The sequence below is a fragment of the Macaca fascicularis genome, chromosome 19 (assembly GCF_037993035.2).
Source record: "Macaca fascicularis isolate 582-1 chromosome 19, T2T-MFA8v1.1".
NCBI classification, from domain to species: Eukaryota; Metazoa; Chordata; class Mammalia; order Primates; family Cercopithecidae; genus Macaca; species Macaca fascicularis.
In genome coordinates, this window is record NC_088393.1 from 12213660 (window position 1) to 12285748 (window position 72089).

A 72089-nucleotide genomic window follows, 5' to 3' on the forward strand; every position below is an offset into this window, starting at 1 on the left:
TGGAGACTTATGATTTAATGGCATAAAGTTTCAATATTGCAAGATGAAAAGGGTTCTGGAGATGGATGGTGGTGATGGCTGCACACCAATATGACTGTACTGAAAGCCAGTAATTCTACACTTAAAAATTAAGATGGGCCGGGTGCAGGGCTCATGCTTGTAATCCCAGCACTTTGGGAGGCTGAGGCGGGTGGATCACCTGAGGTCAGGAGTTGGAGACCAGTCTGGCCAAATTGGCAAAACCCTGTCTCTACTAAAAATACAAAAATGAGCTGGGCATGGTGGTGCATGCCTGTAATCCCAGCTACTCAGGAGGCTGAGGCAGGAGAATCACTTGAACCCGGGATGCTGAGGTTGCAGTGAGCTGAGATTGTGCCACTGCACTCCAGCCTGGGAGACAGAGTGAGACTCTGTCTCAGTAACAACAAAATTGTTTAGATGATAAATTGTATTTCATCTGTATTTTAGTACCATTAAAATGTGTGGGCTTGGTCAGAGTGGTGCGGAAAAACTGTAGAGAAAGGATGCAAACCTTCTGAGAGGTTGGAAGGTTCTGCAGAGCTCTGGGGGAGAATAGCTGAAGGCAGCTGTTCTATAACCCTGAGGCAGAGGGCATGAAGTAAGTACAAGGGAGTGTGGGGGAATTTATCTTTTTTTTTTTTTTTTTTTTGAGACGGAGTCTTGCTCTGTCACCCAGGCTGGAGTGCAGTGGCCGGATCTCATCTCACTGCAAGCTCCTCCTCTTGGGTCCACGCCATTCTCCTGCCTCAGCCTCCCGAGTAGCTGGGACTACAGGCACCCGCCACTTCACCCGGCTAGTTTTTTGTATTTTTTAGTAGAGACGGGGTTTCACCATGTTAGCCAGGATGGTCTCGATCTCCTGACCTCATGATCCGCCCGTCTGGGCCTCCCAAAGTGCTGGGATTACAGGCTTGAGCCACCGGCGCCCAGCCCAGGGAATTTATCTTAAACAGGCTTGTTTACTTATGTTGACCAGGAACTGACCTTTGATCTTCCCTGTGCCTGATGTTCCCTGATAGGGGAACAATAAGTGTTAATTACCTACAGGTTGTGTTGGCTGCAGGTTTTCGGCATTGTGCCTGGACTGAATAAAAGCAAGCAGCTCCAGCTTCTTGGGGCTGCTTTCTGGCCACTAGAGCCAGGCAGTCACCTAGTTGCTGTTACTGTGCATACCTGTGTCTGGGTACTCATTTCATCCGTTGGCCAGGGTTTTCAGGACAGACCCGGCAGGTGGTGCCCCGTGTGAGGAATGCTGCAACAGATCGCCAGGGATCCCTCAAAAATGAAAGTGAAGTGAATGTGCAGTAAGTAATGGGTGCCTGCTGGGGGTTTCCAAGTTCAAGGGGATTTTCAAGCTAGGGTTCCATAATGGGACAACAGTTATCAGCTCAACAGCAACAGTATATAAAGTATTGAAACAGCTGCTCTCTGGCTACTAGAGCTAGGTAGTCACCTAGCTGTTCTTACACTGCATTCCTGTGTCTGAGTACTCATTTCATCTGTTGGCCAGGGTCTGTGGGACAGACCCGGCATTAAAAGAGTGGGGAGCACAATAGTGCAAAGACCCCACCGGACCACCAACATACCAAGCAGTCCTTGGTTCAATCCCTCCTTAACACTGTTTTTCCATTTTTCTTGTCCATGGAGGACTTGTTTCCACACGCTTGCTTTGACTCTGATGTCACCTTTAGATTTGATCCTCAGGTGTAGCTCACTTACTGCCTCACCTTTTCTCTACTGATCTTGTTGTTGATGGCTGCTGTGAGACCTTGGTTGTTGCCTTTTAAGTTTAAAAGGATTCAAATGAGACATGCAGCAAAGGAGATGCAGTATATGGCAATTTATTGCAAATAAAAAAGAGTATTTTGAAAGTTAAATGCAGAACAGACAGTATGCCCTGAGAGAGCGAGAGAGAGGATTCGGGGCAGGCTGCTCATAAGGATGAGACAGCAAACTGGCACTAGGGAGACCTTTTTTTTTTTTTTTTTAAGTTTAATAATTAGACTTTGGCTCTTTTGAGTGTTTTCAAGTCTGCTGTGGAGGAAGGGGGTAGGGGGAAGGTGGATATGCCCTGAGAGGCAACAGACTCCAGAACATTCCAGATACAGCCCTTCAGAGGCTGGCTAGTATTAAGGAAAGTGGTTAGGTTTGTGAGGTGTAACAGTGAATGATTGTGGCTTTTCCACAGTGTGTGCACTCAGGCCAGCTTGACTTGGAGGAATGCCATTCAACACTCTTAAAATGGCGCCATCCAGCCCTGGAGGTAACTGTGAAACAGGGTTTGTGCCTCCTCCATCATCCTCAGGGCACTGTGTGTTTCAGGATACTCTGTGGCACTGCTTTATTTCTTTTCTTTCCTTTTTTTTTTTTGTTTGGACGGAGTCTTGCCTGTTGCCCAGGCTGGAGTGCAGTGGCACGATCTCGGCTCACTGCAAGCTCCGCCTCCCGGGTTCACGCCATTCTCCTGCCTCAGCCTCCTGAGTAGCTGGGACTACAGGCACCTGCCACCACGCCCGGCTAATTTTCTTTTTGCATTTTTAGTAGAGACGAGGTTTCACCATGTTAGCCAGGATGGTCTCGATCTCCTGACCTCGTGATCTGCCCGCCTTGGCCTCCCAAAGTGCTGGGATTACAGGTGTGAGCCACTGTGCCCGGCCTCTTTTTTTTTTTGAGATGGAATCTCGCTGTCGCCCAGGTTGGAATGCAGTGGTGAGATCTTGACTCACTGCAAGCTCTGCCTCCTGGGTTCAAGTGATTCTTTTCCCTCAGCCTCCCAAGTAGCTGGGACTACAGGTGCATGCCACCATGCCCGGCTATTTTTTTTTATTAGTGGAGACGGGGTTTCACCATGTTGGCTAGGCTGGTCTTGAACTCCTGACCTTGTGATCCACTCGCCTCGGCCTCCCAAAGTGCTGGGATTACAGGTGTGAGCCACCATGCCTGGCCGGGAGACTCCTTTTATGGGCATCTTACATGATTATTCATAAGGGGCTGGGAAGAGGTGTTACTAGTAAGCACATTCTGGGTGGTCTTTTGGGTGTGTATGCACAGTAGCTGCACATTCTTGTTCATACCTCTCATCTCATTAGCATCTTAAATCGCCACCCAGGGGTGTGGTTTTTACTATTATAATGAGCAAAGGGTCAATCTGAAGACAGGTAAAATCAAAATATGCATGTTCCCTACAGGGGAAATTCCCTACTGGAGAGAGCTTTGCTTGAATGAGCTTGACTACAGTGCGAATGCTGAGGCTTATTGTGTTGACTGTACGATTACCAAGTCTCCAGGACATGGTTACTTCTTTGGCTACCTATCCTGTCTCATGGTCCTCCCTCACTTCACACCCATGATGTATGCTAACACCCTTTGGTTATCTGTTTAGAAGGGATAACTTTTCTTTGTTTTTATTTTTTTTGAGATGGAGTCTCACTCTGTTGCCAGGCTGGAGTGCAGCGGCACGATCTCAGCTCACTGCAACCTCTGCCTTCTGTGTTCAAGTAATTCTCCTGCCTCAGCCTCCCGAGTAGCTGGGACTACAGGCACGTGCCACCATGCCCAGCTAATTTTTGTATTTTTAGTAGAGACCGGGTTTCACCATGTTGGCCAGGATGGTGTCGATCTCCTGACCTCACGATCCGCTTGTCTCAGCCTCCCAAAGTGCTGGGATTACAGGCGTGAGCCACCGCGCCCGGCCTAGAAGTTATAATTTTAACTTTCCCTGCAGAACACTCATAAACATAAGTTAAGGATTGCAACGTTTTGTTCACAAACAAATCTTCCAGACTGTGAGGGTTAAGCAAGAGAAATGGAAAATAATAATAATGCGATACAGATTTTCCTAACTATAAAAAATTGAGGAAACATACTACAAAATGTGGAATGATTGCCCTATAATTCTACCTGGGCTGGAGGTTCAAGAAATGGACAGAAGGAGTCACTACATCCTCAGGAAAGAATTTCCTGATTTCAATAGTAGAGCAATGTCAAAGGAGAAATATGTGCTGTAACATGGGAACTTCAAAGTAGGATGAATGAAGGAAATCTTACCCCCCTAATAATATGGAATTTATGCAGAATCAATTTTTACTTCAGAAGGTCAGTAAATTCTGCTTTCATCCAATGTCTTTACATGTAGAATTATTTTTCATTATCATTGTTCTTACCTTTTGTAGTGATTACTCTGTTGTTTATCAAGTAAATGATAACTCATGACCATCAGCATCACTTTTCTTGTGATATGTCTAATTTTCAGTGATGTACAAAAATATCAACTACAGCTTTCATATTTTTGCATTCTTGGGGTATTTTATTACATGTGTAACAACAACTCTTGGGATTCCACACATAACAATACATTCTTAGGATTATTACTTTGCCATTGGTAGTCACTGGGTTTGTCCACTTCCTGTATGGTGTTATTTGCAAAAGAAACACACACATACTACATTTTTATATGTTGTAGGTCCAACAACCTATCAACCGATTATTTCACAGGTAAAGAAATATACATTTAGTCTGTCTTTTATACTTACAATATTCTTTAATAGTCATCTTTGTTTTCCCCTTTTTGCCATCATTTGATGTCAGACTGAAGAACTTTCTTTGGTCTTTCTCGTAGGACTTGTGTGCTGGAAATAAGTTCTCTTAGTATGTATGCTTAAACCTGGGAAAGTCTTTGTTTTGACTTGTGATTTGAATGTGAGCTTTGGTGGATATAGAAATGTTCTATTATATATGTTTCAGAGTAGAGGAATAGCACCTAACTAAAGCAAATATGTCTGTTTCACCCAAACACTTATCATTACACTAGTCTATATAAGTTAATGTCAAAAAACAATGAGCAATAGGAATAGGATGGAAGAAGGAAATACTGTGATTGAAGATGAAACCGTTGTTTGGGAAAGTAAAGACAAAACAACTGGAAAACTTTTTAAACTGGGGAGGGAGGCAGTTTGCTGTTTATGGACCAAACATATGATTGAATTAAAATCACATTTTTTGAAAATGTATATTAATTTCTGAGAATAGGACTAACACCATATGCCGTATCTGTGGAAAGGTATGAGTATTTCCTGATGAAATGACTGGCATGTCACCTCTATAGGTTTATATACGACTTTGGATTGAAGGCTCCTCATCCCACCCCTCACTGTAGAGAAATGGTTTAAATGTAAGTAATTCAGGAATCTGATCCAAATTAACTCTTGTATCATGTTGCAGAAAAATTCACAACATTGAAGAAATGTTATAAAATTTATACTTTTTTTTTTTTTTTTTTTTCTGATAGAGGGTTACACTCTGTCGCCCATGCTGGAGTGCAGTGGTGTGATCTCAGCTCATTGCAGCCTAGACTTAGACTCCAGAAAGCCTCTTGCCTCAGTCTCCCAAGTAGCAAGGACTACTACACACATGGGCCAACACACATGACTCATTTTTTAATTTTAATTTTTTTTTTTTGTAGAGACAGGGTCTCACTATGTTGTCCAGTCCAGACTGCCACAAACTCGTGAGTTCAAGCAATCCTCCAACCTCAGCCTCCCAAAGTGCTGGGATTATAGGCCATTGCTCCTGGCTTATTTTTAAATTTAATTTAATTTAATTTAATTTTTGAGATAGAGCCTTGCTCTGTCGCCCAGGCTGGAGTGCAGTGGTGCCATCTCAGCTCACTGCAAGCTCTGCCTCCTGGGTTCACGCCATTCTCCTGCCTCAGCCTCCCAGTAGCTGGGACTACAGGTGCCTGCCACCATGCCCAGCTAATTTTTGTAGTTAAGTAGAGACAAGGTTTCACCATGTTGACCAGGCTGGTCTTGAACTCGTGACCTCAGGTGATCTGCCTGCCTCAGCCTCCCAAAGTGTTGGGATTACAGGCGTGAGCCACCGCGCCAAGGCTAGTTTTAATTTTTTTAGTCATGGTTTAGCTAGATGACTCAGGCTGTTCTAAAACTCCTGGACCCAAAAGATCCTTCCCGCCTCAGCCTCCCTCTCGGGTAGCTGGGACCACAGGTACTTGCCAACTCGCCCAGCCTTTTATTATCAGTGCCTAATGCTTAAGGAGGATGTGGGCTACTTTTTACTTTCAGATAAAAAACATTGAGGTGAGATAATTGTTAATTTTTTTTACACAAAGTTTCATAACTTGAATAGTTTCTCGCTTAAAGTGTTTAATTAAAATTTTTTTTCATTTTGTAGTCTCTTGGATCTTGGAGTTGATTGAAGTGTATTTTTAATAGCCAAGTAGATTCACTTTTATATGGTTTAAAAATTGTTGGGTATATAAGGGGCATTTGAAACATCAGATTTTTGTATTTGCTGTGATTTTCCTACTGGCCGGTGTGCCAGGTACCGGATATCCTCCCGAACTGCAGGCAGGCCCGTCTCTTTCCTGTGAGAGTCACAACCGCCTCTTGGCGGAAGCGGAAACCCTTTCCTCCATCACGTTTCGCCCCTTGCAGGCCGGAAGCAGGCCTGCTCGCCTGGGAGCATGTTTGGTCGAATCTGGGTTGGGCGGCTTGGTCGCAGTGTGCCTGTGCTAGACTCGCGGCGCATTCATCGCGGCGCCCACAGCCACTCCAGTTCTCTGGTTGTTCTCGCGCGCCAGGAGCCGTGGGCCAGGCCATCAGGCCATACAAGTGCTGCTAAAGCGGCCTCGCCTTAGGCTGCATCATCTCGGGGATGTTTCACTTGTGTCTTCTCCCAGTTTCAGCCCCAGCCCCTCGAACCCACCGGGTCTCCACATCGCACTCTGATCAGTATCCCACAGGTGAGGAATATGAAATACTCTCTAAAGTGGAGGCTGGTAAGTCGTTCTTTTCAAACTTTAACAAGAAACTACAGATCTTTTTAAAAGATTCTGATTCAGCAGGTCATTGGGGAAGGCCTGATGCTCTGCATTTCTGACTCGGTCCTCAGTGTAGTCCATGCTGCTGGTCCACGGACCGCAGTTAGAGTGCTGAGATAACAATAGACCTGGTTAGGCAGGCAGGCGGGGAACTGATCCCATGGAGCCTGGTGGGCCATATTGAGGACTTTTACTGGATTTCGAGCAGAGAAGCCATGTGTGGGTTGTGTTTTAAGAAGCTACAGAACAAGTTCTGCCGAGGTGGAAGCAAAGACAGGTTACCCGCTCTTCCTCTTTTGCCTCCCTGTCTGTTGCCTTGTCGCGGGTGAGCTATGACTATCTGGGCCGGTGGTGCGCCGGGGGTAAAAGAATTTACCAAGACAGTTGTAGGTAAAGGAAGGCAGGTTTATTAGATATAAGTGTGAAAATTCGTTGCGAGGAGGCAACAGGCAGGCCAGCAGAAGAGAAGTTGAATGCAGGAAAACAGGCTTGCTGAGGATTTTATAGACTGGAACTTGGGCTGATCGATAACGCCAAGGCAGCAGGGAGCTAATTTGCATTTTTTCTGGCGGCTGTGGTGTTTGATAAATTGAGGCTTTTGATAAGCAGGAAGTTTGTGAGTTACGTATATGAGCAGGAAGGCCCTATGTCCTGGGCCATAAAGAAAGCAGGCCTATAGCTTATCTTCCTCTTTTTGTTTATATGTCCTGGACCATGAAGGAAGGCAGATTTGTAGCTTATTTACTCTATCTCTTTGCTTTCTGCTGCTGTCGCCAGCCTGATTTTTTTTCTCCCTTAATTAGGACTCGGTGCCTGATTGCTTTTCTCTGCCTTCCTTACTTGCAACTCCCAAGGTCATGTGTCCGTGAGAGCGGCGGAGGTTGTCGCCTCCTAACTCAGCCCCAAAATACACAAAAAAAGGGACTGGATGGGGCTAAGGCTTCAGAAAAGCGTGGGCCTTGAGTAAGATGTTGCAGCTGGTCCAGCACCCTCGTGCCCCGTTGCCCAGGCCTTGGCAGTCCAGAATTGAGTAACACATACCTAGATAACCCTCCACTGGTAAACCTGGAGGAAGATCCATCCTGTAGGAGATGAGAGCCTGGGAAAAGGACATCACTATGGAGGGACCTGAAGTTGTAGTGGAGGTCAGTGGATGGGGTATTGGAAGTGGCTTGGGGAGACCGGGAGATGAGTTTAAAGACCTCAGGTGCCGGTGGGTAAAGTTCTGACAAAGGAACCAGTAAGAAATAGGAGTCAGGTGATGAAACTGATCAGGACTGGGGAGAAAAAACAAGGACCCAACCTAGCGATCTAGATTAAACAATTATTCTGGGCAGGCAGGGGCAAGAAAGAGATAATGATCTGGGAAAAGAAATCGCCGGTGTAGGAGGGATACCAGCTGAGAAGAGTTGGTCCAAGGCTCTTAGTCTACACTTCACATCCTGGGGGGTGCACCTGGTGGGCAACTAGGAGAGAAGGAGGACCTGATGTCCAGTAAGGGAATCAGAATGTGAATGCAGTATTGCTGTGGGGAAGGAACCCAGGCCAGCTGGAGCCACCTAAGTGAAAACAAGGGTCAGTGCCTAGGGATGGAAGGATCTGAATGGAAACTCACTTAAGGCCAGGTGGGGTGACCTGAGTAGCAAACAAGTAAAAGCTGGGGAGGAGGACCTGATTTGGATGAGGCCGCTCACTGTGATGTCTATGAAGCTATCATTCCAGCTGCTGCCCACCTGGGAGCAGTTGGTCAGTACAGTCAGCTGCGTGTCCCATCTTGTGTATGAGGGCAGTAGTGAGGGCTGCCCTTCATGCCTGCCTTGATCACCGGCGGGAGACAGAGGACGTGGAAGTATGGGCTCTTTGGGGGGATGGTGCCTATGAGGAAGGTCTGATCCCAAATCTAGAGAATGCGAGTGTGGGCTGTATCATGGATTGTCAGGCCAGGGGTCTGGAGGGTATCATGTCCTAAATGCAGATGTTTTCTGGGCTGGTAGCAGGGAGCTGAGACCCAGCCTGGTGAGGCTCCAGATGAATCAATAACACTGGCTCAGGAGAGCTGGTGTGGGATCTGTTAGACCGAGGGGTCTGACTTCCTTACCTCCCACTCTACCTCTGTAGAAGTGTCTGTCTCTAGCATCATGTCAAAGCAACTGATGGCTTCCCTACCCCAGGCATCGCTGAGCTAAATTGGATGGCAGGAAGGTGATCACCACCCAAGTACTCTTTTTTTTTTTTTTTTTTTTTTAGACGGAGTCTTGCTCAGTTGCCCAGGCTGGAGTGCAGTGGCTCCATCTTGGCTCACTGCAAGCTCTGCCTCCCGGGTTCACGCCATTTCTCCTGCCTCAGCCTCCCAAGTAGCTGGGATCACAGGCACCCGCCACCACACCTGGCTAATTTTTTTGTATTTTTAGTAGAGACGGGGTTTCACCGTGTTAGCCAGGATGGTCTTGATCTCCTGACCTCGTGATCCACCTGCCTCGGCCTCTCAGAGTGCTGGGATTACAGGCGTGAGCCACCTCACCTGGCCCACCCAAGTACTATCTTATCCCTTGTCTCCTTTTCATCCCAGTCTGTGCCCACTGATCCCTTGGTTACTGGTCCCATTATCCACTCCAGCTCTTGGTACCTCTCCTGGGTACAGCTGAACCACCTGGGAGGAGCAGGCTAAGGAATTCTGGTGCCCCTCCTGCAGCAAGGCTATCAGTGGCCACAAGAGGATCGGGGGGTGGGCTGGAGTAAGTCCTACCCAGAGCAGGAGGGAGCCCCATGCAGTTCTCCCTCAGCTGTTAACTTCCCGGAGACCCACCTCACAGTCGAGAGCACCAACGGGCACTCCTCCCTCCACTCCCCTTACTGGGTCACCAGTTTCTTTCCACCCCAGGCATTGTTCACTATCCCCAATTATTTCAATTCCCACGACTCACAGGAAGAAATAGGCATATTGTACTGAGATTTTTCTAAATGACATAAAAATATGTATTCATGAAACAGTCTTTTCAAGATAAGGATCCCATCCCTACTGCTTCCTCTCTCTCAGCCACCCCTGATGGAATCTTGCAGTTTGTACTGTTCTGTCAGGCTCCTTTCACTCAGCATAATTGAGCTTCATCCGATAGTTTTTTGTGTTTTGTTTTGTTTTGTTTTGTTTTTGAGACAGAGTCTTGCTCTGTTGCCCAAGCTGGAGTGCAGTGGCGCGATCTCAGCTCACTGCAAGCTCCACCTCCCGGGTTCACACCATTCTCCTGCCTCAGCCTCCCGAGTAGCTGGGACTATAGGCGCCCGCCACCATGCCCAGCTCATTTTTTTTTTTTTTTTAAATTTTTAGTAAAGATGGGGTCTCACCATGTTAGCCAGGATGGTCTCTATCTCCTGACCTTGTGATCTACCCGCCTTGGCCTTCCAGAGTGCTGAGATTACAGGTGTGAGTCACCGCACCCGGCCATCCAATAATTCTTTATTGTACATGAATAATATTCCATTTTCCAGAGTAAGCAAAATTTATTTCTCCAGCTATTGATGGATATTTGGGTTAATTTCAGTTTTTGGCTATTAAGAATTAAACATGAATATTCACATACCAGTGTTTGTAAGAACGTATCATATTTCTTTGTTTGAGACAGAGTCTCGCTCTGTCACCAGGCTGGAGTGCAGTAGTGTGATCTTGGCTCACTGCAACCTCTGCCTCTCGGGTTCACGCCATTCTCCTGCCTCAGCCTCCCGAGTAGCTGGGACTAGAGGTGCACGCCACCACGCTCAGCTAATTTTTGTATTTTTAGTAGAGACGGAGTTTCACCATGTTGGCCAGGCTAGTCTTGATCTCTTGACCTCGTGATCCGCCCACCTCGGCCTCCTCAAGTGCTGGGATTACAGTTATGAGCCACCGTGCCAAGCTGATATTTCTTTAGAAGATTTGATTTTATTCTGCCTAGGAGTAAAATGGCAGGGTGTTGTGCCAGGTGTATGTTTAACTTCTTAGGAAACTTCCAAACTGTTTTCCAAGTGGCTGTTCCATTTTGTATTCCCACCAACATGATATGAGTTCCAGTTGCTTTGCATTGTCACCAACATTTGATACAGCCAATCTTACTAACTTTAGACTCCCAAATATGTGTAGTGATATTAGAATTGTGGCTTAAATTTATATTTACTTAATGAATAATGATGTTGAATGATACTTCATGTTCTTATTTGTCACTGAAAAATATCCTATGGTCAAGTATTAATGACATTGATTGTTTTCAGATTAGTTTTTGAGAGTTCTTTATATATTCTGGATATAATTCCTGCATCAGATTATGGTTTGTAAGTACTTTCTCCCATCTGTGGCTATTCTTTAAAAATCCTTAGCAGTCTGTAGGCTGGGCGCGGTGGCTTACGCCTGTAATCCCAGCACTTTGGGAGGCCGAGGTGGGTGGATCACCTGAGGTCAGGAGTTCGAGACCAGCCTGACCAACATGGATAAACCCCATCTCTACTAAAAATACAGAATTAGCCGGGCATGGTGGCACATGCCTATAATCCCAGCTACTCAGGAGCCTGAGGTAGGAGAATCGCTTGAAGCTGGAAGGTGGAGGTTGCAGTGAGCTGAGATCGCGCCATTGCACTCCAGCCTGGGCAACAGGAGCAAAACTCCATTAAAAAAAAAAAAAAATCCTTAGCAGTCTCATGCCTATAATCCCAGTGTAGCAGGATGAGCCACAGACAAAACTCCTCAGACACTGAGTTAAAGTAGGACGGGGTTTATTCGGCTGGGGGCATCGGCAAGACTCCTGTCTCAAGAGCCGAGCTCTCTGGGTGATCAATTCCTGTTCCTTTTAAGGGCTCACAACTCAAAGAGGGTATGTGTGAGAGGGTTGTGATTGATTGAGCAAGCAGGGGGTACGTGACTGGGGGCTGCATGCACCGGTAATTAGATGGGAACAAAACAGGATAGGGATTTTCACAGTGCTTTTCTATACAATGTGTGTAATCTATAGATAACATAACCGATATGTCAGGGGTTGATGTTGACCAGGCCCAGGGTGTGGTGCCGGGCTGTCTGCTTGTGGATTTTATTCCTGCCTTTTAATTTTTACTTTTTCTTTCTTTGGAGGCAGAAATTGGGCATAAGACAATATGAAGGGTGGTCTCCTCCCTTACCAGTACTTTGTGAGGCCAAGGCAGGCAGATCACTTGAGGTCAGGAGTTTGAGACCAGCCTGGCCAACGTTGTGAAACCCCATCTCTACTAAAAATACAAAAATTAACCAGGCGTGATGGTGTGCTCATAGTCCCAGCTACTTGGGATGCTGTGGCAGGAGAATCACTTGAACCTGGGAGGTGGAGGTTGCAGTGAGCCGAGATCGTGCCACTGTACTCCAGCCTGGGTGACAGAGAGAGACTGTCTCCAAAAAAAAAAAAAAAATTCCTTAGCAGTATCCTTCACAAAGCAGATTTTTATTTTAATGAAGTTTAATTTCTCAATTTTTAATGGATTCTGCATCTTTGTCATATATATGCAATTGTAATGTAACCCAAGGTCAAATGTCACCCACATTTTCTTTACATTTTACAGTTTAGATTATACATTCAGTTTTGTGATCCATTTTGAGTTAATGTTTGTATATAGTGCAGGATATAGATCTATAGTCTTTATTTTTTTGCATATGCATATTCTATTTTTTAGCATTATTGAAAAGAGAATTTTTGACTGAATTGTTCACTTTGATGAAAAAACTACTGGACCACATATGTGTAGAAATGTAACTGGAACATTTATTCTGTTCCATGGATATATTTGTCTGCTTGCCAAAGACATTGTCTTAATTAGGATTGCTAAATTTTCTTTGTTTTTTTTTTCAGAAGTGTTTGGCTATTTGTTTGGTTATTTCAGGTATTTTTTTTTTTTTTGAGATGGAGTTTCACTCTTGTTGTCCAGGCTGGAGTGCAGTGGCGCGATCTTGGCTCACCACAACCTCCGCCTCCCGGGTTCAAGCGATTCTCCTGCCTCAGCATCCCAAGTAGCTGGGATTACAGGCATGCGCCACCACACCTGGCTAATTTTTTGTTTTTAGTAGAGATGGGGTTTCTTCATGTTGGTCAGACTGGTCTCGAACTCCCGACCTCAGGTGATCCTCCCGCCTCGGCCTCCCAAAGTGTTGGGATTACAGTCATGAGCCACCATGCCTGGCCTTCATCATAATTTTATAACTTCATAATACGTTGTTAGTTTTCTTTTTCTTTTTTAAAAGGTTCAATGATTTTTTTTTAAAGCAATAAAAAATGTAAAAAACCCTTTGTGTTTCCTGAAGTGGTTATCATTCCTGGTGTTCTTTCTTTCTGGATTTCCATTTGGCTTCATTTTTCTTTGCCCCCATGAAGTTTAGTGACGTGTCTTGTGGAGCAAGTATGCTGATTAGAAAGTCTTTCACTATGGCTGAATTAATAATTTCTTTTCCCTTCATTTGGAAAGATATTTTTTTGCTGGATATAGGATTCTCAGTTGACACACTTGTTCTTTTATTACTTTAAGGATGTTCTGTGGTCTCCTGATCTGCAATATTGCTGGTAATAAGTATGTAATGAATCTTATCTTTGGTTCACTGTAGTTAATGTGTGTTTTTCCTGTTGCCTTAAAGATATTTTAGTTGTTCCTGCTGTGAAGTAATTTACTGATGATGTGCCTTGGTGTAGATTTATATACATTTATGTTCATGGTTTGCTGAACTTTTTTGATCTCTGGGTTTATAATTTGCATCCAGTTTGGAAAATGCGAAGCCAATATTTGTGGAAATATTTTTTGTCATGTTCTTTCCTCTGCCAGAAAGTCTTGTTATTAGCAGATTATGTCACTTGTAATTTTCCCACTGCACAACTCACTTATGTTCTGTTCACCTTTTTTTTTTTTTTCCTGGATGCTTCATTTGGGATGGTTTCTACTGCTAGGTCACATGGTTCACTCATCTCTGCAGTATCTGATCTGCTGTTTATTCCACTCAGTGTAATTTGTTATCCCGAATGTTGTTTTCATGCCTAGTAGCTTGAATCATGTCTTTTTTTTTTCTTTCATTTTTAAATTGTTTGGAGGTAAAATATACTAACAGAGAATTCGCCATTTCAGTCATTTTTAAAATGTGCCATTCAGTAGTAGTAAATACATTTACAATGTGGTGTAACCAACGCAGCTATTGATCTCTAGCATTCTCTCATAACTCTAAACAGAAATTCGGTACTCATTGAACAAATCCCCAGTCTCCCTTTCCCCCCAGCTCCCAATAATGTCTATCCTACTTTCTCTATGAATTTGACTATTCTAGGCACCTCATAAAACTGGCAGCATACAATATTTGTCCTTGTGCTGGGCATGGTGGTTCATGACTGTAATCCCAGCACTATGGGAGGCTGAGGTGGGTAGATCATGAGGTCAGGAGTTCAAGACCAGCCTGACCAACATGGTGAAACCCCATCTTTACTAAAAATACAAAAATTAGCCGGATATGGTGGTGTGCACGTGTAATCTCAGCTACTCGGGAGGTTGAGGCAGGAGACTTGCTTGAACCTGGGAGGCGGAGGGTACAGTGAGCCAAGATCACACCACTGCACTCCAGCCTGGATGACAGAGTGAGACTCTGTCTCAAAACAAAACAAAAAATTTGTCCTTGTGTGTCTGGCTTATTTCACTTAGCATAATGTTTTCCAGGTTCATTCGTGTTGTATCATGTATGAGGAATTCATTGCTTTTTCTGTCTGAATGATACTTCATTGTATGGATAAACCACACTTTGTTTATCTACTTTGAACACTTGAGTTCTTTTTTTGTAAAGATTTAAAAAATATATTTAAAAAAAAATAGTTTGAGGGTAACTGAACTCAATCATTGGCTGGAAGAGTTGTTTCTACAATAGTACAATAGTATTTTGGCTACTGTGAATTAAGATGGCTGTGAAATTGGTGTACATGTGTCTGTGTGAGACCCTGCTTCTTTTGAAAGTATGCCTAGAAGTGGAATTGCTGGTGTAAAGAGTAATTGATGTTTCCCTTTTCTAGTAATAGCCATAGTGTTATGTTTGTTTGTTTGTTTGAGACGGAGTTTCGTTCTTGCTGCCCAGGTTGGAGTGCAATGGCGTGATCTTGGCTCACTGCAACCTCCGCCTCTCAGGTTCAAGCAATTCTCCTGCCTCATCTTCCCAAGTAGCTGGGATTACAGGCGCCCGCCATCACACTTGGCTGATTTTTGTGTTTGTGTGTTTTTAGTAGAAACGGGGTTTCGCCATGTCAACCAGGCTGGTCTCAAACTCCTGACCTCAGGTGATCCGCCTGTCTCGGCCTCCCAAAGTGCTGGGATTACAGGTGTGAGCTACCGCGCCTGGCCTAGCCATAGCGTTTTACACAGTGGCTGGAAGGTTTCACATTCTCCTCAGCACCACACGATAGGGGTTCCCATTTCTCCACATCCTCATCCATACTTGTTATATTCTTTTTTCTTAAGAGATGGGGTCCCACTATATCCTCCTGCCTCAGCCTCCTGTAGTGTTAGGACTACAGGCATGAGCCACCGTGCCTGGCCACACCCTTAAAACAAAAACAAAAACCAAAACCTAATAGCCACTTTAATGAGTGTGAAGTGGGATTTCATTGTGGGTTTTATTTGCATTCCCTTGATGATCAGTGATAATGAGCATCTTTTCATGTGCCTACTGGTCATTGACCTATTGTCTTTGAACAAATTTGTTTTCATTTCCTTTGCTCATTTTGAATTGGGTCATTTGATATATATATATTAGACAGAGTTTCATTCTTGTTGCTTGGCTAGAGTTCAGTGGTGTGATCTTGGCTCATTGCAACCTTTCCCTCCCAGGTTCAAGCAATTCTCCTGCCTCAGCCTCCCAGGTAGCTGGGATTACAGGTGGCTACCACCACACCCAGCTAATTTTTGTATTTTTAGTAGACACGGGGTTTCTCCATGATGGTCAGGCTGGTCTCGAACTCCTGACCTTAGGTGATCCTCCTGCCTCAGCCTCCCAAAGTGTTGGGATTACAGGTGTGAGCCACCATGCCCAGCCTGATTTTGTTTTGTTGTGGAACTGTAGGAGTTCATATATTCTGGGTACTAATCTCTTACGAGATATGTGATAGGAACATATGTTCTCTCATTCTGTAGGTTGTGTTTTTATTCTGTTGAGAGCATCCTTTGGTGCACAGAAGTTTGCAATTTTGATATAGTCCAGTTTATGTATTTCGGTTGCTGGTGCTTCAGGCAACCAAAGCACATATCTGAGAAATCCAGTATCATGAAATTTCCCCCAATATTTTTTTCTAAGTCTTTTTTTTTTTTTTTTTTTTTTTGAGACAGAGTCTCGCTCTGCCACCCAAGTTGGAGTGCAGTGGCGCGATCTCGGCTCACTGCAAGCTCCGCCTCCCAGGTTCATGCCATTCTTCTGTCTCAGCCTCCCAAGTAGCTGGGACTACAGGCACCCACCACCACACCTGGCTAAATTTTTTTGTATTTTTAGTAAAGACGGGGTTTCACTGTGTTAGCCAGGATGGTATTGATCTCCTGACCTTGTGATCCGCCCGCCTCGGCCTCCCAAAGTGCCGGGATTACAGGCATGAGCCACCATGCCTGACAATTGTTTTCTAAGTCTTTTATACTTTTAGCTTTTAAGTTTAGGTCTGGATTAAATTTAATATTTGTAAAAGATGTAAAGTGATGGTCCACCTTTATTCTTTTGCAGGTAGACACCCAGTTTTTCCAACATGAGTGTTTGAAAGATTGTCCTTTTTCTATCAAATTACCTTGGCACTGGTGTCAAAAATCATTTGATCATATATGTGAGCACTTATTTCTTATTTCTAGACTTTCTATTCTGTTCCATTAGCCTGTGTGTACTTATGCCAGTACCATATGCCTTTTTTTTTTTTTTTCTCATTGTAACCTTGAATTCCTAGGCACAAGCATTCTTCCTGCCTCAGACTTCCAAGTAGCTAGGACTACAGGCATGCACCATTGTGTCTAGCTAATTAGAAGAAAAAATTATGTGGAGATGGGGACTTGCTATATTGCCCAGGCTGGTCTTGAATTCCTTGCCTTGAGCAATCCTGTCACTCTGGCCTCCCAGAGTGTTGGGATTACGGGCGTGAATCACTGCACCTGGCCTCATGGTCTCTTGATTACTGTAGTTTTCTAGGAATTTTTGTAATCAGGAAGTATGAGTCCTCCAACTTTGTTCTTTTTCAAGGTTGTTTGGATATTACATGTCCCTAGACATTTCAAATGAATTTTAGAATGGGTCTTTGTATTTCTATATAAAAGGCTGTTTGGATTTTGAGAGGGACTGCCTTGACTCTGCAGATTGATTTGGTTAGTATTCTCATCTTGACAATAGTAAGTCTTGGAATTCATAAACATGTGATGTCTTTCCATTTATTTATGTCCTTTCAAATTTGTTTCAGCAACATTTTGTTGTTTTCAGTGTACAGGTTATTGGCCTCTGAAATTTATTTTAAGTATTTTACTGCTTTTGATACCTTTTAAATTTTTATTGTTAGCTCTTTTTCAGATTGTTCATTGTTAATTCATAGAAATGCAACTGATGTTTGTGTGTTGATTTTGAATTCTGTGACGTTGCTGAATTTATTTTTGTGTTCTAGTATTTTATTTTTGCCCTGTGGGGTCTTGAGGGTTTTCTCTATATAGGATCATATAATATGTAAATACAAATAATTTTATACTTCCTTTCCAAATTGGATGTCTTTGGCTTGTTTTTCTTAATTTATTTCCCTTGCAACTCCCAATACTATATTGAATAGAAGTGGTAAAAGTGGGAATTCTTGTCTTTTTCATGATATTAGGGGTAAAACTTTCAGTTTTTCACCATTGACCAGGTTACCTGTAGGGTTTTCATATATGCCTTTATCCTCTTAGGGAAGTTTCCTTACATTCCTGGTTTATTGAGTGTATTTTATTTAAAATCAAGAAAGTATTCAATTTTGTCAAATTATCTTTTTGCACCAATTGAGATGATAAATGCTTTTTTTCTTGGTTTCATAAATGGTGCATTACTACATTGCTACATGTTGAAACATCTTTGCCTTGCAGGAACACAGCTTCCATTTACAATCCTTTTCATAATCCTGCTGAATTCAGTTTGCTGGTATGTTGTTAATGATTTATGCTTCAATATTCATAACGGATATTGGTCTGTAGCTTCTTACAATGTCTTTGGCAGTGCTTTCCCTTTTTTTCTTTCTTTTTTTTTTTTTTTTTTTTGAGACAGTATTGCTCTGTCGCCCAAGCTGGAGTGCTATGGCGTGATCTTGGCTCACAGCAACCTCCAGCCTCCCAAGTTCAAGCAGCTCTCCTGCCGCAGCCTCCTGAGTAGCTGGGACTACAGGAGCGTGCCACTACACCCTGCTAATTTCTGTAGTTTTAGTACAGATGGGGTTTCACTGTGTTGGTCAGGCTGGTCTCGGACTCCCGACCCTGTGATCCACCTGCCTCAGCCTCCCAAAGTGCTGGGATTACAGGCATGAGCCACCACGCCTGGCCCATCTTTGGCACTTTCATATCAAAGTGAGGCTGGCCACATGAATGAAATGAATAGAAAATGTTCCCTCTTTTTCAATTTTATCTTTTCCAAACACTAAGTTTTTGGATTCTCTGTTGTTTTTCTGTTCTCTATTTCATTTATCTCTGCTCTAATCTTTATTACTTATCTCTGTACTACCCTTTAAAAAAAAAGGAGATGAAGTCTTGCCGTGTTGCCCAGGCTAACGTGCAGTGGCTATTCACAGATGCAGTCATGGCGCACTACAGCCTGGAACTCTTGGGCTCAAGTGATCTTCCTGCTTCAGCCTTCTGGGTAGCTGGGTCTATAGGCATATACCACCGTACCCAGCTTTTCCACTATCTTTAAAAAAAAAAAAGCTTACTCTTCTTTTTCTAGTCCTGTAAGTTATACAGTTAGATTATTTATTGGAGATCTTTATTCATTTTCAGTGAAGGCATTCTCACTATAAAATTTTCTCTTGGCACTGCCATTGCTGCATCTCAAAATTTCGGTGTGTTTGTTTTCATTGGTCTCCAGGTATTTTCTATTTTCTCTTGTGATTTCTTATTTGACCCATTGGTTGTTGAAGAGTGAATTGTTTACGTTCTGCATATTTGTGAATTTGCCTTCGAATATTGACTTCTAGTTTTATTTTAGTGTGTTAGGAAAAAGATACCTTTTATGATTTCAGGTTTTTAAATCGTATGAAGATTTGTGTCTTAATTATGGTCTGTGCTGGAGCATGTTCTGTGTGCACTTCAGCAGAATGTGTATTCTGCTGTTATTATGTAGAGTAGTTGTTTCATTGTGTTGTTCAAGTTCTTTATTTTCTTATGGATCTTATGTCTGGTTCTATTCGTTTTTGAAATTGGAGTAGGAAGTCTCAAACTCTTATTGTAGAACTGACATTTCCTTTTCTTTCTTTTTTTTTAGACAGAGTCTTGCTCTGTCACCAGGCTGGAGTGTAGTGGCGTGATCTTGGCTCACTGCAACCTCTGCCTCCTGGGTTCAAGTGATTCTCATGCCTCAGCCTCCCGAGTAGCTGGGATTACAGGCATGCACCACCACACCCAGCTAATTTTTGTATTTTTAGTAGAGACAGGGTTTCACCATGTTGGCCAGGCTGGTCTGGAACTCCCGACCTCAGGTGATCCGCCTGCCTCGACCTCCCAAAGTGCTGGGATTACAGGCATGAGCCACTGTACCTGGCCTTCCTTTTCAATTTTTAAAATGTTTGCTTCATCTGTTTTGGGACTCTGTTACTTAGTGCAATTATATTTATAACATATATATTCTGTATGATTTGAGCCTTTTATAAAGTGTTCTTCTTTGTGTCTTTTTAACAGTTTTTGACTTAGTCTATTTTGTATGACACTTGTATAGCCACCCCTGCTCTCTTTAGCTTACTGTTTGCATGGAATATCCTTTTCTTTCATTCTCTTTCAACTGACTTGGGTATTGAGATCTACAATGAATGTGCTGTAGACAGGATACAATTTGATCATATTTTAAAAATTCATTCTCCCTACCTCTGTCTTTTTGTTTGGCAAGTTTATTCCATTTCCATTTAATGTAATTACTGATAACGAAGGCATTATGTCTGCCATTGTACTATTTGTGTTCTGTATGACTGATAGCTTTGTTTCTCATAAAAATATGAGGAATTCCTTATGTTTTCAAAATCAATGTCTAGTTTCTTGGCTTTTGATTGGAAACTTTAATTTATTAACACTTAAAGTCTTAATGGAGGGAGCATATCCACACTCTGCAGAGGGGACAGGAGGGCAAGTTGAATGAGCCACCTTGCCGGGCTAATTTTTGTATTTTTAGTAGAGACGGGGTTTCACCATATTGGCCAGGCTGGTCTCGGACTCCGGACCTCAGGTGATCCATCTGCATCGGCCTCCCAAAGTGCTGGGATTACAGGCGTGAGCCACCGCACTCAGCTTCTGGGGACCCGTTTCGACCGTCTGGCACCCATGGTTGGGAATATGTTTAACCTCCTGAATTGGGGTTTTCCTGCTGAACTGCGTCTGAAAAACTGCTTCTCTGAGCTAGCTCGTGGTTTTGCTTTTCCTCTCTATTGATTCCTTTATAGAACATTGCTGCCATATAAGTCCAGCTTTTCCATGAATTTAACAGTTTTATCCTGTTGTCGATGTGTTTTTATTTTCTTGAAAATAAGCAGATTGGGCCGGACGCGGTGGCTCACGCCTGTAATCCCAGCACTTTGGGAGGTCGAGGCACGCAGATCACGGGGTCAGGAGATTGAGACCATCCTGGCTAAAAAGGTGAAACCCCGTCTTTACTACAAATACAAAAGATTAGGCGGACGCCTATAGTCCCAGCTACTCGGGAGGCTGAGGCTGGAGAATGGCGTGAACCCAGGGGGCGGAGCTTGCAGTGAGCCACTGCACTCCAGCCTGGGTGACAGAGCAAGACTCTGTCTCAAAAAAAAACAAAAAAAAAAAAAAAAAAAAGAAAAGAAAAAGCAGATTGAGATCAGGTGGGAGAAGGGCTTGGCCATGTCGCCAGCAGCCTCATGCCAAATTCCTGATCCCTGGAGGACATCAGACACCCCTCCTCCTGCTCTGAGGCCAGGAGGTGGCGCCACTGGACAGTGAGTCTGGGATTCCTAGCACACACTTATGATTGCCCGTCCAGCAGAAAGAATCAGGAAGGGCCACTGAGTACAATCAATCAGGAAATTCTGCTTAAGAGCAAATTTCTCCCTAGGAGGGTTCGGGTCACTGCACTGGGAGGAAGCCCGTCTGCCAAGGGCTGTGTCTGGAACCTTTTCATCCGGCTCCACTCAGGGCCATTGAGTACAATCAATCAGGAAATTCTGCTTAAGAGCAAATTTCTCCCCAGGAGGGGTCGGGTCACTGCACTGGGAGGAAGCCGCCTGCCAAGGGCTGTGTTCATCCGCCTGCACTCAGCAGAGAGATCGCCTCTTCTGTTATTCAGTCTCCAGGGGGCAGGACCTGCAGCCCTATCCAATCATGGCCATGGGGTAGGGTCCTGAGAACTGTGGATCAGGCGCTGCCGGGAGGTGGGTGCGCGACGTCTTCGCCCCTCTAAACGCGGCTCCTACTCTGTAGCTAACAGACACCCACAGACGTGTCTGTAGCATCCTCTGTAACACTGGGACCCGTACTGGCAGCAGGAGCCGTAGGGAGGACCCTGGGACACCTGGAAGCCAGGAAATGGTGAGTGTGCGGCGCTGAGGGTCCCGAGACTAGGATGAGACTGGTTGGAACCGGCAGGAATAGGCTGTGGCGGGACCTGGGCCTCTTCGTGGGTGACTCCGGGATCTGGGACCCATGTCCCCCTGGCGCACCTCGGCCCTGGTTCCTCTCAGGCCGCAGGATGGGGCTGCGACGGCAGCCGGGACCCCGGGCCGTCCCATCCGGTCTGGTCCCTGCACAATGGTCTGCGGCCCCGGCCCCAGCGCCCTCTCTGGTCAGCTCCGTGCCCGCTACCCCGCGTCTCCCCAGATTGTACGGGGGCCACGGGAGGGTCATGGGGGGAATCCTGCCCCGAGTATGGGTTCGTGTGAGAGGAGCGGTAGGCTGTGGGGTCCCCAGTTCCCCCTTTCTCACCTGGGGCTTTGAATTTTATCTGAGTTTCCCAAATATACGCAAAGCAGGGTCTCAAATCCGCGCCTGTGGTCCCTAGGCTGCCTTCTAAGGCTGGCAGCAAATTTGGGATTTCCTGATCCCTCTCCGCATTTCATAACACGGATTTCCTTTATTCAGTTCACAACAATATCCCTTCTTCGTCCTCCAGGCTATGTTTCAAACACAGGCAGTATTTTAATTGTCATGTTTTAGAGGGCAGATACAGCTCTTTTAAAAATATTTGCTTCGGGCACGGTGGATCACGCCTGTAATCCCAGCACTTTGGGTGGCCGAGGCGGGCGGACCGTAAGGTCAGGAGATTGAGACTATCCCGGCTAACATGGTGAAACCCCATCTCTACTAAAAATACAAAAATTTAGCCTGGCGTGGCGGCCTGTAGTCCCAGTTACTGGGGAGGCTGAGGCAGGAGAATGCAAGCTCCGCCTCCCGGGTTCACGCCAGTGAGCCGAGATCAAGCCACTGCACTCCAGCCTGGGCAACAGAGCGAGATTCCCGTCTCAAAAAAAAAAAAAAAAAAAAAAAAAAATTTGCTTTGTGTTTGTGAACATTTGAGAGAAAAACCTCCTGACACTCCACCGTGAACAATCTTTGTGTCTCTTTTTATCTGCCCTAGACACAGACACCTTCCCAGAATGTCTTGGGTTGAGATTCCTCTTTGGAAACTTTACAGTGGTGTGACCTCAGCCCACCCTCTGCCTTTTCCTGATCCTGGATTTCAGGACTACCTGGGGCTGGCCCAAGATGCCCACAGCTGCCAAGTCTCTTGGGGAAGTCTAGTGGATATCATCCCCTAGGTCACTCCTCCCAAAGAGCCTGCGGTGTGGGGGTGAGGCCTCCCCAGGGAGCAGCTGGATGCCCTGGGGTGGGAGCAGTCTCCTATATCATTATTGCAGAAAACTAATCCCTTGGGACACGCCTTTTCTTCCCCTGCCATTCCTTGGGGACACATGGCTAGTCAGCCAATCAAATTCTGGTATGGAGATCAAACAAATTACTTCTGTCCTATAATCCTAGCACTTTGGGAGGCCGAGGTGGGCGGATCACCTGAGGTCAGGAGTTCGAGACAAGCCTGGCCAACATGGTGAAACCCCGACTCTACTAAAAATTCAAAAATTAGCTGGGCGTGGTGGTATATACCCTTGTAATCTCAGCTACTCGTGAGGCTGAGGCAGGAGAATTGCTAGAACCCGGGAGGTGGAGGTTGCAGTGAGCCGAGATCGCGCCACTGCACTCCAGCCTGGGTGACAGGGTAAGAGTCCGTCTCAAAAAAAAAAAAAAGGATTTCTGTCCTCTGGATTCTCTGTCTAGTGAAAGGAGAAAACCACCCTCATTGAGGTGTTGCAAGAACCTGAAAAGCACAGTTTAGTGTCTTCTGGGAGGGTGGCCACTGAGCACTTCAGGGAGCAGCGTGGAGGTGGGGGGATGTCCCAGGTGATAGGATGATGTGACCTGACACTTGAGTCAGACACTTGAGTGTTCCAGGTCAGCACTGCCCCTCCCTGGGTTTAGCACCTTGAAAAAATTGGTTTACTCATTTCAGCTTCAGTTTGTTTGTTTGTTTTGTTTTTTTGAGACGGAGTTTTGCTGTTGTTGCCCAGGCTGGAGTGCAATGGTGCGATCTCGGCTCACCGCAACCTCTGCCTCCTGGGTTCAAGCGATTCGCCTGCCTCAGTCTCCCAGGTAGCTGGGATGACAGATGCCTGCCACCACACCTGGCTAATTTTGTATGTTTAGTAGAGATGGGTTTCACCATGTTGGTCAGGCTGGTCTCGAACTCCCGACCTCAGTGATCTGCCCTCCTTGGCCTCCCAAAGTGCTGGGATTACAGGCGTGCGCCACCGCGCCTGGCCATCAGCTTCAATTTTTTAATAACTGTAAAATGCACTGTATCATTAGAGATTGATGGAGAAGATAAAGTATTTCAAAACATGCCAGAAGAAGGTAGGTTTCAGGGAAAAAAAAGTCTTATATTCCCTTATAAAAATTCTTATTTTTCTTCCCAGAGCCTGTGTAGTAAGTTTCTCAGCTCCTTTTTCTATTGGGTGATTTCAAATGGAATTCTAGGCCTTAGCACGAAAATACTACCAGGGAAAAGAAATAGGGAAAAAACCTCTCTTCCATTTTGGTTACAGAAAAAATGAGTTGCCTTCAGAAGAAAGTGTGGTGGATTATACTGGTGAATTACAAAGATGTTCCATAACCTCAGTTCTTCTCCTTTGTGGGTTGAAGAATTTGTGACTGTGGATAAGTGTGTTTCCTGTTACGTGAACTTGGCAGATGAATGCTAAATCCTGTGGGACAGCATTTAGCAACACCTAAAGTACTCAATTATGATTTTTTGTGTACTAAATGATTATTATGGAAACAGTAATTCTGTGTCGAAAGAACACACTCAGAACTCCAAAGGGTTTTTCTGTTCTTTCAATAACAACCATCAACACAGAAGACTTTTGTGACCACAAGTGTGAGTTTTCTCCCTACCAAAAGGCAAGCAGTGTATCCTGCGGTGGACAGCAACTGGGTCTCTTCCAATTCAGTTTTTTTTTTTTTTTTGAGACGGAGTCTCGCTCTGTCTCCCAGGCGGGAGTGCAGTGGCACGATCTCGGCTCACTGCAAGCTCCGCCTCCCGGGTTCACGCCATTCTCCTGCCTCAACCTCCCGAGCAGCTGGGACTACAGGCACATGCCGCCACGCCCGGCTAATTTTTTGTATTTTTAGTAGAGACGGGGTTTCACCATGTTAGCCAGGATGGTCTCGAACTCCTGACCTCGTGGTCCGCCCACCTCGGCCTCCCAAAGTGCTGGGATTACAGACGTGAGCCACCACGCCTGGCCCCAATTCAGTTTTGACATTATCTACCCTTGAGATAGTTTCAGAGCCCACAGATTGATGGCTCAGTCCCCACATCCCTCCCTCCCTGCCCGCCACTCCCTACCGTTCAGGTATCAGTGGTAAGTCTGGGCCAATTATAACCCACAGATTTCAAGTTGGAGTTCCTGTGCTGTCGTTGAGTTTAACTTGCTATTGTGGCTCGCAGAACTCATGGAAACACTCATCTTCACAGTCATCTTTCATTTCATTTATTTATTTATTTATTTCTCGTAGAGTTGGGAGTTCACTATGTTGCCCAGTGATCTTCCCATCTTGGTCTCCCAAAGTGCTGGGATTACAGGTGTGAGCCACCATACCTAACTCTCAGGTTTCTTTCTTTTTTCTTTTTTTGAGACAGAGTCTTGCACTCTGTGGCCCATGCTGGAGTGCAGTGGTGCAATCTCAGCTTGCTGCAACCTCCACTGCCCAGGTTCGAGCTATTCTCCTGCCTCGGCCTCCCGAGTAGCGGGGATTATAGGTGCACACCACCACGCCTGGCTAATTTTTGTATTTTTAGTAGAGACGGGGTTTCACCATGTTGGCCAGGCTGGTCACGAGCTCCTGACCTCAAGTGATCCACCCGCCTTGGCCCCCCAAAATGCTGGGATTACAGGTGTGAGCCACTGTGCCCAGCCAAGGATAGTTTAAAGGATACAAATAAACATCCAGGTGAAGAGACACATAGGGTGAGGTCTAGAAGGGTCTTGAGCACAGGAGCTTCTGTCTCTGGGGTTGGGATGTGCCACCCTCACAGCTGATGGATAAGTTCTTGTTTACCTTCCTATAAGCCTGCACGTGTTGAGCTGTCCAGGAGCTTTCCGAATCCTGTCCTCTGGGGCCTTATTTTGAGACCTCCTTGGATAGGCATGATTCATAACTATGTAGAAATTGGCTGGACAAAAAAGGTAGAATCTAATGCTGATAGACCGAATGGAGAAATCCACCAAGCCCTGTCTGTTCAGATTTTTTTTGGCTTCTCTATGTAGCATTCCTTCCTCCAGGGTATGGGACAGGACCCCTTCTGAAATGAGTGTCTGATGACCACAATCAGAAAAGCTGGGAAGATTAGACTCCTTCCTTGGGCAGGTGAAGGACAGCAGGAGAAGGTCAGTGAGAGAGAGTCTGTCTGCTGAGCCCTGCCTCTGAAGCCTAAAGTGCCACAGCAGTATAACAGGGCTGTGAGAATTATAAGCCAGGAAAAATGGATGAAAACCAATATATATGTATCATAATATAGTAATGAAATGACATTTGTTGCCAGAGGAGGATGCTTTTCCTGCTGAGCTATAAAATATGGCTTAGTTTCCCTCCCTCCTATAAACATTGAATTTGAGTGATTCTGCTGGATTCATCACATATGGGTATTTTCCTTTAAATATCCATGGAAAGCTTATAAAGAGAAGTAGGTAGCCTTGACCGGGGAGCAGAGACCTGGGGCCGGTGGCTCTGTTAAGGCCAATCTGGACCCTGCAAAGGGAGGTAATTGCAAGTCATGTCATTGAGTTGGTTCTTCTAGGGAGCCTCCCCTGGAGGTGTCCCAGCTTGATCCCTTTATACTGAGAGAAGCTACAGAGCCCTGGAAAGCTGGGGATCCACAGGCAGAGGGGTTGGGGTGATGCCCTGTCTGAAGTTGTATTTGTTATTGTTGTGGGGGTGTTGTTAGACATTCTTGAGTAAAATCTAGATTTAACTAAGAAGTGACTTCATTCTAAAGGAGTACTGCAAAAGGGGGATAGCTCCAAGCATCAGATCTGCAAGCGTCTGTAAGGTTAGGGAGAAGAGGGTTTGTGTTTCAAAGGGAGGAGCAAACAAGATTACAAAGAAGGTGGGACGGGAGGGCAGGATGGAAGATGAAAAATCAGATCCTACATCAGAGGCTTTTACCCTGAAATCAGTCTGGTTTTTTTGTTTGTTTTTTTAAGACGGAGTCTCGCTCTGTTGCCCAGGCTGGAGTGCAGTGGCATGATCTCCACTCACTGCAACCTCCGCCTCCCGGCTTCAAGTGATTCTCATGCCTCAGCCTCCCGAGTAGCTGGGATTACAGGCACGTGTACCACATGCCTGGCTAATTTTTATATTTTTAGTAGAGACGGGGTTTCACCATTTTGGCCAGGCTGGTCTTGAACTCCTGACCTCAAGTGATCTGCTTGCATTGGCCTCCTAAAGTGCTGAGATTACAGGCATGAGCCACCGTGCCCGGCCCGTTCTGAGTTATTAATGAAGGCAGAACAGTTCAGCAGGTCATTTATGAGGCAAAGAATGAGAATTTGGAGAGTCTTTATTTGGCCTTTTTATAGGTTAAAAAGAGAGGAGGGGAGAGGGGACATATTCGAAGTAATAGGAAGGTTGCTTCTCTGCATTTGGCAGCTTAACACAAAGACTTAGGTGGTGGGGGGTTGAGGTGATTTCTTCAATTGGAGCTATTCACCAGGACTGTAGAACTTAGATAAAATTCAACATTATTAGCAGTTTGGTTCGCATTCATTGAGTTGGTGGAATCAGAGCATACATTGCATAAATTGAGAAAGTCTGTCAGGGCTAACCTAGGGAAAGACTCCTTTCATCCTGCCTGATAGAGAAAGGGTTTATGAATATGATAGTTATTAGGGTCTCTGATAAAAAAATGTCTTCTTTGTTCCTAGTTCCTGGCATAGAGGTCTTAAAATTGTTGGATTTTCCTGAGTGATAGAAGCGTGTCTTGTTATTCCAAACAAGCTCCTTTCAGACCACACCTTAACTGATGCTGATGAGGTACTCAGAGTGGGGCCACGAGATAACTTGAGGGTGGACACTGGTGACCAGAAAGAATACCACATGACGAGAACGTTGGGACTTTAAATGTCATCTTTGGACCTCAGGAAAAAGAGTTTGGAGATTGAGTTATATAAAAATTTTTTGGCCGGGCACGGTGGCTCACACCTATAATCCCAGCACTTTGGGAGGCCGAGGCGGGCGGATCACCTGAGGTTGGAAGTTCGAGACCAGGTTGACCAACATGGAGAAACCCCGTCTCTACTAAAAATACAAACTTAGCTGGGTGTGGTAGCGCATGCCTGTAATCCCAGCTACTTGGGAGGCTGAGGCAGGAGAATCGCTTGAACCCGTGAGGTGGAGGTTGCAGTGAGCCGAGATTGCACCATTGCACTTTAGCCTGGGCAGCAAGAGCAAAACTCTCTAAAAAAAATTTTTTTTTCTGACAACATTGGGACAGCTTCCAGGCTGGTGAACACGCTGATATGTTGGGTGAGTGGTGACCCAGCAGGGGAAGCATTACCCATCTCTCCCCTTTTCTTGCTGTATACCTCTCCTCCATCTGGCTGTTCTTGTGGTTTTTTTTGTTTTTTTTTTTGTTTTTTTTTTTCCCCTGAGACAGGGTCTTGCTCTGTCACCCAGGCTGGAGTGCAGTGGTGCAGTCATAGCTCACTGCAGCCCCAAACTCCTGGGCTCATGTAGCTGCAAATTTTATTTTATTTTATTTTTTCGTAGCAATAGGGGCTCTCTATGTTGCCCAGGCTGGTCTCGAACCCCTGGCCTCGAGTGATCCTCCTGCCTTCATCTCCCAACATGTTGGGATTACAGGTTTAAGTTACTATACTTGGCTGCCATCTTATATAGCAAATTGAAAACCTTAACTAAGTTGTTTTGCTGAGTTCTACAAGTAGTTCTAGAAAATTATGGATCCTGGCCGGGCACAGTGGCTCACTCCTGTAATCCCAGCACTTTGGGAGGCCAAGGCGGGTGGATCACTTGAGGTCGGGAGTTCGAGACCAGCCTGGCCAATATGGTGAAACCCCATCTCTACTGAAAGTACAAAAATTAGCCAGGCATGGTGGTGCATGCCTGTAACCCCAGCTACTGGGGAGGCTGAGGCAGGAGAATCACTTGAACCTAGGAGGTGGAGGTTGCAGTGAGCCGAGATCACACCACTGCACTCCAGCCTGGGCAACATAGTGAGACTACATCTCAAAAAAAAAAAAAAAAAAATTACTGAGGATGAAGTTGTTGGATTTATACACAGTTGGCTGCAAGGTTGGTTCCCGGGGCTTGCAGATGGCATTTGTAGTTGGAGCTGGGTTGTGGGACAAGCTCTTAACTTGGGGATCTTTACTCACACTGGGTGGTATCAGAGTTGAATTATTGGACACCCAGTTGTTGGAGAATTGGTTGGTGTTTAGTAAAAGGCACATATTTGTTGTCTGAAGTGGCCTTGGGGAAAAAGACAGCCCAGGTCAGAATTTTCAACTGATTCTGAGTGGGTGTTTGTGATTCTTTATAGGTTTACCAAGTATTTTTCCGGAAGCACTGTTTACCTCCTTTGAGTTTTCAGTTACTTACTATCACCATTAATATTGTGCGGAAAAGGGTTTGTGTGTATGTGGCGGGGGATGTGCCTCCGTCTGTCTCACATGCTGTCTGAGGCTGTGGATCACCCGATTTGCTCACGTGCTCCACTGCTTATAGGACTTGAGTTCTCTCGAGTTTGATTGTTTTTCATTTATTTCATTGCAGAGAGTCAGTGATGATCATATTTTTTAAAAATCTTATAATATCACTCTTGTTTTTGTCCCTAAGTGGTAATGCTTCATGCTTTTTTTCTTTTTTTTTTTGAGACGGAGTCTTGCTCTGTTGCCCAGGCTGGAGTGCGGTGGTGCAATGTCGGCTCACTGAAAGCTCTGCCTCCCAGGTTCACGCCATTCTCCTGCCTCAGCCTCCTGAGTAGCTGGGACTACAGGTGCCCGCCACCATGCCCGGCTAATTTTTTGTATTTTTTAGTAGAGACGTGGTTTGACCGTGTTAGCCAGGATGGTCTCGATCTCCTGACCTCAGGTGATCTGCCTGTCTCGGCCTCCCAAAGTGCTGGGATTACAGGCGTGAGCCACTGCACCTGGCCCATACTTTGTTTTTTTTTTTTTTGTAGAAAAAGTCAGTGATGATCATGTTTATTTTTCCCATTGGTCTGACATCTTGGCATAATGAAATATCCCATAAAACGTACAACATAAACATCTACAGCCAAATCCACTAAATCCCCACCAGGGCAGGGCTACAATTTTTTTTTTTTTTTTTGAGACGGTCTCACTCTGTTGCCTAGACTGGAGTGCAGTGGCGCAATCTTGTCTCACCACAATCTCTGCCTCCCATGCTCAAGTGATTCTCCTGCCTCAGCCTCCCGAGTAGCTGGGATTATAGGCATGTGCCACCATGCCCATCTAATTTTTGTTTTTTGTTTTTTTTTTGTAAACACGGGGTTTCACCATGTTGGCCAGGCTGGTCTTGAACTCCCTGATCCACCTGCCTCGGCCTCCCAAAGTGCTGGGATTACAGGTGTGAGCCACCATGTCTAGCCCAGGGCTACATTTTATAGCTAGTCTCCAGCAAGACACTGAAAGATCAAACTAGAACACATATAACACTTGAGAAAGACAAAAGTAAAACATTTTCAGAAGGCAAATGGTTTTATGACTTCACCGTAGGAAGAATTTTCTTATGTAAGAAAATTAAGTAGGTCTAAAGGAGGGGACTGTTATAACAGATAATTATAGTTCTAGATCAATTCAAATTTACTAGGAAATGCTAATAATGTGTGTGGAACAACAGTCTGGCCACTCATGCATGTGTGTTAATATCTTGTAAGTATTTATCTTCTTGGGATTTTATATCTTTTGACTGATTAGTATTAGTGTTGAGCATTTGTTCTATGTAGTGTTTCATCTTCTGGGAAATAATTTTTAGTCATTTTTTCGTGTTTGATTCATTTGTATATTTATTGCTTTATTTTAGCATACTCTGCACACTAATCCTTTTTATTTTATGTAAATTTTTTTTTTGAGATGGAGTTTTGCTCTTGTTGCCCAGGCTGGAGTCCAATGGCGTGATCTCAGCTCATGGCAACTGCCGCCTCCTGGGTTCAAGCGATTCTGCCTCAGCCTCCTGAGTACCCGGGATTACAGGCGCCCGCCACCATGCCCAGCTAATTTTTGTACTTTTTAGTAGAGACAGGGTTTTAGCATGTTGGTTAGGCTGGTCTCAAACTCCTTGACCTCAGGTGATCCACCCGCCTTGGCCTCCCAAAGTGCTGGGATTACAGGCGTGAGTCACAGTGCCCAGCAGGTTTATCTTTTTACTCCATTATACAGGGACTCTTATTAATTTTTTGAGATGGATCTCTCTCTGTCACCAGGCTGGAGTGCAGTGGTGTGATCTCAGCTCATGCAACCTCCGCCTCATGGGTTCAAGTGATTCTTCTGCCTCAGCCTCCTGAGTAGCTGGGACTACAGGCGCACACCACCATGCCCAGCTAATTTTTGTAGTTTTAGTAGAGACAGGGTTTCACCATGTTGGCCAGGAAGGTCTCGATCTCTTGACCTTGTGATCCGCCTACCTTGGCCTCCCAAAGTGCTGGGATTATAGGTGTGAGCTGCTGTGCTCTGCCAACTCTTCTTAATTTTAATTATGTTGAATTTGTCAGTTCTCTTCTTCGTACTTACTTTCTTACATAAGAAAATTCTTCCTTTGCCCCTGTGGCTTTGCAGGGTTTAGCCCCATAGCTGCTATCATGGGCTAGCATTGAGTGCCTGTGGCTTTTCCAGGTGCAGGGTCCCAACTGTTGGTAGATCTACCATTCTGGGGTCTGGAAGATGGTCCTCTTCTCAAAGTTCCACTAGGTACTACCCCAGCAGGGACTCTGGGGGCTCCAACCCCACGCTTCTCCCCCATACTGCCCTGGTACAGGTTCTCCATGAGGACTCTGCCCCTGCAGCAGGCTTCTGCCTGGACATCCAGGCTTTTCCATACATCCTCTGAAATCTAGGTGGAGGCACCCAAGCCTCAACCTTTGCATTCTGCACACCTGCAGGCTTACCACCACATGGAAGCCGCCAAGGCTTATGGCTTGCACCCTCTGATACAGTGGCCCAAGCTGTATCTGGGGGCCTTTGAGCCAAGGCTGGATCTGGAGCAGCTGGGATTTAGGGTAGTGGTGTCATGAAGCCGTGCAGGGCAGTGGGGCCCTGGGTCTGGCTCACAAACCATTCCTCCCTGCTAGGCTTCTGGGCCTGTTATGGGAGGGGCTTCCAGGAAGGTCTCTGAAATACCTTAAAGGCTTTTTCCCCAGTGTCTTAGCTGTTAACACTTGGCTCCTTCTTGCATATGCAAATTTATACAGCCTGCCTGATTCCTTCCCTGAAAATGTGGTTTCTTTTCTACCACATGGCCAGGCTGCAAATTTTCTAAACTTTTTACTCTGCTTCCCCTTTAAATAGAAGTTCCAGTTTTGTGGCATTTCTTTGAGCATAGGCTGTTAGAAGCAGCCAGGTCATATCTTGAATGCTTTGCTGCTTTGAAATTTCTTCCACTAGATACCCTAAGTTATCATTCTTAAGTTCATAAGTTCCACAGATCCTGACTGGGCACAGTGGCTCACACCTGTAACCTAACACTTTGGGAGGCTGAGGTGGGCCGATCACCTGAGGTCAGAAGTTTGCGACTAGCCTGGCCAACATGGTTAAAACCCTGTCTCTACTAAAAGTTCAAAACTTAGCTAGGCGTGGTGGCACATGGCTGTAATCCCAGCTACCCAGGAGGCTGAGGCAGAAGTGCTGGAACCCAGGAGGCGGAGGCTGCAGTGAGCCGAGATTGTGCCACTGCACTCCAGCCTGGGTGACAGAGTCACCACTCAGTCGCAAAAAAAAAAAAAAAAAGTTCCACAGATCCCCAGGGCAGAGGCACAGTGCAGCCAAGCTCTTTGCTAAGGAAAAACAAAAATGACCTCTGCTTCAATTCCCCATAAATACTAATAAGTATTGTCCTTTCCATCTGAGACTTCCTCAGCGTGAACTTTATTGTCTATATCACTATCAGTATTTTGGTCACAACCATTCAGCAAGCCTCTAGAATGTCCCAAACTCCCTTATCTTCCTGTTGTCTTCTGAGCCCTCCACACTCTTCCAACCTCTGCCTGTTAAGAAGTTCCAAAGCCAGTTCCACATTTTCAGATATCTTGAAAGCAATGCCCCACTTCTCAGTACAAATTTTCTTGTATTACTCCATTCTTGCAGTGTGATAAAGAAACACCTGAGACCGGATGATAATTTATAAAGAAAAGAGGTTGAATTGGCCTATGATTCTGCAGACTGTGTAGGAAGCATGGTACAGGAAGGATGGCATCTGCTCAGCTTCTGGGGAGGCCTCAGGAAACTGACAATCATGGTGGAAGGCAAAGGGGGAGCAGCACTTCACATGGCCAGAGAAGGAACAAGAGAGAGCAGGGCAAGGTGCCACAGACTTTTAAATGACCCGTTCTCACAAGATCTTACTATCACAAGAACAGTCCCACAGAGTTTGTGCTAAACCATTCATGAAGTACCACCATCCAATCACCTCCCACCAGGCCCCACCTCCAATATTGGGAATTAGAATTTGACATGAGATTTGGGTGGAGATTCAAATCCAAACCATGTCCTTTTGCTTTTTTCTGTTTTCTGTTTGCAGGGTAGATTTTTCTCCATCCCTTTACTTCGAGCCTAAGGGTGTCACTGTGTGTGAGATGGGTCTCTTGAAGACAGCATACCATTGGATCTTGCTTCTTTATCCAAGTTGCCACTGTGCCTTTTAATTGGGGCATTTAGGCTGCTTACAGTCAAGGTTAGTATTTATTTATATGTGTAGACTCGATCCTGTCATGTTGTTAGCTGGTTATTATGCAAACTTGTTTGTGTGGTGGTTTTATAGTGTCACTGGTCCGTGAACTTAAGTGTGCTTTTGTGGTAGCTGGTAGTGGTCTTTTCTTTCCATATTTAGCACTCCCTTCAGGACTTCTTGTACAGATGTTCTCTTTTATTGTAATCACACAGGATGGGCTCTGTCCCCCAAATAATGTGTAGTGATGAAACACGTGAAATGTTATCTGCCAGGGTCACTCATTACAGACTCTGTGCCCAGAGTATTTTTTCATGGCTCTGTTTTCTGTTAGTTGTAATAGAATACCTGAAATCTGGCTGGGCATGGTGGCTCATGCCTGTAATCCCAACACTTTGGGAGGCTGAGGCAGGTGGATCATTTGAGGCCAGGAGTTTGTGAACAGCCCAGCCAACATGGTAGAACCCCATCTCTACTGAAATACAAAAACAAAGCCGGCATGGTGGTGCATGCCTGTAATCCCAGCTCACTGGGAGGCTGAGGCATGAGAATTACTTGAACTGGGAGGTTGAGGCTGCAGTGAGCCAAGATTGCCCCACTGCATTCCAGCCTGTGCAACACAGCAAGACTGTTTCAAAACAAACAAAAAACACCCCTGAATTTGGGTTAATATGTAAAAAAAAATACCTATTTTGTACAATTCTCAAAGTTTGGAAATCCAAGGGCAAATGGGGTACATCTGGTAAAAGCTTCTTGCTCTTTACTATCTGAGGCAGTGGAGATCACTAGGCAAGGGGGCTGATTGTGCTAACTCTGGTCTGTTTCTCTTCTTACAAGGCCACAAGTCTTATTTGTAGGATAACCCATTAATTCATTACCTCTTCAGTTCATCAGTGGATTAATCCATTCATGAGGCACAGTCCTCATGACCTCTTAAAGGCCCTGCTTTCAGTACTGACACATTGGGGATCAAATTTTGTTATGAGCTTTGGAAGGGGAAATTATTCACACCTAGCAAGGGCTGATTAGGTACACTGCCTCAGCTGAAAATATCAAAATGAGGGAAAATGGGAATTAGGCAAATACCATATTGTTTGCATAAGTAGTTAAGGAACACACAACCCCATGTGTTAGTTATGTTGGTGCAGGTCTTCCTAAATCTAGCCCCTAGATACCATCAAAAGTTCAGCTTTCTAAATAAATATGTATGAATATGCAGTTATGTTTGGGACTCTCTTATGAGAGGTTGTACTGACCCACTATACAGAGACACACTAGAGGTGATCCAGGGAGCATATCTGTCTCTGAAATCATCAGTGAGAGGCATGTCCCTGTTGGCTGTTACTTTACTGAATATATTCAGTTCTAGTATCAGAATTGCTGTGATGGAGAAAGTGAGTGTAGACAGAAGAGGCTGACCAAGTCATTGAATAAATGTTTGGAGTCTGTAGCATTGTGTGAACTTCCTCTAAAGTGAGTGTAGATTCCTAGCGCTGTCAGTCTGAACCTTCCTCCTCTGCACATGTGGGATGTTTCAGGACTCAGTGACCTTTGAGGATGTGGCTGTGAACTTCACCCAGGAGGAGTGGGCTTTGCTGGGACCTTCCCAGAAGAATCTCTACAGAGATGTGATGCGGGAAACCTTCAGGAACCTGATGTCTGTAGGTAAGGATGACATCATTTCTTCACTTAGTCAATTACAGAACAAGTGTTTCCTGGTCATCTCCACTGCTCAATGATTTGGAACATGGTAGGCAATACAGTAGACCCTTGAACAAGGTGGGGGCTACAGACTCTGATCGTCCACACAGTCAATCAGATGCCTGTGAATTTAGAGTCCCTAAAAAGTTAACTACTAATAGAATACTGTAGACCAGAGCTTTATTGATAACAAAGTCTAATAACACATATTTTATGTTTGGTATATATCTATATACATATACATGGCCAGGTGTGGGGGCTCACACCTGTAATGCCAGTACTTTGGGAGGCTGAGGCAGGAGGATTGCTTGAGTTCAAGATTTTGAGACCAGCTATAGCAATGAAGTAATAATCCTGTCTGTATAAAAAATTAAAAAATTAGCCAGGCATGGTGGCACACCTGTGTTCCTAGCTATTCAGAAGGCTGAGGCAGAAGGTTTGCTTGAATCAGGAAGGTTGTGCTTGTGGTAAACCATGATTGCACCACTACACTTTAGCCTGGGCAACAGAGTGAGTCCCTGTATGAAAAAAATAAAAATAAAAATAAATGTGTGTGGCTGGGCGCAGTGGCTCACGCCTGTAATCCCAGCACTTTGGAAGGCCGAGGCAGGTGAATCACTTGAGGTCAGGAGTTCGAGACGAGCCTGGCCAACATCATGAACCCCCCATCTCTATTAAAAATACAAAAATTAGCTGGGTGTGGTGGTAGGCACCTGTAATTCCAGCTACTTGGGAGGCTGAGACATGAGAATCACTTGAACCTGGGAGGGGGAGGTTGCAGTTAGCCAAGATCACACCACTGCACTCCAGCCTAGGTGACAGACTGAGACTTTTTTTTTTTTGAGACAGTGTGTGTGTATATATATGTTTAAGACAGTGTCTCTCAGACATAGACTTGCTAGGTCTACAGGCGAGTGCCACCATCCGCAGCTACTTTTTGTACAATTTTTTTGTAAGGTGGAGGGTCTGGAACTCTTGGCCTCAAGCTTTCCCCCTCCCTAGCATCCCAAAGTGCAAGGATTACAGGCATGAGCTACCATGCCAAGCCTGTTTGGTATATTATATGTACTGTATTCTTACAATAAAGTAAGTTTTTCTTTGGAAAAGGTTATCAAAAAAATTAGAAGATATATTGACTTTAGTAAGTAAAAGTGGATTATCAAGATGTTCTTCCTTGTCTTCACATTGAGTAACCTGAGCAAAAGGAGGGCTTGGTCTTGCTCTTAGGGATGGCAAGAGCTGATGAAAACGTGCATGAGTGGACTGTGCAGTTCAAACCCATGTTGGCCAAGGTTCAACTGAACTTTGGTGAATAAATCAGCCATGGCCACAGTGTCCCATGAACATAGAATCTAATAATTTTTCTGTAATTTTGTAATAACTTATGACTTTTATGGGTCTAAATTTTATTCCTAAAATGTAAAGACCAGATCACTGAAGATCTGTACAAGAATTCCAGAAGAAATATAAGGTAAACTGCACTTACAACCTAGAGCTATGTCCCTTAAGATATTGTTAGAATGGACCAGGTGTGGTGGCTCACGCCTGTAATCCCAGCACTTTGGGAGGCTGAGGCAGGTGGATCACGAGGTCAGGTGATCGAGACCATCCTGGTTAACATGGTGAAACCCTGTCTCTACTAAAAATACAAAAAATTAGCTAGGCGTGGTGGCGGATGCCTGTAGTCCCAGCTGCTCAGGAGGCTGAGGCAGGAGAATGGCTTGAACCCAGAGGCATAGGTTGCAGTGAGCCAAGATCGCGCCACTCTACTCCAGCCTGAGTAACAGAGCGAGACTCTGTCTCAAAAAAGAAAAAAAAAGATATTGTTAGAATGACAAAATAATTTTAAAAGCAAGCAAAGAAAATGAAGCAGTCTTCAAATTCATTCATTTTTAGAAAAATTTTTCCAGGCTGGGCATGGTGGCTCACGCCTGTCATCCCAGCACTTTGGGAGGTCAAGGGAGGCAGACTGCTTGAGCCCAGGAGTTCAAGACCAGCCTGGGCAACATGGTGAAACCCCATCTGTACAAAAACATAAAAGTTAGCCAGGCATGGTGGCATGCGCCTGAGGTCCCAGCTATTAGTGAGGATGGCTTGAACTCAGGAGGTCAAGGGGGTGATGAATCGTGAACATTCCACTGCACTTCAGCCTGGGTGACAGAGTGAGACCCTGTCTCCAAAAAAAAATTTTTTTCCAAAAAAAAAATACTTCCACAAGACATAAATATCCAGTGTTTTGGCCGGGCGCGGTGGCTCAAGCCTGTAATCCCAGCACTTTGGGAGGCCGAGACGGGCGGATCACGAGGTCGGGAGATCGAGACCATCCTGGTTAACACGGTGAAACTCCGTCTCTACTAAAAAATACAAAAAACTAGCCGGGCGAGGTGGCGGGCGCCTGTAGTCCCAGCTACTCGGGAGGCTGAGGCAGGAGAATGGCGTGAACCCGGGAGGCGGAGCTTGCAGTGAGCTGAGATCCGGCCACTGCACTCCAGCCTGGGTGACAGAGCGAGACTCCGTCTCAAAAAAAAAAAAAAAAAAAAAAAAATCCAGTGTTTTCAAAATAGTTGCCTTGGAACCAGTGTTAACATTGATGTTCACAGTCAATTTCTTTTGATAATAAGTGTAATGCAGCCCTCTTGCAGAGTATTCGGTCCATTGATATTTACACCGTTCAGACAGGCCAGAAAACCTACACTTTCCATCGTAATGTAAAATACGTAAATCAAATACCTACTAATGAACATAAAATCATTTATAAACCAACCCTTTGTATTGTGCTTCTGATTTCTCACAGCAGTCATATGGTAGAGAGTCTGTGAAGGTAAAGAAGATGGTCAATGTGAAGAAATCTTAAGCCTTATTCCACATGGTATAGTGAAGATGACCATGTGAAAGCAGTGTGTGTGGAGAAGGCAACATGGATCATTCATCTCTTAATTGCTGCATCAGAGCTGACACTGGACACAAATCATATGAGTATCAGGAACACAGAAGCCAGAAGCCACATAAGCAGTGTGTGAAAACCTTCAGCTTTTGCCACTCCTTTCAAACACGTGAAAAGCCTCACACTGGAAAGAAACTCCATGATTGTAGGAAATGTGGAAAAACCTTCATTTCTGTTCAAACCTTTTTTTTTTTTTTTTTTTTTTTTTGAGACAGAGTCTAGCTCTGTCACCCAGGCTGGAGTGCAGTGGCGCGATCTTGGCTCACTGCAAGCTCCGCCTCCCAGGTTCACACCAGTCTCCTGCCTCAGCCTCTCGAGTAGCTGGGACTACAGGCGCCCGCCACCACGCCCGGTTAATTTTTTGTATTTTTAGTAGAGACGGAGTTTCACTGTGTTAGCCAGGATGGTCTCGATCTCCTGACCTCGTGATCCACCCACCTCGGCCTCCCAAAGTGCTGGGATTACAGGTGTGAGCCACTGTGCCTGGCCCAGAAATCTTTCTTGTATCATTAGTAGAGTTGCCCACTTCATCACCAAAGCCATCAGGACACAAGAGAAGTCCTTAGGTTCTCTTGCCCACATAGCCCTAGACAACCACATTGGGACTATCTCCCTACTTCACAAGGTTGTGTCTGTGTAACACTTGCTTCTGCATCTGGGTAAATCTTCTAGTCAGGCTCAATTGGGAACATATAAGATCTTAAAACCAGCCAAATTTCTGAGCCTTCCTGTCTAGACTTCCTGGGTTACATTTCCAATCCTAAGCTTTCCCTTGTTCTCTGGAACAAATATTTTGGTTACAAGCTCCTTATGCCTTTTCCCCAGAAGTATGTAGAAATTATCCTTCTAAAATGTGATCTTGATAACAGAGTGCAGTGGCACGCTCTTGGCTTACTACAACCTCCACCTCCCGAGTAGCTGGAATTACAGGTGTGCGCCACCATGCCCGGCTAATTTTTTGTCCTTTAGTAGAGATGGGGTTTCACCATGTTGGCCAGGATGGTCTCAATCTCCTGACCTCATGATCCACCCGCCTCAGCCTCCCAAAGTGCTGGCATTACAGCTTGAGCCACCGTGCCCGGCTGATACCAGGGAACTCCCAGAGCAAAGCACTAAATACTTTCATTCCTCTAAGGTCTATGACTCTAATCAGCAGAAAGTAGAGCAGTCATCACTCCTTTTCCTTCAAGATTTAGGAATGGACATAAAAGGAGGGATTTGTAACTACGACAGATTATGTGGTACAACTTCTATATAATGAAGTTGAGTTTTCATTTGCCATGGACCCAACACTGAAGGTCACATAATCTGAGCATGTCCAGATGAACCAAATGTGTAACCATGGGTGGAACCTGTATACTCAGACTGAGGTGTGGAGATTAAAAGGAGATACCAGGCTGGGCGCGTTAGCTCACACCTGTAATCCCAGCACTTTGGGAGGCTGAAGTGGGTGGACTGCCTGAGCTCAGGAGTTCAAGACCACTCAGAGCAACATGGTGAAACCCTGTCTCTACAAAAGATACAAAACAACCGGGTGTGGTGGCGCATGCCTGTAGTCCCAGCTACTTGGGAGGCTGAGGCGGGAGAATTGCTTGAGCCCCAGAGGTGAGGGTTGCAGTGAGTGAGATCGTGCCACTGCACTCCAGCTTGGGCTACAGAGTGAGATTCTGTCTCAAAAAAAAAAAAAAAAGATAACACATGGCAGAATCCAGGATCTAATCAGGTTGGGCCCTGGTATCATCCTGGTATCATCCCATGGCAGGATCTAATCGAGTCACATCAACCTGGCATCAGATCACTGCAAGATCCAGTGAGTTCATGTCTTACTACCCTACGCTTATAAAACTTGGCAAAGCCCCCAGTTCAGGGAGATAGATTTGAGCATTTCTTCCTTTCTTCTTGCCAGTCAAACTTGTAAGTAAAGCTTTTCTTTCTTCAAAAGCTGGTGCCATGCAATATATTGGCTTGTGTGTACATCTGGAAGTAAGCCAATTCATTGCTTGCTAACATAACAAAGAATCAGCAACTGAAAATGCAACAATTAAAATTATCCAGTCTGGGCCTGGCAGGGTGGCTCACGCCTGTAATCCCAGCACTTTGGGAGGCCCCGGGCGGTGGATCACCTGAGGTCGGGAGTTTGAGACCAGCCTGACCAACATGGAGAAACCTGTCTCTACTAAAAATACAAAATTAGCCGGGCGTGGTGGCACATGCCTCTAATCCCAGCTACTTGGGAGGCTGAGGCAGAAGAATTGCTTGAACCCAGGAGGTGGAGGTTGCAGTGAACCGAGATTGCGCCACTGCACTCCAGCCCGGGCAACAAGAGTGAAACTCCATCTCAAAAAAAAAAAGAAAAAAAATTACCAGTCTGTGGGAAAAAAAAAGGAAAGAAATTGAGAGAATGTGTTACTAGTATACCTGCCTTGCCAGTCATGTTAAAGTTCTTCAGAGCAAAAGAAACTGATACAGGTTGGGAAATCAGATGTTTCAAAAACAAAACAAAACTTGTTAGAAAACAATTAAATGAAGGCATAAAAATGACTTTCTTTTCTTCTTCCTCATAGATAAATGTTTGTTCAAATGAATATCAATAATGTATTGGGTGGTTATAGCTTCTAACAGGTCAGATGCTTGACAGGGATGTTATATGGGATTGGAAAGAAGAATTCAGAACACTAACATATTGGTACTACCCCAGAAACCCGTATAGTGTTACTTGAAAACGAAAGTCCATTAGTTGCAAAATGTAAACTGCAAACTATGGAATTCACTAATACAATTTAAGAAACAATGTAAATTTACTATACTAATAGAAGCAAGCAAATGGAATATAGAATGCTCAAAAGAAGGCAGAAAAATAGAGCCAGTAGAAAAAACCACAGGTACAACAAACAATACATATGAACATATTAATCTAATTATGTCTATTACCACTTTGAATTTTTTTTTTTTTGAGATGGAGTCTCACTCTGCCCAGGCTGGAGTGCAGTGGCGTGATCTCAGCTCACTGCAAGCTCCGCCTCCCAGGTTCACGCCATTCTCCTGCTTCAGCCTCCCGAGTAGCTGGGACTACAGGCACCCGCCACCATGCCCAGCTAATTTTTTTTTTTTTTTTTTTTGTATTTTTAGTAGAGATGGAGTTTCACTGTGTTAGCCAGGATGGTCTCGATCTCCTGACCTCGTGATCTGCCCGCCTCGGCCTTCCAAAGTGCTGGGATTACAGGCGTGAGCCACCGCACCGAGCCTGAATGTGTATTATCTATATACACCAGTAAAAAAGACAGGCACTGCCAGAGTAGAATAAAAAAGAAGGCCCAGCAATGTGTGAAAGATAACCATTTTAAACAAAAAGACACATATACATTAAATAGAAAAGTACGGAGAAATATATGCCATTCTAGCCCTAATCAAAAGTATGGAACAGCTATATTAAATTCAGATAAATTAGGTTTTTTTTTTGTTTTTTTTTTTGAGACAGGGTCTCTGGCACCCAGGCTGGGGTGCAGTGGTGTGATTACAGCTCACTGCAACCTGTGCCTCCTGAGCTTAAGCAATCCTCCCACCTCACTGGGACTACAGGCGTGTGCCACCATGCCTGGCTAATTTTTGTCTTTATTTTTTGTAGAGACAGGGTCTCACCATGTTGCTCAGCTGGTCTTGAACTCCTGGGTTAAGTGATCCACCCATCTTGGCCTCCCAAGTGCTGGGATTATAGGCCTGAGCCACCATGCCCGGCCCAAAACACGTTTTAGATCAAGGAAAATTACAAGGGATGGAAGGTTTTATAATGATAAAGAAGTCAATCCTACCTTGACATACAAGACATTAGTATCTATGCCCATAAAACACAGCACCAAAATACATAAGCCGAAAACGCATGAAACCGCACGGCAAGGCCGGGCACAGTGGCTCATTCCTGTAATCCCAGCACTTTGGGAGGCCAAGGAGGGTGGATCAACTGAGATCAAGAGTTTGAGACCAGCCTAACCAACATGGTGAAACCCTGTCTCTACTAAAAATACAAAAATTAGCCGGGTGTGGTGGCACGTGCCTGTAGTCCCAGCTACTCAGGAGGCTAAAACAGGATACCATGGAATATTCACCAAGGCAGACCACGTTGCATAAAATATACCTTAACAAATTTTAAAAAATCAAATCCCATCAAGTATGAAAGCAAACCATATTAGCATTAAACTAGAAATCAGTAACAGAAGCATAGTTTAAAAGCCTCCAGAAAGTAAAGATTTAAACCACAAACTTTTTTTTTTTTTTTTTTTTTTTTTTTTTTTTGAGACGGAGTCTCGCTCTGTCGCCCAGGCTGGAGTGCAGTGGCGCTATCTCGGCTCACTGCAAGCTCAGCTCCCCCGGGTTTACGCCATTCTCCTGCCTCAGCCTCCTGAGTAGCTGGGACTACAGGCGCCGCCACCTCGCCCGGCTAATTTTCTTGTTTTTTAGTAGAGATGGGGTTTCACCGTGTTAGCCAGGATGGTCTCGATCTCCTGACCTCATGATCCGCCCGTCTCGGCCTCCCAAAGTGCTGGGATTACAGGCTTGAGCCACCGCGCCCGGCCGTAAACCACAAACTTCTAAACTATGCAACAGACAGAATTCTCCAGAGATACTTAAACATTCCAAAAATTGGAAAAAAAACTTTTAGCAACATTTGTAGAATACAGCAAAGGCAGTGTTTAGAGGGTTATTTAAATAATTAAATGCAAACTCTTGAAAGTAAAGATCTAAAAAACAATGCTCTGGCCGGGTGCGGTGGCTCAAGCCTGTAATCCCAGCACTTTGGGAGGCCGAGGCGGGCGGATCACAAGGTCAGGAGATCGAGACCACGGTGAAACCCCGTCTCTACTAAAAATACAAAAACTTAGCCGGGCGCGGTGGCGGGCGCCTGTAGTCCTAGCTACTCAGGAGGCTGAGGCAGGAGAATGGCGTGAACCCAGGAGGCGGAGCTTGCAGTGAGCCGAGATTGCGCCACTGCACTCCAGCCTGGGCAACAGCGTGAGACTCCGTCTCAAAAAAAAAAAAAAAAACAACAAAAAAAAAACAATGCTCTAAATTCCACTCCAGGAAACTAGAGAAAGACGAGCAAGATAAATGTAAATTAAGGAGAGGAAAACAACGAGAGAGAGATTCATGAAATTGCAAACAGGAAATCAATGGAAAACATCAACAAATCCAAATCCTGGTTTTCTGAAATGATGAAAATAGATACACACCTATGCTAACTCACAAAAGGGTGAGCATCTCTAAGATTCCCACGAACATTAAAAGAACCATAAAGGAATATTAAGAACAACTCCATGCCCATAGATCTGATACGTTACAAGATGAATCAATTCTTTGAAAGACACAATCAAAAAAAAAAAAATCATAAAAATAGAACTAAGTAAATGAAAGCAGTTCTATATATCATCTTCCAGAAAAGAGAAGCAGAGGGAACACTTTCTAATTCATGTTAGAAGGCCAACATTGCCCTAATACCCAAACTAGACACATATTAGACTTGAAGGGAGATGAGGCCAGGCGCAGTAGCTCACGCCTCTAATCCCAGCACTTTGGGAGGCCGAGGCGGGCGGATCACGAGGTCAGGAGATCGAGACCATCCTGGCTAACACGGTGAAACCCTGTCTCTGCTGAAAATACAAAAAAGCCAGGCGTGGTGGCGGGCACCTGTAGTCTCAGCTACTGGGGAGGCTGAAGCAGGAGAATGGTGTGAACCTGGGAGACGGAGCTTGCAGTGAGCCGAGATTGTGCCACTGCACTCCAGCCTGGGCAACAGAGCAAGACTCCGTCTCAAAAAAAAAAAAAAAAAAGAAAGAAAATAAATAAATAATAATAAGAAGAAGGGAGATGAGATCAAGGAGGTACAACAGAATTGGCCAAGGTTTATTTGCTTACCTTTCCCCACATTCAAAAGGTTAGTCCAGTAGCTGGGTGTGGTGGTTCACACCTGTAATCCTAACATTTTGGGAGGCTGAGGTGGGTAAATTGCCTAATCCCAGGAGTTCAAGACCAGCCTGGGCAACATAGTGAAAGCTTGTCTCTACAAAAATTAGCCAGGTGTGGTGGTGCACACCTGTAGTTCCAGCTACTTGGGAGGCTGACGTAAGAGGATCGCTTGAGCCTGGGGAGGTCGAGGCTGCAGTGGGCTGAGATCACAGAAATGTACTGTAGCCTGGGCAACAGAGTGAGACCCCTTCTCAAAAACAAAAGTAAACTTAAAACCAAAACAAAGTTACTCCACTGTCGCTGTGGAGATGGAGCTGTAGGCCACAGTGGCACACTGCTAGGTAGCATGTGATGGAAACCAGAGCAGCTAGGAAATTTCATTCTGGGAGCTCCGCATGCCCTAATCTCCTCTCCTCACGTACTGGAAATGCTCTTTTCTCCGGGATTTCAATTCTCGCGAGGATTACTCCCTCTCCTGGAGAAGTTTAAGGTGATGACCATGGTGCCTTTTTTTCTGACACCACTTCTGAAAACAAATGTGTGGAGACTGCTGAACACCAACTGATTCTCCCAACACCAGCTGGGTGTCCAGGAATTCAATTCTGATAGGGTTAGCTCCAAAATCACAAGCTGACTGCTCATGGCTTCCATTACAGGTGCCATCTGCAAGCCCCACAGACCACCCTTGCAGCCAACTGTGTATATATCCAACAGCTCCATCCTCAGGTTCACACATTTTCCAAAACTAGGCACGGAACTCAGCAAAAACAGTTTGTTTAGGGTTATCAGTTTATTATAAAGCATATCTCAAGAAGAGCCAAATGGAAGAGAGGTATACAGCTAAGGAAAGGGGAGAGATGAGCAAAGCTTCCCCTGTAGGGTGACACCACCCTCCCTGCACATCAATGCATTCACTCACCAAGCGGGAAGCTGTCCCAAAGTCTTTATTCAATAATTTTTATACAACTCAATCTCGACCCTCCATTTCCTGAGGTCAGAAGATGGGGCTTAAAATTTCAACCCTCGTCGTCATGCATTTGCTCTTTCAGGTCACCAGTCCTGATCCTGAAGTTACCTAGTAGCCGCATCCTGAGTCACGTCATTAGCACAACTCCAGGTAAGGTCTAAAAGGAGCTTGTTTTTTCTTTTGTTTTGAGATGGAGTTTTGATCTCGTTGCCCCGGCTGGAGTGCAATGGCGCGATCTCGGCTCACTGCAACCTCTGCCTCCCGGGTTCATGCGATTCTCCTGTCTCACCCTCCAGAGTAGCTGGGATTACAGGCGCACACCACCATACCCGGCTAATTTTTTGTATTTTTAGTAGAGACAAGGTTTCACTGTCTTGGTCAGGCTGGTCTTGAACCCCTGACCTTGTGATCTGCCTGCTTCGGCCTCCCAAAGTGCTGGGATTACAGGTGTGAGCCACCGTGCCCAGCCTTTTTTTTTTTTTCTTTTTGAGATGGAATCTTGCTCTGTCATCCAGGCTGGAGTGCAGTGTGCACTCTTGGCTCACTTCAATCTCTGCCTCCTGGGTTCAAGCAATTCTCCTGCCTCAGCCTCCCCAGTAGCTGGGAGTACAGGCCTGCAACACCAAGCCCAGCTAATTTTTGTATTTTTAGTAGAGACAGGGTTTCACCACGTTGGCCAGGCTGGTCTCGAACTCCTGACCTCAAGTGATCCGCCCCCCTCGGCCTCCCAAAGTGCTGGCATTACAGGTGTGAGCCACCGTGCCTGGCTTTGAAAGGAGCTTGTTGGGGATAACAAAACTAGGGACAAAGACCAAATATAGTTTTTATTGTATCACAGACTCAAACTCTCATATTCATAAACCCTTTGTCCAGCAGGCAGAACCAAAAAGTATTTTTCTCTAAATAGGCTCCTGACAGAATTTCTCATTTTATGCAACTTACACTCTGATTAAACCAAGTCAGTGAATGCAAAATGAAACTGCTGCTGATGCTGAATTTTATCCAAGCCCTATAATTGTAGTAAATAGCTATGATTAAAGATATTATTCCAACTTCCCCACCAACCAGTCCAGGGTATTCTGGACAAGCAGCCAAATGCATTGTAATAACCTCTACAATACTTAGACTATACCCATTTTTTACTTATAACGAGGCCAGATAAACACTGACCAAATTCTCATTCTTTGTCTCATAAATAACCAGAACAGCTGTGACTTCACTAATCAGTCTGAACAATATACTGTAAAGTAAACGTTGCTTAAATTTCTCTCCTTCCTCCAGACCCTTGAACTCTGAAGTACCCTCAGCCTGAGCCAGCACACAGCCTCTCTCCTTCACGACCCTGTGAAGAACAAGCTGAAGGCAGGGTAAAACATGCTCTGATCTAGGATGTGATTTTCACTCTCCATCCTGCCCTCCCCCTCCCACCTTGTTTGCTCTTCTGTTGGAAAGAAAAAACACTTTTCTTTGAGATGTTTGCTTATCTTATGCTTGGTGCTTCTCCCTTTCCCTCTTTGCATTCCTTTCTAATGAAGTCATTTCTTCTAAATCCCTATTTGTTATCCCTGAGAATGTCTAGCAACAACCTCGCATCAATAACAAATACAGCCTCAGACAGGGCATCACCCCAACTGCTCTGCCTGTGGAATTTCAGCCCTTTTCAGTAAAAAGGGCTTTTCTCATGGTCAGCGTGATCAGGCTGGGACACCTGCAGAGGCTTCCAGAAGAACCAACTGAACTAGGCCTTCAGTGATCTTTTTTGTGCTCACAACTGGCCTTAGCTTGGAGTCACTGGCCTCAGGTCTCTGCCCCTCAAGGCTACTCATTTACCCTTTTATGCCTTACATGGATATTTAAAAACAAAATATCATCTGGGCATGGTGGCTCACACCTGTAATCCCAGTGCTTTGGGAGGCTGATGTGGGAGGATCGTTTGAGGCCAGCGGCAACACAGTGACCAGTGTGGGCAACATAGTGAAATCTCATCTCTACAAATAAAAATCAGCCGCACATGGGGGTACATGCCTGTAGTCTCAGCTGCTTGGGAGGCTGAGGTAGCAGGATTGCTTGAACCCAGGAGTTTGAGGCTACAGTGGGCCATGATTACTCCTGCCTGGGTAACAGAGGGAGACCCTGTCTCAAAACAAACAAACAAAAAACCAATGCTTGATGAATGCAGCAAAATCACTCCAATTCAGTGTTTGTGTTTATAGGAGGGAAGGGAATTGTAAGGCACTTATATTTTATAGCTCAATAGGAAAAGCGTTAAGTAACTACCCATTTCAGACAAATATTTAATTTCTACTTCCATAATAAATTGTTTAGTAAACTAATATTATTTCAGTTCCTTAGGCTGTTGCAAATTCCTCTCCCATAGAATTTAGCATTAATCTGTCAGGTGCACATAAAAGGAACAAAAAAAGTTAACCCATTGTCCCAAATTCTCTACCCTATAAAGGAGAGGAACCGAAGTTTTGATGAGTCTTTGTAATTCATTGATGTACCTCCGACACTTTCTCATGAAAATATATTCATTTTTTTTCTGCAGCCATGATGGAAAACAGGTTTTTCAAATTATTTTCCCTCCTAGTATTTTCTCTGCTAAGCCCTCAAATTTCACTTGAAATCATCCAATAAAAAAACAACCTGAGAAATTTACTACACAGGCTCTGGGGGGGGGGGGGGAGTAAGATTTTTAAAAAATGAAGACCAGGCGCAGTGGCTTACGCCTGTAATCTCAGCACTTTGAGAGGCCAAGGTGGGAGGATCACATGAGGTCAGGAGTTCGAGACTAGCCTGGCCAACATGGTGAAACCTTGTCTCTACTAAAAATGCAAAAATTAGCCAGGTGTGATGGCAGACACCTGTAATCCCAGCTACTCAGGAGGCTGAGGCAGGAGGATTGTTTGAACCCAGGAGGCGGAGGTTGCAGTAAGCCAAGATCACGCCACTGCACTCCAGCTTGAGCGACAAGACTAAAACTCCATCTCAAAAAAATAAAAAAGAGAAAAAAAAAAAAAGCAATATAGGACTAAATATGTAATTTGTTTCCTGAAATCCAACTCTTCCCTCTTGTTTTCCCTCTATCTCTAATGATAGGATACATTTTATAATAAAAAAGTAAATCTGAAATGAGTTTACAGATTTATTCAAGGTGACAAATCCATGGAGGGGCAGTGCTAACTGAAAACAGACAAGTCTGACTCAAGTATCAGGTCAGGTTCTCCTATCACCTGAGATACACCCCTTCCCATGCTGCTCACCGAAGTGCTGAGTGACCACCCTCCCAGGAGACACTGCACTGTGTGCTTTTGAGGTTCTTGTACCACATCATTGGGGTGGGTTTTCCTTTCCTTAGGGTCAGTTTTTACCCTTCACTATGTGGCAGGCCAGGTCTCACTAACACAGGCCTCCATAACAACTGTTTCAGCACTGACTGAGTGGTTAAGTTAAACATTAAAAGTTGAGACAGCCAATGCCTCTAAACAAAGGCTGGAATGTAACGAAAACCCACCAAGAGTTTTGCCTAGGCCTTTCCTGGGCCTTGAAGCATGACAAGATAACGAAGGAATTCTTAATGGGACCCAACAAGCTTTAGTGGGGGTCTGAAGAAACTCCCCCGGCCTCCACAAACAGGTTTACTGGGGGTCTAAGAAATTCCCCAAACCTCCATGATTTAGCAGGAGACAAGATAAGGGTAATCACCCCAGCACCTGGACCCATTTAGATTAAATGAATTTACTGAGGTTTCAGAGGAAGGTCTTCAGGACTCAGATCTTAGTTATAGATTAGAAGAAGTTAATCACTTATGTGTTTAGATGAATGCACACTTACATGTAGACATATGGCTTACAAGGTATATACGCTCTGGAAAACTTGGTAATTTTGAGTTGGGCTGGTGATAATTTCCAGGTCTTCTCCCTGTAACTGGTTACAGAAATAAAAATTCTCTTCTTCCCCAGTTCATTTGCATTTTGTTATTGGGCTTTGAGAATAACCAGCCCCACTGTTTGGTCCGGGAACAACTAGGCTAAGAGAATCCAAAGAACAGGGATCATTTCAATCCTTTCCCTTCAATACCAGCAATTGAGTGGCTGACCAGGCATGTGTCTCCATGAAATGGAAACTACAATTGGGGTGAGAAGAGCTGTGTCCCAAGGGCTTTGCTTGTGGTATGAAGGGTAAACCAGGAGACTCCTCCCATCCCAGGGCTTCCAGCTTCTGCCCTGGGACCCCTCACCCCTACATCTCTGGCTCTCCCTATGGGAGAAGTGACCAGGAACTGATATTCATGAAACCCTCCTAGACAAAGCTGCTGTGTGCACCTTATGCCAGCCCAGGCAGTTCTGAAATACACCACCATGAAAAGATAGAAGATGGGCTGAGGACACATCACCCCGTAAAATTTTCAAAGGAGAACCTCAACCCAAAGACATTCTAATAAAGTGCCTGTGCCCAGGGAAGATAAAAGAGAGGCATAAACTTAAGAGCCATAAACAATGGCTCTTTTTAAAAGTGTTTTCCCTTATGTTCATGAACATTTCATGTGTGAGGAAAGCAGAGGATAACCAATTAACACTCTGTTTAAAAAAAAAAAAATGTTTAGGTTGGATGTGGTGGCTCCCAAGGTGTAATCCCAGCACTTTGGGAGATCACAGCGGGCGGATCATGAGGTCAGGAGTTTGAGACCAGCCCGACCAACATGGTGAAACCCCGTCTCTACTGAAAATACAAAAATTAGCCGGGTGTGGTGGTGGGCACCTGTAATCCCAGCTACTCAGGAGGCTGAGGCAGGAGAATCGCTTGAACCCAGGAGGCGGAGGTTGTAGCAAGCCAAGATGGTGCCACTGTACTCCAGCCTGGGCAAGAAGAGCGAAACTCCGTCTCAAAAAAAAAAAAAAAGTTTATTTGCCAAGGTTAAGGACGCATCCGTGACACAGCCTCAGGAGGTCCTGACCACACGTGTCCAAGGTGGTTGGGGTACAGCTTGCTTTTATATTAATACATTTTGGGGAGACACAATACATCAGTCAATACATGTAAGAGGTACATTGGGTCCGTGTGGAAATGAGGGACAACACAAAGTTGGGGGGAGGGGCTGGTTCCCAGGTCACAGGTAGATTTTCCCATAAGTGGTTGTAGAGACCAAAGTTTCATCACGCAGATGAAGCCTCCAGGTGGTAGACCTCAGAGAGAATAGCTTGTAAATGCCTCTTATCAGACTTAAGTTCTGTGTTGATGTTAATACTGATAGGCTTTTCCTGGATTGCAAAAGGGAGGCCAGTATAATGGGGCACGTCCAGCTGAAACGGTTTGACTGTGTCCCCACCCAAATCGCATCTGGAATTGTAATCCTTTCGATTTAGGCTATTGTGCCATAGAGCCTGCTTGCAGGAATTGTAATCCCCATATGTTGAGGGAGGGACCTGCTGGGCGGTGATTGGATCATCGGGGTGGTTTCCCCCATGCTGTTCTCCTGATAAGAGAGTTCTCACGAGATCTGGTTGCTGGATAAGTGTCTGGGCTCCCGGCTTCTCTGTCCCCCTCCTGCCGCCATGTAAGACTGCCTTCCTTCCCCTTCTGCTATGATTGTAAGTTTCCTAAGGCCATGTGCAACTGTGAGTCAATTAAAACCTTTTAAAAATAATAAATTACCCAGTCTCAGGTAGTATCTTTCTAGCAGTGTGAGAACAGACTAATACACGGACCACCCTTCCATGATGGCCTGAACAAGTTTTTTCAGGTTAATTTTGTAGCGCCCTTCGCCAGGAGGAGGGATCTGTTCAAAATGATTGGGGGGCTTAGAATTTTATATTTGGTTTAAAGAAGGAATAAAGTAATAAAGCACTGGGGACCTCAGACCGTAGCTCCTTCCACGCACGAACCCCACACACGAGTCGGAATTTCCCCCCATGATCCTCCCGTGGCCCCCGCATTATCTGGGGAGACGCGGGGCTGCGGGCGCGGAGCTGCCTAGAGACGGCTCCGGGGCCGGGGCCACAGTCACCGCGAAGGAACGGGACAGGACGCCCGGGGTCCCGGCTGCCGGCCTAGCCCCACCCTGCGGCCGAGGGGACCGAGGGCCGAGCTGCGCCAGGGGGATTCCGGTCCACAGAGCCCGGAGTCGGGGTAGGGAGCCCGGTGTCCCGCCACGGCCAGTTCCAACCAGCCCCTCCTCCCGTCTCGGGATCCCTGGCCCCTCACGCTCACCATTTTCCGAATTCCTCCGTGTCCCGGGGTCCTCTCTGCGGCTCCCACGACCACTGCAGGTCCTTGTGTGACAGAGGCTGCCACAGACTCTCCAGAGTGCCTCTCAGCGACAGAGACAGGAGCCCAGCGAAGTGGCGTGAAGACGCCACCAGCTTCGTCAACCTCGCACCCTCCTCCTTGCAGGGCGCCTGATTGACAGTTCCCGCGAACCCGCCCCGCGGCCCTGATAGGATAGGGCGACAGATCCCGCCCCCTGACGACTGAGTGACAGAAGAAGCGATTTCACGCTGGGGAGTGGAGACAGATGAACGAGTTCCAGACACAGCCCTTGGCAGGGCGGGCTTCTTCCCTGCGCTGTGCCCTGACCCCTCCCAGGGGACATCTGCATTTAAGCAGAATCCCCCGTCTGTACTCAGTGGGACCTTCCTGCTTTTTCGTCCTAGACTGGGGGTCACGAGTGTGTGCAGGGAAACCAAGACACATTGCCCAGTGGAGCCATTCCCTGGCCTCGGAGTAGGAGGGGAGCTGAGGCCACACGGGCCACACTGCAGCAAGAATAAGGGCTTAGGCTGGGCGTGATAGCTCACGGCCGTAATCCTAACACTTTGGGAGGCCGAGGCCAGCACATTGGTTGAGCCGGGGAGTTCGAGATCATCTCGGGCAACATAGTGAGAGCTAGTCTCTACAAAAAATACAAAAATTAGCCGGCAATGGTGGCCTGTACCTGTAGTCCCAGCTACTCGGGAGGCTGAGGTGGGAGAATCACTTGAGCCTGGGAGGTTAAGGCTGCAGTGAGTTAAGATCGTGCCACTGCACCCCAGCCTGGGCGACAGAACGAGACACTGTCTCAAAAAATAAATAAATAAATAAATAAATAAATAAATAAATAAATAAATAAATAAAAATAAGGGCCCGATGTGTTCCAGGGATCAGGAATTTTGGATGAGGCTGTTGGCTGCATGGCCAAGACTTTCTCCCACCTTATCTCTCAATCTACTCATTTTCAGCCAAGGAAGCAAAAACATGCCAACAACGGAATAAAATCATTAGATGTATGGAAAAAGTGGAATCACATAGTAGCAATATTTTATAAGGAAATCGAAAGAGAAGAAAAGCAAACACTTGAACTAGTCGAGATAAGTAGCCTGCTGCACCTGCAGTTCACAAACCCGCAGTCAGAAGGTGATACACGTTCCCAAGCTTGTGAGTCAGACTTTGCTGAAACGGAGACCCAGAGTGGATCCTATCCTGGTTATGAGGCAGGGGCACTTAAAGATTTAACTCTAGGAACTCAACGTGGCCTCCTGCCCCTTCTCCAGAATGTGGAAATGCTCCCTCCTTCAAGATCATTTTCTTTCTTTTTTTGTTTTTTTTTTTTGAAACGAAGTCTCGCTCTGTCGCCCAGGCTGGAAGGCAGTAGCGCAATTTCGGCTCACTGCAACCTCCGCCTCCCAGGTTCACGCCATTCTCCTGCCTCAGCCTCCCGAGTAGCTGGGACTACAGGCGCACGCCGCCATGCCCGGCTAATTTTTTGTATTTTAGTAGAGACGGGGTTTCACCGTGTTGCCCAGGCTGATCGCAAACTCCTGAGCTCAGGCAATGCGCCCACCTCGGCCTCCCAAAGTGCTGAGATTACAGGTGTGAGCCACTGCTCTCGGCCCACTAATTTTTATATTTTTAGTAGAGATGAGGTTTCGCCATGTTGGCCAGGCTGGTCTTGAATTCCTGACATCAGGTGATCCATCTACCTCAGCCTCTCAAAATGCTGGGATTAACAGGTGTGAGCCATCCTGCCGGGCCAAGACCTTCCTTTTCGCCAGCAGGAAACTCTCATCTAAAAATCAGTTTAATGCATTGACCCATGTTAACTGTCAATTCATAACTCCTTTTCCAGAAAGCAATCTAATGAGTCTTTAAATCTGACCTTCACAGGTTTTCGTCCTATATACAAATTACAGCCTGCCTCCTGTGACTCTGTGCATGCCCAAGGCAAAACACTTGAATGTACTGAGATCTTCAGTATTTACAAAAAAAGACGGTCAGATTAAAATATTCTGTCTATGCCCTCAATAAGCAGGTAGCAGAACAGGTTAGAGAGGACAACATCAAATAAAATGGACATGGAACTTACCCATGATATCACAGTCTATCCTGGAGGATTTTTGTTGTTTTGTTTTGTTGTGCAGACAGGGTCTCACTGTGTCACCCAGGCTGGAGGGCAGTGAGTGGTGTGCTCCCAGCTCACTGCAGCCTCAAGCTCCTGGGTTCAAGCCATCCTCCTACCTCAGCCTCCCAAGTAGCTGGAACTACAGGCATGCACCACCATGCTTGGCTAATTTTTTAAATTTTTTGAGGTAGACATGGGTCTTACCATGTTGCCCAGGCTGGTCTTGAACCCCTGGGCTCAAGCAACCCTGCCCCCTCAGCCTCCCAAAGTGCTGGGAATACAGGTGTGAGCCACCGTGCCTGACGATCATCGTTTCTAAAAAGCAATTTACTTCAAAAGAGTTAGAGAACCACAGGTGGGTTCCCCTGCGGCCAGTTAGACTGTTTGAAAAGGAAAGCTATTTACGCAATAATGTGCAGCTGTCTAGGAAATGCCCCAAAGTACGCAGAGTTACAATCTCAAAAAGGACGCAACCCCCTAGCGGCATCTACATGTGATTTTCCTGCTTTCCAGGGCACTGCAGCTTCTCAGAATCCAGTCCTTTAGCTGTTCTGAGCAGCTGGAGGCCATCCGCAGGGGCAGGCAGGCTGCCCAGGAAGCCCCAAAGGGAGCTCCATTCTCCTCCCTTTGTAGGCTCAAGATTGCTCTCAGCTTAAAGTCACTGGCCTCAGGCTCTGCTGCCCACTCCAGGTTTTTAGGGCTCAGAAAACAATGCTCCTCAAAAAAGGCCTGGGAAGCAAAAGTTGTTCTCTAACCTTCTCTTGCCCTCCTATCTCTCAGTCCCATTTCCTACCAAGGGTAGTTCTAGAAGCTAGAACCCCTCTTCCCCAAGAGCAGTCGTAAAACACAAACAGATAACTTTCCCTGTGCCTGCCTTTGGAAAAACTGGTCACAAAGAATTTATCTGACCTACCTTATTTGACTGTAGGTCATAAGACTGTCATTTAAGAGAGGATTCTGGCCGGGCGCGGTGGCTCACACCTGTAATCCCAGCACTTTGGGAGGCCGAAGCAGGCAGATCACGAGGTCAGGAGATCAAGACCATCCTGGCCAACATGGTGAAACCCCGTCTTTACTAAAATACAAAAAACTATCTGGACATGGTGGCACGTGCCTGTAATCTCAGCTACTCGGGAGGCTGAGGCAGGGGAATTGCTTGAACCCAGGAAGCAGAGGTTGCAGTGAGCCGAGATCGCACCACTGCACTCCAGCCTGGCAACACAGCAAGACTCTGTCTCAAAAAAAAAAAAAAAAAGGATTCTGTCTCATACCTAGAAGGAAGGAATGCTACTCAGACCAAGAAAAATCTAGACAGACAGGTCTTGCTGGGTTTCCTCACTCAATCAGCATTCAATCATAACTTCTTTTGTTCAATCAGATTTCTACATAGCTGTTCACACATTGTTTAAACGCAAGCACAAAAATGTACAACTTTGCCTATATCTCCGAGTCTTCATTCTGAAGGCTCCTGTGTATATACATTAAATAAAATGTGTATGCCTTTTCTCCAGTTAATCAGTCTTTTGTGAGTTGATTTTTCAGTGCAACATGAGAGGGTAAAGGAGAACTTTCCCCATGGCCCCTACAAGGTTATTCACCTGCCTTTCACCAACACTGGTTGGTTAAATGAGACAAAGACCCTTAATCCCACTGTTTGAATAAGAAGCCAGCAGACTCCTGGGTTTTCTCCTATGTTTATATATAAAGTAGAGGAAGAAAACTCTAAGGTATTTTATATGGGTTAAAAAATATTTTTATTTTTATTTTTTTTGAGACGGAGTCTCACGCTGTTGCCCAGGCTGGAGTGCAGTGGCGCGATCTCGGCTCACTGCAAGCTACGCCTCCTGGGTTCACGCCATTCTCCTGCCTCAGCCTCCTGAGTAGCTAGGACTACAGGCGCCCGCCACCGCGCCCGGCTAATTTTTTGTATTTTTAGTAGAGACGGGGTTTCACTGTGGTCTCGATCTCCTGACCTTGTGATCCGCCCGCCTCGGCCTCCCAAAGTGCTGGGATTACAGGCTTGAGCCACCGCGCCCGGCCAAAAAATATTTTTAAAAACACCCTGGAAATGGTTGGCTGTGGTGGTTCATGCCTGTCATCCCAGCACTTTGGGAGGCTGAGGCAGGCAGATCACTTGAGGCTAGATATTTAAGACCAGCCTGGTCAACATAGTGAACCCTTATTTCTACTAAAAATACAAAAATTAGCCAGGCATGGTGGCCCATGTCTGCAGTCCCAGCTACTAGGGAGGCTGAGGCATGAGGATTGCTTGAACCCGGGAGGTGGAGGTTGCAGCAAGCCAAGATTGTGCCACTGCACTCCAGCTGGGGTGACAGAGCGAGACTCTGTCTCAAAAAATAAAGGCCGGGCGCGGTGGCTCAAGCCTGTAATCCCAGCACTTTGGGAGGCCGAGACGGGCGGATCACGAGGTCAGGAGATCGAGACCATCCTGGCTAACACAATGAAACCCCGTCTCTACTAAAAATACAAAAAAATTAGCCAGGCGAGGTGGCGGGCGCCTGTAGTCCCAGCTACTCGGGAGGCTGAGGCAGGAGAATGGCGTAAACCCGGGAGGCGGAGCTTGCAGTGAGCCGAGATAGCGCCACTGCACTCCAGCCTGGGCGACAGAGCGAGACTCCGTCTCAAAAATAAATAAATAAATAAATAAATAAATAAATAAATAAAAATGAAAAAAATTTAAAACCTGGATATAATTATTCCTTTGAGAAAACTAACATGCTAACAAACTTATTTTCATCTTAACAATTATGTAAAACAACTAATCAGGCTGGGCATGGTGGCTCATGCCTGTAATCCCAGCACTTTGGGAGGCCAAGGTGGGCACATCACTTGAAGTCAGGAGTTCAAGACCAGCCTGGTCAACACGGTGAAACGCTGTCTGTACTAAAAATACAAAAATTAGCAGGGTGTGGTGGTGCATGCCTGTAATCCCAGCTGCTTGGGAGGCTGAGGCACGAGAATCACTTGAACCTGGGGAGGTGGAGGTTGTAGTGAGCCGAGATTGAGCCACTGCACTTCAGCCTGGGTGAAAGAGCAAGACTCTGTCACAAAACAAACAGACACAAAGACACACACACGCACACACTAATCAAAAGTGAACTCTCCCCTTTTCCCTCTGTTTCAGCAGCTCCCTGACCTTCACAGTTCATGGTTGTCATCATGTGCTCTGTACCTGGTGATGGACATGTCCGGTTTATCCATTTGAAACTCTCAACCCCACTCCATCACCACTGACCCATCCAATAATTTCTGCAGCTAAATTCTAAGCATTGTGTAAATACCTCTTCCCTTTAACCAATCCAGCTGGTCCAGGTTGAATACACCTGTGGCTCTCTCATTTCCCTCAATTTCAATTATTTATTCGAAACTATCTTCCAGGATTGACTGTGATATCTTGTATGATGACCACATTTATTTTATTTGCTTCTGTTCTTCCTAACCCATGTCGCCACCTGTTCATTGAGGGCACAGACAGAGTATTCTAAGCTGACTATCTATCACCTGCTGTAAATTCTGGAGGTCCCAGCGCAACCCGGAGAAATCTACAGCCCAGAGAGGATGTTAATGCCATCCTTACCACAAGAGGGAGCTTCTTATTTTTCACTTCCAGAAAATGACTAATAACAGAATTTTGGAGGAGTTTTGCATAGAGCAATATAGATGATAGAAGTAAAGGTAACACCATTCAATTTTGTTTCATTTTCTTTCTTTTTTTTTTTTTCTTTGAGACAGGGTCTCACTCTATTGCCCAGGCAGGAGTGCAGTATGACGATCACAGCTCATTGCAGCCTCAACCTCCTGGGCTCAAGCAATTCTCCTGCCTCAACCTCCAGTTAGCTGAGACCACAGGTGTGTACCACCATGCCTGGCTTACTTTTTAAAAAGTTATTTGTAGAGGCGGGGGTCTCACTATGTTGTCCAGGTGGTCTTGAACTCTGGGCTCAAGTGGTCCTCCTGCCTTGGCCTCCCAAAGTGTTAGGATTACAGGTGTGAGCCACTGTGGCCAACCTGGTTTCATTTTTATGATTTAACTTTTCCTAGGTTAAAAAAGCAAATAAGGCCAGGCACAGTGGCTCACTCTGTAATTCTAGCACTTTGGGAGGTCGAAGCTGGAGGATCACTTGAGCCAAGGAGTTTGAGACCGGCCTGGAGCCTGGGCAACCTACTGACCAAAGAAAGAGAAAGAGAGAGAGAGGGAGAGCAAAAAAAATCTGTGAATCTTAACTGAATTTCTCTTAATATGAGAAGTGCAAGGAAATATCTCTACAAACAGAAAGATGTAGGAGTAACTGAGGTGGTACAAAGGATTCTCTCTGAGATGGTGACATTTACTGTGAGACCTGAAATAATATATTAGGGCAGTAAAAACTTAGGGCAGAGGATTCAGGGAAGATGGCAGAGTAGCCAGCATAAAAAAGCTGTCTCAGGCCGGGCGCAGTGGCTCACGCTTGTAATCCCAGCACTTTGGGAGGCCGAGGGGGGCAGATCATGAGGTCAGGAGTTTGAGACCAGCCTGACCAGCATGGTGAAACTCTGTCTCTACTAAAAATACAAAATTGGCTGGGTGTGGTGGTGCATGCCTGTAATCCCAGCTACTTGGGAGGCTGCGGTAGGAGAATTGCTTGAACCCGGGAGTCGGAGGTTGCAGTGAGCCAAGATTGCACCACTGCACTCCAGCTGACAGAGTGAGACTCCATCTCAAAAAAAAAAGAAAAAAAAAAAAAAAAAGGCAAGCTGTCTCAGCCAGGCGTGGTGGTTCACAGCTGTAATCCCAGCACTTTGGGAGGCTGAGGTGGGCAGATCACCTGGGGTCAGGAGTTCAAGACCAGCCTGACCAACGTGGAGAAACCTCGTCTCTACTAAAAATACAAAATTGGCCACGTATGGTGGTGCATGCCTGTAATCCTAGCTACTTGGGAGGCTGAGGCAGGAGAATCGCTTGAACCCCGGAGGCGGAGGTTGTGGTGAACCGAGATCGTGCCACTCCAGCCTGGGCAACAAGAGCGAAACTCCGTCAAAAAAAAAAAAAAAAAAAAAAAGCTGTCTCCCTGCCTAGACAACCATTGCATTGACAGAATCATCCGATGTAGCAATGTTATAACTGTGCAGTCTACTGAAGCTTTGCAACTTCCATAAAAAGGATTAGACAGTAAACTATGGCTAATTGTAGTCATTTTATCACTTAGCATAATACAAGCTATCCTTCCCACCCTTACCCCTGTTGCAGGCAGCTGCACATGAGTGTTTTCCTCTCATTTGGCCTCGGGATCTCTCTCAGAAGTGTGGCTATAAACTTTAGTGCTGCATTGACGGGGCTCCAGGACACCTGGTTGTGGATATTTACAGTGTCACTTTCATGGGGTCTAATGTTTAAGTGTTAACCCAGACCAAATGTCCTTCACAGGAAACTTGACTATACTGGCAGATGCCCTTACGGTTCTACCTCTGCCAAATTAATCTCTACCAAGATAGCCACTCTCTATAGAGCCCTGACCTGGTAATAAGCTAGACGTACGTGTGGCAGTCAGGTGAGATGTGTGAGACAGCATCAGGCAGGCCAATATATGCACTGTGGGAGTTTCAGAAGGAGAAGAGACAGAGAAAGGTCAGGGGAGACTATCTGGAGAACTAATAGCTGAAAATATTTCAAATTAGATAGAAGCCATGAATGCAGACACACAAGAAGCTCAACGAACTCCAGGTAGGATGAATACAAAGAGAAGGACATGAAGACGCATTATACTCAAATTGTCAAAGCCAAACACAAAGGGAGAACCTTGAAGGCAGCAAGGAAGAAGTGAATCATCACATATAAATGATATTTCGTAAGATCATCAGCAGATTTCTCATCAGAAGTGTTGAAGGCCAGAGGTAGTGGGCTGATGCATTCAAGGTACTTAAAAAAAAAAAAAAATAGCCATGGTGGCACATTCCTGTAGTCCCAGCTATTCAGGAGTCTGAAGTGGGAGGGTTAGTTGAGGCCCAAGAGTTCAAGGCCAGCCTAGGCAACATGGCAAGACTCCATCTCAGAAACAAAGACAGTCAAGAATCCAATATCTGGCAACATCATCTTTCAAAAGTGAGGAGGAAATTAAGTCATGCTCACATGAACAAAAACTGAGGTAGTTTTGTTCTTTTTGTTTTTGCCATTAGATGTATCCTGTGAGAAACGCAAAAGCCTTCTACAGGTTGAAATAGAAGAACACTGGACAATATCTGGAAGGCGTATGCCCAAATAAAGATCTCAGCAGAAACAAATGCATGGACAATTATAAATGCGAATATTACTGGACAATAATTGTGAACTCCAGTTTTTGTCTTCTACATAATTGAAGACACAAATCCATTGAAATGATTAGTCTAAAAGCTAGCATTTTAGACTTGGCTTTTGAACTCTATATTTTGTTTTTTTACACAGTTTAAGAGACTAATAAAAAAGAAACTAGGCTGGGCGCGGTGGCTCATGCCTGCAATCCCATCTCTGTGGGAGGCTGAGGCGGGCAGATCACAAGGTCAAGAAGTCGAGAGCATCCTGGCCAAAATGGAGAAATCCCGTCTCTATTAAAAAAAGAAATACAAAAATTAGTTGGGCGTGGTGGCACACGCCTGTAATCTCAGCTACTCGGAAGGCTGAGGCAAAAGAATCACTTGAACCCGGGAGGCAGAGACTGGAGACAGAGTGAGACTCTGTCTCAAAAAAAAAAGAAAGAAACGAATGCACTGAAAATATGTTTGCATTTTCGAATACATAAAGTATAAAGATGTAAATTTATGACATCAAGCTGAAAGGTGTGTGAACAGGCATGCCATGGAGCATTGTATTTTTATGCTATTGATGTTTAATTGGCATAAATTTAGAGTGTTATAACCTTAGGATGGTAAACACAATCCCCATGGTAATGAACAGAGCAGTAGTGTATACACAAAAGGCAACAATAAAGAAATTTAAATGTTTCACTACAAAAAGCAATTAAAGAGCAAAATAATGGAGAAAATGCATGAAATGAGAAGAAAAAAGCTACAAGGCATATTGAAAACAAATAGAAAAATGACAAAACCAAGTCCTTATCAGGAATTACTTTATCTATTCATTTTGAGACAGAGTCTTGCTCTGTCGTCCAGGTTGGAGTGCAGTGGTACGATCTTGGCTCACTGCAACCTCTGCCTCCTGGGTTCACGTGATTCTCATACCTCCCAAATAGCTGGGATTACAGGCATGCGATTCTCCTGCCTCAGCCTCCCAAGTAGCTGGAATTACAGGCATGCATCACCACGCTCGGCCAATTTATTTGTATTTTTAGTAGAGACAGGGTTTCGCCATGTTGGCCAGGCTGGTCTGGAACTCCTGACCTCAAGGGATCTGCTCGCTTCGGCTTCCCCAAGTGCTGGGATTACAGGCATGAGCCACAGCGCCTGGCAATGTGAGTTAATTTTAATGTATAATGTGAGAAAGGGTTCTCAGTTCATCTTTCTGCAGGTCAGTATCCCATTTTCCCAGTACGTTGTTGAAAACCCATTCCCTATTAAAGTGTCTTGGCCCATTTGTTGAAAATTAATGAGCAATAAACAAAGAGTGTCTTAGTCCATTTGTGCTGCTATCACGGAATACCACAGACTGGGTAATTTATAAAGAATAGAAATTGATTTTCTCACAGTTCAGGAGGCTTAGAAATCCAAGAAGGCACTGGCATCTGGATTCAGCAATGCTGCATTCTCACAGGGTGGAAGACAGGAGGGCAAGAGAGAGCAAATTGCATTCATCAAACCCTGTATAATGGCATTAATCTATTCATTAGGGCAGAGTCCTCAAGACCTGAACACCAAAAGGCCCCACCTCCCAATAGTGTTGCAATGCAAATTAAGTTCTTATTTATTTATTTATTTATTTATTTATTTATTGAGACGGAGTTTCGCTCTTATTGCTCAGGCTGGAGTGCAATGGCGCCATCTCGGCTCACTGCAACCTCCGCCTCCCAGGTTTAAGCAATTCTCCTGCCTCAGCCTCCTGAGTAGCTGGGATTACAGACATGCACCGCCATGCCCGGCTAATTTTGCATTTTTAGTAGAGACGGGATTTCTCCATGTTGGTCAGGCTGGTCTCGATCTCCCGACCTCCCAAAGTGCTGGGATTACAGGCATGAGCCACTGCGCCCGGCCAAGTTCTGACTTACAAATTTTAGAGGGAACACAAATATTGAAACCATAGCAAAGGGAATCTTGATTCCGTCTTGCTGGTCTATATAGCTGACAATTTGCCAGTAAATCTGGTTACTTTACTACCCACCCTGATGATGGAACACCCCATTCCATTCCACATGATAGTCATGCAGGTATAGAAATGGTTTTAAAGCCACAAGAGCATCCCTTAGACAACCTAGATGTACTTCTATTTTAGGATACATCCTGTAAATGAAATTTTCTGGAAAACATAAAAATGGGTCATAGCATGGTTGCTCCACATGCAACGCTCAGGGCATTGTCTTCACTCACGGTAAAATCAGCCCAAGGACTGAACTCATAGCTCTTAGGAAAGCTTGCACATTGGCAGACAAGAAAACTGCCACAGACAGTAAGCTTCCCCACGCGTAATCTCAGCTCCTCAGGAGGCTGAGGCAAGGGGATTCTTGAGGCCAGGAGTTGGAGGCCAGTTTGAGCCACACGGCCAGATTCCACCTCAAAAAGAAAAAAGAAAAAGAAAACAGCTACAGTTTACACTGACACCAGACATGCTTTGGGAATCTTTCATGCAGTGGACACAGTCTCAAAACCTGGAAGATTTACAACTTGTTCTGGTTACCTATTACCTATCACCTATCACCTATTACCAATGGACATGTAATTCATGCACTATTACAGGTTATTCATCTTGCTACCAAAGTGGCTACTGTTCACTGTTCAGTCCATATTAAGGAGACTTATCCTATGTCTTTCAGGAATGATAAGGCTTAAATACTGCTAAATAGAAAGACAGAAATGTACCCCTTTGTCCTTTCTCCCCCCAATTTATAAGCCTGCCTTTTTTCTTTTCCTTTTTTTTTTTTTTTTTTTTTTTTGAGGTGGAGTCTTGCTCTGTCATCCAGGCTGGAGGGCAGTGGCATGATCACAGCTCACTGCAGCCTTGATCTTCCAGGCTCAAGTGATCCTCCGACTTCAGCCTCCAAAGTAGCTGAGACCACAGACATGTGCCACCATGCCCAAATAATTTATATTTTTATTTTTTGTAAAGATTGTCTTTAACTCTGGTTGATATGACTATCAAATAAATGTCCTTCAGATAATCTGAAGGAGACCAGTAGATACAAAAGGAAGACAAACAATTATTGGAGAGATTATATACCTGTCTCATGATTAGGGATGAAAATCAGATTATACCAAACATACTCCCTGTAGCCCCTTTCTTTCTTTTTCTTTTTTTTTTTTTTTTTTTTTTTTTTTTTTGAGACGGAGTCTCGTTCTGTCACCCAGGCTGGAGTGCAGTGGCCGGATCTCAGCTCACTGCAAGCTCCGCCTCCCGGGTTTACGCCATTCTCCGGCCTCAGCCTCCCGAGTAGCTGGGACTACAGGCGCCCGCCACCTCGCCCGGCTAGTTTTTTGTATTTCTTAATAGAGACGGGGTTTCACCGTGTTAGCCAGGATGGTCTCGATCTCCTGACCTCGTGATCCGCCCGTCTCGGCCTCCCAAAGTGCTGGGATTACAGGCTTGAGCCACCACGCCCGGCCTCTTTTTTTTTTTTTCTTTGAGATGGAGTTTCACTCTTATTGCCCAGGCTGGAGTGCAGTGGCACGATCTCGGCTCACTGCAACCTCCGCCTCCCTGGTTCAAGCAATTCTCCTGCCTCAGCCTCCCGAGTAGCTGGGATTACAGGCATGCGCCACCACGCCCAGTTAATTTTTTGTATTTTTTAGTGGAGACAGGGTTTCACCATGTTAGGCTGGTCTCGAACCCCAGAGTTCAGGTGATCCACCTGCCTTGGCCTCCCAAAGTGCTGGGATTACAGGTGTGAGCCACCACACCCAGCCAGCCCCTTTCTTTTGATCTTTTGCTTTGCACTAATCTCCCACCAGTTGGGACATTTACAGAGATGGGAAATGGTTAAGAAAATAAAAGGCAACTGGCTGTGCCCTGGCATTTACAAAATTTCTGACCCAATTATTTCTCACAGCACTACTTACTTATAAATGTCACACAATTTCATTCCTATGTATATATTCAAGAGAATTGAAAGCAGGGACTCACACAGACACACGTATTCTAATTCTATAGCAGCTTGATTCACAGTAGGCAAAATGTGATTGTGGAAACCCACATTTTAATCAACATATAAATGGATGAGAACAGTGTGTTTTAACTATACAATGGAAAATTATTCAGGCACTAAACAAGAATTTCTGATACCTGCCATCACATGGGTAAATGTTGAAAATATTATGCTAAGGCCGGGCACGGTGGCTCACACCTGTAATCCCAGCACTTTGGGAGGCTGAGATGGGCAGATCATGAGGTCAGGAGATCGAGACCATCCTAGCTAACACGGTGAAACCTCATCTCTACTAAAAATACAAAAAATCAGCTGGGCGTGGTGGTGACAGGCACCTGTAGTCCCAGCTACTCGGGAGGCTGAGGCAGGAGAACCCGGGAGGCGGAGCTTGCAGTGAGCCAAGATGGCACCACTGCACTCCAGCCTGGGTGACAGAGGGAGACTCTGTCTCCCCCGCCAACACACACAAAAAAAGAAAAGAAAATATTATGCTAAGTGAAATTAGCCAGATATGGAAGCACAAATATTGTACGCTTTCACTTATATGAGGTGCTTAGCCGAGTCAAATTCACACAGACAGAAAATAGAATAGAGATTATCAGGACCTGGGGGTAGGAAAGAGTAGGGAATTATGTGTATGTATATGGAATACTAAGTAGAAATAGCAAGTGGTATGGTAACATGTATAGTATGATCCCATCCAGTATGTATTTTAGTTTGTACCAGCATTGAAAAAGCGTCTTCCAGATGGACAGTCCCAGTGGTTACACTTGCCATAGGCAACCGTGTCCCCTGGGCCACATCTTGGAAGTCTATCTGAATTACATTTCAGTGCAATTTATTCTTACAATACTGCAATAAAACAGCTCTTATCAAGGCACCCAGTGATCAAACCCCTGCCAAAATCTACGTCAACCCTGTTTCCTTGTCTTACTCAAACTCTCGGTTACCTGTGACAGAGTTGGCCACTCTCTCATCCTGAAATACCTTCTTCTGGAGGCTTCCCTGAGAGGAAATCCACCTCTTACTCCTCCTGCCTCACTGGTCTGCCTAGTCTCTTCCAGGTTCTTCTGCTAACCTCAGGGGTCACCAGCAACTGGACTCCTCTTGAGCACTCAATTTTTTTTTTTTTTTTTTGAGATGGAGTCTCGCTCTGTTTCCCAGGCTGAAGTGCAGTGGCATGATCTTGGCTCACTGCAACCTCCACCTCCTGTGTTCAAGCAATTCTCCTGCCTCACCCTCCCGAGTAGCTGGGACTACAGGCGCCTGTCACCACACCTGGCTAATTTTTGTATTTTTATTAGAGATGGGGTTTCACCATATTGGCCAGGCTGGTCTCAAACTCCTGACCTCATGATCTGCCCACCTTGGCCTCCCAAAGTGCTGGGATTACAGGCGTGAGCCACCGCACCTGGCTGAGCACTCATCTTCTGTTATAATTTGCTCCTAACTCTGAAAACAGGTGGCCTGTTCTGGACTCAGGGCTTCAAACAACCTCCACATGATAATATTCTCCATATTCCATCCGGATCTTCCTCGCAAGCTCCAGACTCCCAGGTCCAATGGCCCGCTCAACATCTTCCCTTGTTTGGCTCAAATATATCATGGCTGAACATGAAGCGTAACCCTTGACTTCCCCTCCTATCAACTCCCCTGAGTCTTGTTCCTCTGAGTGAGAGGCAGCACCCGGGGCTCTGAACAGTAGGATGCATCCTGGACTCTCCTATATCTTTTCACTTCATCAGAAGTTGTATAGGAGCTACCTCTGCCTGATTCACCCCTACTTAGGCTTCCGGTTTTATTTTGAGCATCACTCCCCACACCAGGGAGGCCCCCACTAACCTCTCAGACTCATTTGGGAACCTCCTCCATTGTCTTATGCTCTCAGATCCACACACCCTTCTCTACTGCACTGAACACTATCAGCACTGGTCCTTTATCTTTATGTCTAGACTCCACTAAATAGTGGGAATGGTAGAGCCTTTCTCTACCATCCCATCCGGCTCCAAAAACACTGCTCAGGTTCATATCAAGATTTCTAAATACACAACCTTCTGTTAACATCCACTAACACTACCCAAGTCCAGGCCAGCACAACCTATCTTGCAACTACTAGTATGGTTTTCAAACTGGTCTTCCAGCTCCCCTCTACCACCATTTTTCCCACCCAACAGAAGGAGTAAGCTTCTTCAAATGCTAATGAAAATTGCAGCTTTGCTCAAAATCCACTAACTGTCTATAACATGGTGACAAGATCCCATGTGATCTGGCCCCTGCCTATCTATTGAAGCCCATCTGTTATTACCTTGGCACTCTATCTGTGGTCCAAGGAACAACAATATAAATGACACCTGGAAGCAAGTTAGGAATGCAGACTTCCTTTCTTCTTTTCTTTCTGTCTTTCTTCCTTTCTTTCTGTCTTTCTTCCTTCCTTTCTTCTTTTTTTTGAAATGGACTTTCGTTCTTATTGCCCAAGCTGGAGTGCAATGATGCGATCTCGGCTCACTGCAACCTCTGCCTCTCGGATTCAAGCAATTCTCCTGCCTCAGCCTCCTGAGTAGCTGGGATTACAGACACGCACCACCACACCTGGCTAATTTTTGTATTTTTAGTAGAGATGGGGTTTCATCATGTTGGCCAGACTGGTTTCGAACTCCTGACCTCAGGCAATCCACCTGCCTCGGCCTCCCGAAGTGCTGGGATTAGAAGTGTGAGCCACCGCGCCTGGCCAGGAATGCAGACTTTTATGCCCTAGTCTTAACCTGCTGAATCAAGAAGCTGAATTTGAAGATCCGTATTTCCTGTGAAAGTTTGAGAAGTGAGTCTCATAAGCTTCCCCCTCAGCCTGATTCAGCCCTATGGGTATTGCATATTCCTCACCACTGAGATATTTGAATCAACAGAATGTCTGAGGTGGTGGAGACCCAGGAGGGCTGCAAAATGCTTGGGCTGGAACTGGGAGAGGTCCCAAGAAGACCATGCGGCCAAGGGCGAGGCTGCCTTTCCAGCACTGCCGTGGCATGTCCCACCACTCCTGAAGTACAGGAATGGCCACTCATGGGAACAGATTGGGAGTGACTGTGTGCGCAGTCAGCAACACACTGAGGCTGGAGTGCTTGTAGCAGGACGAGCCACAGACAAAACCCCTAAGACACCGAGTTAAAGAAGGAAGGGCTTTATTCGACCAGGAGCATCGACAAGACTCACATCTTAAAAACCGAACTCCCCAAATGAGCAATTCCTGTCCCTCTTAAGGGCTGACAACTCTAAGGGGGTCTGCGTGAGAGGGTTGTGATCGATTGAGCAAGCAGGGGGTACGTGACTGGGGGCTGCATGCACCAGTAATTAGAACAGAACAGAACAGGACAGGGATTTTCACAGTACTTTTCTATACAATGTCTGTAATCTACAGATAAAATAACCGATTAGGTCAGAGGTCGATCTTTAACTACCAGGCCCAGGGTGTGTCACTGGGCTGTCTGCCAGTGGATTTCATTTCTGCCTTTTAGTTTTTACTTCTTCTTTCTTTGGAGGCAGAAATTGGGCATAAGACAGTATGAGGGGTGGTCTCCTCCCTTATGCTCACACCCTGAGGCTGGAGCGCTCGCACCCTGAGGCTGCAGCGCTCGCACCCTGAGGCTGCAGTGCTTGCACACTGAGGTTGGAGTGCTCGCACCCCGCGACCGATGTGCTCATACCCTGAGGCTGGAGTGCTTGCACCCCTCGACCAATGTGCTCACCCTGGGATTCAGGGAGCCATGCACACAGGCAAGCAGGAGAAACACGAGGATCCTGGAAGGGGATGAGCAGAACGTGATGGAGGAGAGAGGTTTCTGCTTCCTCCGAGGGTTAAAAGTCACTGTCTGACATGAGAACGACAGACTCTAACAGAGTTCGGGGGTGGGATGGGGCGGATATCCAGTACCTGCCACACAAGGCCAGTAGTAAAGTCACCACAAATACCAGAATGTCATGTTTCAAAGGTTCTTTAGATAAGCATTGATTTTAAAACCATATAAGAATTAAACTTGTTGCCAGGCACCATGACTCATGCCTGCAATCACAACACTTTGGGAGACTAAGGCGGGAAGATGGCTCAAGGCTAGGAGTTCAAGACAGCCTGAGCAAGATAGCGAGACCCCATTTCTAAAAAAAAAAAAAAAAAAAAAAAAATAGCTGAGTTTGGTACCATGCACCAGTAGTCTTAACTACTTAAGACTGAGGCAGGAGGATGTCATGAGCCCAGGTGTTCAAGGCTGCTGTGAGCTATGATCACACCACTGCACTCCAGCCTGGATGACAGAATAAGATGCTATCTCTAAAAATAATACTAAAAAAGAAGTAAATCTACTTGTCTATTACACATAAACTTCAAGCAACTCAAGGATCCAACAGAATACAAAATGGAAAGAAAAATTGTATTAACTGACTTTACCAAAACAAACCCACCACCTATTCAACTTACGAAAGCTCTTTTTTAAATCAACTTTTATTTTAGATTCAGGGAGTACACATGCAGGTTTGTTACCTGGGTATTTTGTGTGATGCTGAGGTTTAAAGAATGATTGATTCCATCACCCAGGTAGTGAGCATAGTATCCAACAGGTAGTTTTTCAGCCTTTCACCTCCCTCCCTCCCCCATCTACTAGTCCCCAGTATGTATTGTTCCCATCTTTATGTTCATGTTTACTCAATGTTTAACTCCCATTTATTATTATTTTTTTGAGATGGAGTCTCATCCTGTCGCCCAGGCTGGAGTGCAATGGCACGATCTCGGATCACTGCAACTTCCACCTCTCGGGTTCAAACGATTCTCCTGCCTTAGCCTCCCGAGTAGCTGGGATTACAGGAGCCTGCCACCATACCCAGCTAATTTTTGCATTTTTATTAGAGACGGGGTTTCACCATGTTGGCCAGGCTGGTCTTGAACTCCTGACCTCGTGATCTGCCTGCTTCGGCCTCCCAAAGTGCTGGGATTACAGGCGTGAGCCACTGCACCCGGCTATTTAACTCCCATTTGTAAGTGAGAATATGTGGTACTTGGTTTCTGTTCCTGTGTTAATTTGTTTAGGATAACAGCCTCCAGCTGCATCCATGTTGCATCAAAGGACATGATTTTATTCTTTTTTTTTTTTTTTTTGAGACAGAGTCTCGCTCTGTCACCCAGGTTGGAGGGCAGTGGCACGATCTCAGCTCACTGTAACTTCTACCTCCCAGGTTCAAGCAGTTCTCCCGCCTCAGCCACCCGAGTAGCTGGGACCACAGAGATGCACCACTACGCTGGGCTAATTTTTGTATTTTTAATAGAGACGGGGTTTCACTATGTTGGCCAGGCTGGTCTCGAGCTCCTGACCTCAGGTGATACATGCCTCCCAAAGTGCTGGGATTACAGGCGTGAGCCACTGCACCTGGCTGATTTTTTTTTTTTTAAATGGCTGCGATGAACCTTTGTGTAAAGAAAATTTACAAAGATACCTCACATTAGTTGATTAATACAAGACTTAGGAATCCACAGTGAAGAGCCACTTTGTCAATGAGCGACTGAGAAAGATAATATTTATATATTTTATAACATCTCTTTGATGTGGCAACTTTTCTGGAACATTATACATGAATTAATTTGGTTAAAGCTTTCCTGAATTACTTATGTACATTTACCCCCAGTTGGGTGAAGATGAGGAGCCTTCAATCCAACACAGTTGTAGACGTGTATACCCATGGAGGTGACAAGCAGGTCATTTCATCAGGAAACTCTCACACTTGTCAGCACATAGATGCTGCACATGGAATTAGTTCCATTCCTCAGAAATTTATATATATTTGTAAGAAATGTGATTTTAATTCAATAGTATATAGTTTATGTTGTTGTGTACACAGCATATGTTTATTCTGTAAGCAGGAACTTGACTCCATTATCAGGTTTAACACTTTTCCAGGTGTTTTGTTTTTAGTTTCCTGGGCAAATAGTGCTATCACCTCCAATCACAATACTTGCTTCTTCCGTCTGGTTCTTCATAGTGATTTCTTTTTTTTTTTTTTTTTTTTTTTGAGACTGAGTCTCATGCTATCACCCAGGCTGGAGTGTAGCGGTGCAATCTCAATCTCAGCTCACTGCAACCTCTGCCTCCCGGGTTCAAGTGATTTTCCCACTTCAGCCTTCTGAGTAGCTGGGATTACAGGCACCCACCACCACACCCGGCTAGTTTTTGTATTTTTAGTAGACGTGGGGTTGCGCCATGTTGGTCAGGTTGATCTTGAACTCCTGACCTCAAGTGATCCGCCTGCCTCAGCCTCCCAACATAATGATCATTTTTTGACAGTAAGTAATATAGACTACTGTAATAATAAATGACTCGGGTGAAATAGACATATTTGCTTTCTTTTTTTTTTTTTTTTTTTGAGACGGAGTCTTACTCTGTCACCCAGGCTGGAGTGCAGTGGCACGATCTTGGCTCACTGCAATCTCCGCCTTCCGGGTTCACACCATTCTCCTGCCTCAGCTTCCCGAGTAGGTGGGACTACAGGTGCCCGCCACCACACCTGGCTAACTTTTTTGTATTTTTGGTAGAGAGGAGGTTTCACCATGTTAGCCAGGATGGTCTCGATCTCCTGACCTCGTGATCCGCCCGCCTCAGCCTTCCAAAATGCTGGGATTACAGGCGTGAGCCACCGCGCCCGGCTATATTTGCTTTCATTAGATTCTGTTCCTCCTTTCACTGGGAAACCTCTCACCTACCAGTTCCTCATCATGCTGTGCTTTGAAACATACCTTAATGAAGACTCCTATATCCAAAAAATTCATCTTCAAAATGGAAGACAAAAGAAAAACTACCCCAGGCTTAAAAATATATATATAAAGAGAATGTGTTCCTACTACACCAGCCCTACAAGAAAGATCAAAGGAAGGTCTTCAATCTGAAATAAAAACATGTCAAAATCTACAGGGAAAAACAAAGAGCACCATTAGAGATTAAGTAAGCGGGAAAGACAAACAGTATGTGTATTTCTTCATCTTTCTTCTCGTTATAGATTTAAAAGGCAACTGCGTAAAATAATAAGTAGTTAATGGATTGTGGGGCCTGCAATATAGAAGAATGTAACATGTACATTATATTTACAAATGAAACCATAAAAAAGTAAGCTAACTAAATGACTACCATAGCAAAGTAGAAAGAATGTATTGTTGGATGTGTAAACCTAAGGGTTGTTAACACATGCAACAAAATACCTCAGAAAGGCAAAAATATAATAGGGCTTTAGGCTGGGCGCAGTGGCTCACGCCTGTAATCCCAGCACTTTGGGAGGTCAAGGTGGGCGGATCATGAGGTCAGGAGATTGAGACCATCCTGGCTAACACAGTGAAACCCCATCTCTACTAAAAATACAAAAAATTAGCCGGGCGTGGTGGTGGGCGCCTGTAGTCCCAGCTACTCGGGAGGCTGAGGCAGGAGAATGGCATGAACCCAGGAGGTGGAGTTTGCAGTGAGCCGAGATCACGCCACTGCACTCCAACCTGGGCAAGAGAGTGAGACTCCATCTCAAAAAAAAAAAGAAATAGGGCTTTAGAGGATAAATATGTTTGTATATCACTGGAATTTATCCATAGGTCACTGGAAAATTGATCCTGATTGTGGTAAGTAATTTACATGATAAACACTTGAGTAAACATGACAGAACCTCAAGTCATCCTACATTGTAAAGACATATTGGATGAAAGCAGAATTTACTGTCCTTCCTAAATTAAAAATGAACTCTACATACATTCTATAACATTATGAGGATAAGATTTCCCTCATCCATCCAACCTGGAAATTTCCATGTTATATTACATATTTCCCCTTCACCATTCACTCTACAATTAGAATCAGAAAATTGTTTCTTGTGCAGGTCGTGATCTCTCTCTATCCATTTCTTGAACTTCTAGCCCAGGTACAGAATTACATTTCAACGATCCCTTATGTTGCATTATATGTTCTCAATTTTTTATAGTTAGGAAATTCTTTTCTACTTTATTGTTATTTTTAGTTTGTGCTGCTTAATTTTTCTCATATTTTAGAAGACTCAATCATGAATAAAACTTTCTAGTGGCTCAACTTCAGCTTATGAATATTATGCAGAGGAAATGAAGACAGTCCCTTCTAAATAGACAACAGGAAGGTGTTAGCATCATCCATGGGTCCAAAGTCAGTATGGTGCAAATTGGGAGCAAAGCTGTGTGGCAGTAGGTGACCTAAGCCTGGGGATCAAATCTAAAGGTTGCCTGACAGCCAAAGGGACTGCATGGCAACAGGGTTTTCATGGACAGAAGAAAATGAACAAAGTGCTCA

At 45.2% G+C, this 72089-nt stretch overlaps 2 long non-coding RNA genes across 7 annotated transcripts; one reads left to right on the forward strand and one right to left on the reverse strand.

Moving 5' to 3' along the window:
• Window positions 1–1053: 1053 nt before the first annotated feature.
• LOC102117941 (uncharacterized) lies at window positions 1054–49066 on the forward strand. Of its 5 annotated transcripts, none has more exons than XR_010583353.2 (5): window positions 6453–6781; window positions 33389–33541; window positions 35074–35200; window positions 38031–45255; window positions 46387–49066. It is a non-coding gene; the product is annotated as an uncharacterized lncRNA (long non-coding RNA). The 5 variants fall into 5 exon arrangements; XR_010583351.2 differs by having other exon boundaries at window positions 45188–45255; XR_010583352.2 differs by lacking the exon at window positions 6453–6781 and adding an exon at window positions 21336–21595 and having other exon boundaries at window positions 45188–45255.
• Window positions 48238–51519, reverse strand: LOC135968491 (uncharacterized). Of its 2 annotated transcripts, none has more exons than XR_012428425.1 (2): window positions 51316–51519; window positions 48238–50705 (listed from the first exon to the last, which is right to left on the reverse strand). It is a non-coding gene; the product is annotated as an uncharacterized lncRNA (long non-coding RNA). The 2 variants fall into 2 exon arrangements; XR_010583355.2 differs by having other exon boundaries at window positions 48238–50739.
• Window positions 51520–72089: the final 20570 nt, after the last annotated feature.